General features: G+C 41.0%; 1 protein-coding gene across 1 annotated transcript; it reads right to left on the bottom strand.

The window, feature by feature from the left end:
- Positions 1 to 34476: 34476 nt before the first annotated feature.
- TMEM64 (transmembrane protein 64) lies at positions 34477 to 51350 on the bottom strand. The gene is given in 5 exon segments (XM_048939583.1): positions 34477 to 36999; positions 40373 to 40528; positions 46213 to 47066; positions 47069 to 47771; positions 51276 to 51350. Coding segments are annotated over 5 exon segments (1983 nt in total). The 3' UTR covers positions 34477 to 36804.
- Positions 51351 to 72089: the final 20739 nt, after the last annotated feature.

The raw sequence follows: 72089 nt of genomic DNA, 5'->3' as shown, positions 1-72089 counted from the left end.
TTAAAAACAATACAACAGTCAACAAAAGATGTTTGATGGTAGCATCTGCTTTACCTTTATCAGATTAGACTTTTAACGAAATAAACTAATCTGCAAATATAAGATAGTCATTGGATTCAGAAGCAATTGAGGTCTTTAACATGTGCTGAAGCATGAGATTAAATTTTATAGCAGAAATTATATGAAAACAGTGGTTAAAAAACAGCTTTGAAAATATCTCTTCCTGATGCGTCATTAGTAAGACTATTATCTCTGATTCTTTTTGTTGTATGATTTTGGATGGAGATTACAATCCTGACACAGATGCCATCTTTCTCTTTCACTGACAAGCCATGGCTTGGTCAACACATTCCCTTCCCTCTCCTTCACTTTGATCTACATCAGGTTTCTAAGAGTCGCTCATTTTCTGTACATGTAGCCAAAATAAATACATGCCTTTTATTTCCTTCCTTTTCCCTTCCCCCACTGTGTACTTATTCAAACAGTCCCAACAGACTGTCTCTCTTGGTAGACTTATTTTCCTTATGTCCTTTTTCACTCCATGCTTGTATTCTCCCCTGTCTTTGTTTGGCAAATGATCTCCTTATACAGGGTTTTCTCTTTCTTCTGTTTCTCCTCAAAAAAGTATCCCTAACAGATGTCAGCCTTTAAAAACAGAAGTAAAAAGAAACCTGGAAGCAAAAGTATTCAGCCTTATATCTTCTATGTTTGGTGAAGTGTAGTATTCAATTTGATTCAACGTTATAAAGAATTTTCCACAAATAATTCTGGTTTATTTCAAGAGTTTATTTGGCATTTAGGTGCTATTAGTTGAATATACTTCCCTGTGCTTGCCTTACTCTGAATTCAATTTTTAATTCAATTGTTTGTTTATTTCTTTTGAAACCACAAATGATGGTTTATTTTTGCTTTACTCACAGCTTATGGAAAGACAACATGGATCAATTGGTTGACTATGTCACGTGAAGAATAAGGATGGTGCTGTTGTTATGACAGCCTAAAGACATGACCAAGACAGTTTGCTGGCAGAGCAAGTATCTCTTATTATATGAGTGTGTACCACTGGGAGAATTAGACAAGTTTTTTCTGCATGTGACTCATTTTAAATGCCTGAAACTTGAAGCAGCAGCCTTCAGAGCTAAGCAGAAGTTGAGATCATTGTCTTCTGGTATATTTGTTGTGCCTCAGATCATCTGAAACAGAAAGTAGCTGATGCTTTTGAAGAAAAGAGGGAGGAAAATAGAAAGAAATAGAAGAAGGAGGAGACCAAGGAATAAAGACGTCGGAAGATGAAAGGAGGTTTTAATCTAAGAAAATGACTGTCTCTGAGTTCATGGTGTTTATTATCCAGCAGGTTTGTGAAAGCACCCATTTTTTTCTTTGGAAAGAAATGTAGGATTCCTCGAGGAGCATCCAAAATAAGCATCCAACATAAAATACATGATTATTTTCTAGGAAACATTTCCTCCCTGAAAACTGGGTGCTTCTGTCCTTTGCGGCTTTTCTGTACTTCTTCTTTCTGGTGCACAGTAGTTGCTTCATTTCATCTTCATAGTTATCCTGAGAGCACTTGATTCAGTTGATGAAATGTGTTATGTCCCAGAAGTACAGATCAAGGGCTGCTGATTGCTCAGCATTACAGGGTATTAATTGTGCTGGTAGCTCAGAGATGTTGGTTACATTTTGTACTCAGAAAAGGCCTAAATATATTTAGTTTCCTTTGGCCACAGACACCTAGCTTTTCATAATGGGCTAGTGAGGTTGGGGCCTGCGTAATCAGAAGAGTGGTTCTGGAGAGCAGTATTTCAAAATAGGACTCTTTTAATAAGTCTTTCAACAATTGCCTCTATGTAATTTCCTGTATATAGAATTGCAAGTGAGAAGGATGTGTAAGAGCTTGATGACGTTCTGCTGCCACTGTGCTGTTTCAACATCACATGCACCCAACAGTATGTCTTGCTTTTCTTCCATATGTTAATAAGTACTAACAAAACTTGCCTTTTTAAAAACGGATCCTAGCAAGAAAAAAGGATAAATGATACTGACATGAGCTTTTTTGTGTCAAGTATGTTGATTTCATTATGGCTGAAATGACATTTAAGCAACTGATTGAATCACTCTGCAGGGGAGGATTTGCTAATACTGTTGCATTTATCCTACTCCCTAAACTTTCTGTTTACTTATGATCTTGACATGGTAATGAATGTATGGTCCGTGTCAACACTGCTTAACCTCAGCTACAGCTTGGCCTTTTTCACTTGTTACTTATGGTCATTCTAGGTGACTAGAGGCAGTGTTGAAATATTATGCGTATGCTGTTTGTGTTAACATCCCACACTATCCTGTTTCCTGTGTCCAAATAACCAGAGAAGTGTATATAGTACTTTGGCTTTTTCTAAGAAGTGCCTTGTCTGTCTGGGTAATGAATGATAACCCAGTCCTCTTTGGTTTAACATAAAGACGTCCTATGGTGCTGCTTGCTGTTTCGGCCAAAACTTTTCCATCAGATTCTCATTCTTCAAATCTCCAGATGTGTGTTCTGCCCTTACACAACGAAATTCTCCACAAGAGGGAAGTCTTGAGAGTTTCATAGCAAAGATAATTGTTCAACCTTTTTGATGCTCGTAAGTATGAAACTGAGTAACTCTAACAATACTTGTATTAAACCATTAAAGATTTATGTAAATGATGCTATGTTCATTTAGTTTTTTGTTTTCTTTTGCTTTGTTTTGTTTATGTGAACTTCCTTCTTTGAGTTGTTTACTGTATTACAGAGAATGTCATTTAATTCATTTGACATGACAATAGTCAATGTATGGCAGAAAATACATTACACATTTTTGGCAGTTTTTGTGAACAATTCTGTACCAACAGTGAATATAAGATACACAGTCCTGGATGCTTACACAGAGTCATGGAATTGCTGATCTTGATGGGGATCTTTGGAGAGATCGCTTATCTAGCCTTTGTAGCTCTTACATATTCCTTGCTTTGCATATTGAATTTGTCTATTATGCTCTGTTGTGGTACAGGATTCTATGTACTGTATTTATTGTGGACATTGCTCCCCTTGCAGCCTGATGGTCTGGCTGGAAAATGAAAGCTTGGACCCTCCAGTACTGCCCTCGGTGGTAACTCCTGGTGAAACTTCAAAAGTCATTAACTTTATTTTCTCATTTTGTCCATCCTTTAAATGAGATCACCAGTGTTTAACTGTTCAATATTTCTCTACATATTATGTGCTGTACTGTATAGTCTCATTTCTGAATACTTACTCCTCTGAACACAAGTAATTGTTATTTTTTGTGTTTTTGTTTTGTTTCTGCCCCTAATTACATCTTGTATCATGGCAAAGATCCCCACAGCATTTTATATATTTTCCATCTGGTCCAGTCCAGTGTTTTTTCTTTCTTTCCAAGTGGAGACATACTTTGTTGAAAACCATCTGTAAAGATAATTATATATATTTAAGGCAACAAACAACATGGCACTTGCTCATGGAGTTCTTTGGAAGATAAAGCTGTCTCTGGAAACAAGCAGCTTATAGTTCACAGCTGCAGAGGCCTCCCAGGTGCCAGCAGTGTCAGACACTTTGATGGCCCCCTCACTTGTCTTAGACCATAGAGCTTGGGCCTTGGGCTCCTGCCACAGAAGGCTGCTCAGACATTGCTGGATCCCAGCTCCTCCATATATCACAGACTACGTGGGATTTCCCGTATGGCACCGCCACATCTCATGTGACATACAGCGTGATATAGCTTAGAGAAAAGTTACATATTCTATTCACTTAGTGTCATTTTTTTCCTCTTCCCGATGCTGTTTTTATTTGGGCTCTGGAAATCATGTTTCTGAGTGTGCCTGAGTATTCTTGTGCTAAGATATATATCTATATATATATATACATATAAAATTAATTCTTATTGACTCATATAGAATTACAAAATTGTTTGGGACAGTAATTTATAAAAGAGCTCCTGTTCCATATTTTTTAAAAGTAAAATACATCTTATTTATTACTTGAGTATGTAAAGTCTTCTCTACTAAAGAATAAGCAAAAGGCTATTTATTGTATTGTAATTTATGCTAGTACTCTCCCTTTATTAGAAGGGGAAATTAGTAATGATGATTAATTAGAGAATGAAATATTAATCAGCAGTATTTGAAGAGATGACATAGAATTGCAAAAGATTTCTTCATTATATCATTTTTCATGTCTGCAGATGTGGACTTAAAACTTTCAAATATGTATTGAATATGGGGCAAACAAACAGTAAAATATCCTTAGCATCAACAGCAGGGTAAGGGTTTTGCTACAGAAACAAAATTATCAAAAATTTTTAGACAAAAATTCATAGTTTTTGTTCGTACATGAATGCACTTTTTGTTTAAGCACATTCAGCTTATTTAATGTAGATTCATCTTTTTCAGTCAGTGTGAATCTTAACACCTATTTAGTATACCTGGCTTGGAAAAATCTTTTTAAAAGCAGAAATCCTGAAGTACAGTGCTAAAACACAGTATTGCTGACTGATTACCTAAAGAGCACTTCTGTGTTAAGACCTCTGAAGACACAGAAAGCCAAGTAAAACCCTATCAGTGTGCTTTAGGGGAAGCTGGTGACTCAGTGCTTGACTTGTGGCAGTGTTCATGTACAGACATACACACCTCTGCGTGCAAGTCCTCCACCCTCCTTTCTTAATCAAGTCGCTATTGCACACAACAGTATTACTGGTAGGTATGCCAGCAACTCAGATTTAAAGCACTTTTATGACTTGTGTATGTACAGCTTCAAAACTGTTACAACAGTCTTCTGGTACTGACCCGGTTCACCTATGTGTTCTTACAAACTGTCAGCGTTTGAGTAAGTGATACTAATTCCATTTTCTCTGTCACCTTATTTTTCAAATACTAGGAAATTAGCTTCTGCACGACTGACAAGTAGGAAGTTCTTGTCTTCAGATGACAAAGAAAGTCAAAGAGATTAAATGACTTGTCAAGGACACACCAGGAGATGGGGAGATAGCTGGGAAGAGCTATTTTCTGCTGCTCAACTCCTGTGCTTTAACCCCAGGATCATACAAATGAATGCAGGCAGAAACTTGACCTGAAAATAGCAGCTTTTCAGTTAAGATCACTAATGAGGATTTTAATTAGTTGAGTAAGCCAGTGTCAATACAATCAGTAAACCAAACTCCATGACCTAGCAGCCTACTTCTTCCTGAAGGAAACTATATGCTAGATGAGTGTGTATCAAGCCTTTTCAGTGATAATTTACCATTTATTGACACAAGACTTGCTTCATTAACTTTTTTATTTCCTTTTTTAATTAAACGACGTTGTTATTTAGAATGTAGATCCATTCTGTACGTTCTCCACCAGGCTAAACTGGTCACCCATCACCGGCTGATGGGGCCGTGTGAACTGTCATGGACCTTGACAAGCCCTGTGTCATCTCCTCCTCTAGTGGCTGGGCTTTCTCTGCCCATGTCTCCAGTCTGCCACAGCCTGCCTTCCATCTGGCCCCAGCAGTGCATGTCTGTTCCCTCTGCTGCATGGGGAGCTTACATCACTCTGCTGGTGCTGGTGGGAAGTCTCCTCACCAGAATGCCACCATCTGCAAACAAGTGAAATATATTTTTCAGCAGACATCACACTCTATTCTCTGACTTTTATTGTTTTAGAGTCATTATAAATGAAAGTCTTCAACAGTTGTACAACTACAGCTTTAAATTCACCTAGACATACTCTGAAATGCAACATTCTGTGTTGCATTACAGCAGAGTATTCACCAGTGGAAACAGTTTGCTCAGTTGGGGAGACTTTTTAGTGTAATGGTGACAAATAATCAAGGACACTTTATAACTGAATGCTTTTCAATAAACAATGAAAGGAGGAATTGTTGACCTGCAAAAAGCTTAGGATGATTACATGTGTTATGCACCATAGTCTTGCACTCATTAGTGGTCACAAGTGCAATAAATTTTGCAAACACTGAGTAGACTTCCGGCTCCAAGTGCTTGTAAATATTACTAGGAGACAGGGAGGAGGAAGGGCCAATTATGGAAGGAGGGAGAACAGTATGATAGCTGACCGTCATCAGCAAAGAGAAATGAGCAAAATAAGAAGGGAGTGGAAAGAAAAACTGGTAAAGAAGTTTCCTTGCAAACTCCCCAGAAAGGAAGGAGACCAGCTGGTGAGAAAAGACAATATGGAAAGGAGAAAATAGTACTGCTTTACTGGACTCTGCTGGACGAGCTGCTGAATTTTCTTGCAATGACTGCACTGAGAAAGCTGTGGCAGCCTGGGGATATGCTGGGGATATGCTGCATAAAATGCTCTTAGGACATACCTAGTGCCAAGAATTATTTCACCACTAGAATCAGCTGCCTTTTCCAATGACTGCATAGGAAAAACTCCAAACAAATCAAGTCTGCACAGGGCTAAGAGAGTCCTGCTGATGCAAACGATGCTCTGGTGAGGGCTATTGGAGGCCTTTGTTGCTCTTAGTACCACTGGCAGACCTGCATTTTCATACAAGCTCCCTGAAAAGGTAAACAAAGAGCAAAATATCTACTCACTAAAGCTTATTTAGCATAGACAGTAGAGGAATATATGTACAGACACTAAGTCAAAAAATGTAAAACTTTACAGAAGGTTTCTACATGCTATTGGGAATGCAATTGTAAATGCACAAGAGAAGCAATAAAACAATAAAAAATGTTGTAAATTACCTCCTCAAGTCTTGGTTATGCAGGCTATTAAGCAGCAATAGAGCAGTCAATTTGTGTTAACTTCCACCATCCATAGCAGATGAGAAATTTAAAAATTTCTCAGTTCCAAATAATTTTCTGAGTAACTTCGCTTGCATCATTTTAGCAGAGTTCAGAATGAACAAAAGAAAAAAAAAAAGCAGTTGCTGCTCACCAATTAAAAGTTTCAGCAAGTGGCAGCTGTTAGTGGCACCTGTAAAGGGGCCTTGCAGGGGCAAGGAGCAGGCATGAATATCCAGGAGTTGTGCACTCTGCTGAACACAACCCCCAAACTGTGGAGCCCTTTTTGTCTCTTTGAGCTTTGTAGAGCCTTCTCCAGAGCTTTCTTTCACCTTCCTGCTCATCCTCCTCTTAGCAGAGCAGGCTCAGACCAATCGGTTTTGAATCTTCCCTGGCTTGAAGGGCTCTCCTATTGAATCATAGGGCATCCCAAATTGGAAGGGATCCTTGAGGATCATTGAGACCAACTCCTGGCTTCATATAGGACCAGCCAAAAAAGCAAGCCCTATGTTTGAGACATTGTTCAAATGCTTTTGGAAGGAACTCCATCAGCTCGGGGCCATGCCCTCTGCTCTGGGAGCCTGTTCCATGCCCACAACGCTCTGGTGAAGAACCTGTTCCTGATATCCAACCTGAGTTGAATCACCAGCTCAGGTCTCAAATCACACTTTCCATTGCATGGAAAGCTGCAAGGAAGTTCAGTTACCGCAGGGAGGCCCATAACATCTGTCAGTCATCTCTTCACTGCAGAGGGTCACAATTATTGCTGTAGCAGTGCCTCTTGGGAGTATTCTCAGCCAAATTTTCAGCTCAAATTTTGGCTCCAAAAACACTGGTTTGGTTCTTGGTCCATAACGGCTCTATAAGTTTAGATGTATTGGCTTGAGACTGTGGTCTAAGTCTTCCCACAGTCATTCAGCTATCTCTCTTTTTAAAAGTTAAGGACATTCTATGAAAGAAATACAAGCTTGGAAGAGAACCATGGCCCTTCTTTTAGAACACTGTATGCTGCTTATTCCTAAAAAGGAATTATCTGAACTTCCTTAATTCTAAAGCTATAATGAAATCTAGAAGGGAGTTAGCAGGTGCCAATTATAATGATCAGTCTGCATGGGCACCAAACCTGCAATTATAATTTCCAGGTTAAATGATTAGGCCACAGAAAATTTGAAAACATAATAAAGAATTTGTTCAAACTTAATTAGGATAAGTCATTACAGCAATGGTGCGAGGGAGGATGGAAAGAAGGAGGCAATGAAAGGAAACTGCTGTCCATAATGTTGTATAAAGTAAATTCGCTCTTCAGTGAATCTGTGGCAGTGAAAAGTTAAAAAAGAAAGATTAGGGAAAAATAGCAAAGGAAAGAAACTGGAAAGAAGAAATAAATTGTTGATAGATGTAGGGACAACAACAACAACAACAACAACAACAACAAAACAGGCTTTCTTAAACCTTTGTATGTTTTTTGCTCCCATGACCGCTGCAGAAAGGTTGATTTTGTTCTTTCATACTCAATTCTGGTTCCTTCCCTAGCTCCACATCAGCTATTTTACCGTTGGCTCTCTGTGCAGCTCTGTCACAACTTTTGGAAGGACTCTAATAGAGGAAGTAAAGGGCAGTGATGAGCAGACATGGCCAGAAGCAGCCTCAGCTCTGGGAACTGCAGGATGACTACAGCTGGGCTCTGACTGCCCTCCTTTCTGACTCTCAGAAATAATATGATTATCAAAATCTCTGAATTTTATTTCCAACTTTAAATTGTTCAGTATTTGTAGTTAAATGTCAACACAATTCTTTTTATTCCACAGCATTCTCTCCTTTTAAAAAAATCAACTAAAGGAGAACAAAGCTACTCAAACAGTACTCTTTCCATGCCTCAATGTTGCAAAGAAAAACTTGAAATATGATGAGGCTATAAAGAGAGATACTATAGCGCCCACAGGAAAAAGAAAAAAAAAAAAAAAAGACGCTTATTTTACATCTTGTGGTGTTTCTTTTTCTTTATTTATTTATTTATTTAGGTAATGCTTATTATTTTGTGAGCCCGATTTCTGATTTTTGAAGAATAAGTTGAGACAATACCAGTAGCAAAGTACAGCTGCCCTTCTCCTGTGCCAAGCCCTCCTAACTCTCCAAGAGCTACAGAGCACAAACCCATAGGTCACACTACTCCAGGACAGTCCAGCCTCCAGTCTATCAACACAGAGGTTACTTACATCATAGAATCACCAGGACTGGAAAAGATCTCCAAGATCAGCGGTGGGCCACGAAGATGGTGAAGGGCCTGGAGCATCTCTCTTATGAAGAAAGGCTGAGTGAACTGGGTCTGTTCAGCCTTGAGAAAAGGAGACTGAGAGGGGACCTGATCCAGGTCTATAAATATCTAAGGTGTGGGGGGCAGAATGGCGAGGCCAGACTGTTTTCAGTGGTGAGTGGAGACAGGACAAAGGGAAACGGCCGGAAACTGCAGCATAGGAAGTTCTGCACAAATGTGCGCAAGAACTTCTTTACAGTGAGGTGACGGAGCACTGGAACAGGCTGCCCAGGGAGGTGGTGGAGTCTCCTTCTCTGGAGATGTTCAAGACCTGCCTGGATGCCTACCTGTGCGACCTGCTGTAGGGAACCTGCTTTGGCAGGGGGGTTGGACTCGATGATCTCTGGAGGTCCCTTCCAACCCCTACAATTCTGTGATTCTGTGATTCTGTGATCACCCAGTCCAACCTTCCACCTATCACCAATATTTCCCACTAAACCATGTCCCTCAGCACAACATCTAAACGTTTCTTGAGCATTTTCAGGAACAGTGTCTCCTGGCACAACTGGAGGCCATTCCCTCTTTTCCTATTGCTAGTTACTCAGGAGAATAGGTTGACCCCCACCTCAACACAGCCACCCTTCAAGTAGTTGTTTGTAGAGAGTGATTATTCATAGAATCATAGTATCATAGAATCATAGAATCACAAGGTTGGAAAGAACATACAAGATCATCTAGTCCAACAGTGCTCCCATCACCATTACTATCACTAGCTACTAAACCACATTTCGTAGCTCCTACCTTCATATATGCCAGACTGTGGATGTTCCTGTTCAGGTTGAGTATCTGTCCAAGTTATGCTTAAGACCAGAGGACAGCATTTGTCCAGTGATGTCTTATCCTGCGCTATTGGAATACTGTATCCCATTCTGGGCTCCTCAGTTGAAGAGAGACCTAGAGAGAGTCCAGCAGATCATCCGCAAAGATGATTCTTGGAATTGTTTATTGGCATTTTCTTGGGGAGCTGAGCACTGACTATGCTTGTGGAGCCACCAGAAGTATTCAGTGCTGCATTATGCATCTTTACTTGTACACAGTTTATTAATCTCTTTTTTTGGGATCTATCCATGTTCATTTAGCTTCTGTGCAACATGATTTAGAATGTGAAGGAAAAGAGGCAGAAATTCTCAGGAAGTTCACTCTGATGAGCAGCTAAATTGCTGTTGTACTTTCTGGAGAAAATACGAGTTCATATTACTAGGAAATGAGGGGAAATACTGAGACTAGGAAAAAAAAACATAGAGGGAATAACAAGTCTACCAGTTAAAAAAATCCAGATACAACTGAACAAACTCAGCCCAACCCTCCAAAATGTCTGATGTGTCAGACAGCACCAGCACATTCACTGCAGGTGTGTGGTGAGAGTACTGCACCGGGGAGTAACAGGCAAGTGACAGACTCACCCAGCCTGCAAGACAAGTCTGAGCTCTCTGAGGGTTGCTGGGCTGTTTATTCTCTTTCATAGCTCTGCACATTTGAAAGTAAGAGGGTGAAAACAGAAAGGCTTAGGAAAAATCGCTTTTTTTAAAGAAAAAAAAAAAAACAGATGAAGTAAGTCCTCGAGTAATGTTGATTACAAATCTCTGACTTCTCAGCCACTGAATTGGTCAGATCAAATCTTGCTCTGTTGATACATGATAATCAGTTAAAACTGTTTGCTGTCCAATGTTAAGCTAAAATACTGTAACTCTGAGCAGATGTTCAGCTAAAGAGAGCTGGAATAGCTGCAGGATTTCAAACAATCTCTGCATTATGTTTCTCTGCGGGTTGCATCCAAGAGTATGGCAATCTGTTTCTTATAATGACTCACGAAACCAGATGTTACATGTAGTCAGTTTCTGAAATGCTTTAAATAAAGCAAAACAAAGTTGTTTCCTAGATCCTCTCCTCCATCCCATACTCCCACTGTTTAAACAAGTTTTGGCAGTCATTTATTACATGACTGATCCCACGGGCAGCAGCTAGATTACTTGTGAAGCCGTTTGCAAAAGCAAATGTTTTCTGCATTCAAAATGTTTACCTACTTTCTCTTGATGAATTGTAGGAGCACAAGTCAGAGGAGTGGGGATAAATCACAGCTACTTTTCTCCTTGGGATTCTCTGCATTTGCGGAAATAAATCTATGCTGTGAGTGTGCAGGGTACTCAGTTGATTTTCTTGGTGTAGCACCTTATAGAAGAAAATAATTGCCTCTTGCTTAACAGAGTAATCTTCATTCTTAGTACTCTATAGATAATTTTTTTTCTCCATTTCTCAATTCTGCTGTTCCATATCTACCTCAAAGAGGAGATCAGCAGGAACATCTCAGCCTGGTCTGTGGGAGTTTGTTGTACATCCAACTTCTTACCTGGAACAAGAATGAACTTCTGATTTGTTGCTCCATTCATTCTTGCTCTCAGCAAGGAGGTAGGATAGAGGTTAGTTATTTTTTATGTATGAAAATTTGAATCTTTATTGACACAGATTGTTTATTTTATAGATTACTAAATAATAATGCTCTCCAAAAGTCCTCCGAGCTCTTAAAAATTAGGTGACTTCTCTCGTGCCAAAGCTCACATTGGATCTGGTAATCTATATTGTCCCAGAAAAGCAGAAACACCTCAGTGACCTATCTCTATCACTGGCATCTGCTGCTATATAGAGCCAATGTGAAGTCTGCTATTCCCATAGCAGATGAGGTCACGCAGAAGGTCAGGAGGCACACTTTGGGCCAAATGGAATTTCTGCAGCATCTATGAGTTCTTCCTCAGAGCTGTGCAAGCCCATATCTAATGTGTCCCACAGGAGAAAGAAGAGGAAAAGCTCATTCACTGTCACAGTGTAAGGTGGCACTGCCATAAATGACTGTCATTCTGTTAGCAACATCTAGCCATAAACCTTACAGGGTTCCAAAATTGCACACAAATCAGAGCTTGAATAGAAAATGGTAGGAGTGTCAAGCTACTACTTAAGCATCCGGGAGAAGAATAACTGAGATACATGAAGTGAGGTCAGCAGGCCAACCAAGGTGCATCTCTGCCATTCTTATTTGTCACAAAACTACAACTAATACAGATGCCTGAGAGAGAGATAAGCACAATGAAGAAAAGAATATGAAGCACCAATAACCCTTGCCACCTGCCACATTTTGCTGGTAACTGCTTAGAGAGATATTGCTCCACTTGTGCATATTATTCTCTTGCAACCATTACTGGCAGAAGCTAATTCAGAGAACCTTAATATATCAACAGCATTACTGGCAGGAGACAGGTATCATAAACTTGTCCACAGCTGAGTAAGAAGGCAAGGATGACGTGGTGTTCTACTAGATGAAAGAATTTGATTCAGTAGTGATACGGAAAACAAGAGATAAGTGTAGAGGACAAAGGCCATGGCTGGCCATGAACTGACATCACATTGGCAGGAGTTCTACAGGCCGCTGATTTGACCTAAGTGTGGTGTTTTCCAAAGGGTGTCTTTATAAACTGGTCTTCACTACAAAGAAACAAAACAAAAACAAAAAACAAAGGGAGGAAGGAAGGAAGGAAGGAAGGAAGGAAGGAAGGAAGGAAGGAAGGAAGGAAGGAAGGAAGGAAGGAAGGAAGGAAGGAAGGAAGGAAGGAAGGAAGGAAGGAAGGAAGGAAGGAAGGAAGGAAGGAAGGAAGGGAGGAAGGGAGGAAGGGAGGAAGGGAGGAAGGGAGGAAGGGAGGAAGGGAGGGAGAGAGGGAGAGAGGGAGGGAGGGAGGGAGGGAAGAAAAAAAAAGGGAAGAAAAAAACCCCCAATAAGCATATGAAAACCCACCACTGCCCAAACAAACATTCAGTTATTTGCAGTGAGTTTTTCTTAAAGGAACTCCAGGTACTGAATTAATTTTTTGTTCCAATAAAACTTTAGAAAGTTAGCCGTGATGATGTAAATGCTAACGAAATACCAATTGCACGTCTAAATGGAAAGTGAAATAAATAAATTTCCTCTGCAAAACGTACTTTAAGGACTACATTTCAGACTGTTGCTGTGGTTACCACAACGCTCTCCTGGAGATCTGCTTAAAGATGTCATCCTCCTGCCATCGTGTGTCAGTTTGAGGTACTGCTCCAAAGAGCTGTCCTTACTATTGAAATGTTGGTCCAGTTTTAAAACTCTGCCATTTCTATCTATCATTAAGAAATAGATGTTGCAATATAAAAATCGTTTTCTAAGCAAGTGCAGTTATTAATACAATCTCATGCTGAATGAGAATAATTAATGAATGTATACAGAAATGTGATGCACTGACTGTTTTTGTTTGTTACTTTTGAGACAGTGCTCTATAGCACCAAATAGTTTGGGATATCATCAGATAAGATGATGATGCTTGGTGCATTACCGTTTTACTTGAAGATAAATGAGTAATTACTGTCTTCCTGTGCATTCTTCCCCTGTCTCTGTCTCATTCAATTCCAGTCTCTGTAGAAAATCACTTCTCCCTATTCCTACACTAAGCCAGCTATAACAGTTAGTTATGCCATGTAAAATTACCCAGCCTCAGCAAGCTGAGGGCACAAGGTGGGAAAAGGAGAGAAAGCTGCTTTTGGACCACGTAGGCTACAGAAACCAAAATCTCCTTCAATGCTGGAGTGCATAAACCAGCCAACTGCCAGCTGTCATCGGAGCACTGTGCAGCCACCAGCAGCCTTCACTGCCCTTTCTTTGAATCCCCATAAACCAGCACATCTTTTTCCCCCTTTGTTCTTCTGAGCAGCCATGGGACCAATCTGTCCACAGCAACCACTGCTCAACTTGTATTTCAGCCACTATGTTGGAACACAGAGCAACCAACAAATCATTCAGAAACATCCCCATTCCAGGTGAGATGGGCTATCACTGGGAGCTGTCATCCAGTGAGATAACTCACAAAAGGGAATCTGCCTCCAGAACAGAGTGGTTTACCACTGGGCCAACAGAGTGTTTCAGTCTGCTGCCATCTCCTCCCTGCAGTGCTCGTGCCCTCCTGGTGGCACCCAGCCCCTTAGTGACCTCTCCCAACAAAGTTTTCTCACAGAACTGCTTGGGACTCCATTTATAACAGATGATATCACAGCTTCCAAAGCTGTTCCCTTTCCTCATTTAATCTCCTACTCTATTTCCTGTTGTGATCAGAAATGAGATTAAAGGCTGTCACGAATGGTGGAGCTGTCAGAGGCAATCAGCACACCCGGCCCTCTCCCTCTCTGTGACAAAGTGATGGGTTTTGGTGTCTCTGCTCTGACACTAAAGATACAATTTCTGCAAACCACTGTTCACATACATGCTCCTATTGATTGCATAGGAAGTGAATTCCACAGGTTTGTAGGTGCCCTCCTTTGGCTGTGCGCATGCTGTTGCTGTTGCTCAGCTGTTCAAGCAGCTGATGAGGAATGAAAGCAAGTCAACTTACAGGGCAAACATCAGGGCACTGCTGCACGACCTGCATAACCCTGGAACTGTATTAAACATACATAATTAACCTGGCAGTGCTTCCTGTTACAGGTTATTACATTTGCAAGGTGCTTCTATCTCCCCCTGCCCCACTGCCATCCTCCAGCAGGGGCCTCCCTCTGTGATGAACATTTCTGCTGCCTTCCAGCAACGAAGGGCTTTCTCCTGCCTCTGGCCATCAGAAATAAGCAAAACAGAGAAAGTGTCATGTTTTTGTGATGTGTTGGCAAAATACTTTTATTGTGATTAATCCTTTACTCCAGAGATACGCCATTCTGTGAGATAATGTACATAAACTTCACTTAAATCAACTTCACAGTTTCTCCCCGCAGCTAAAATTCAACTGAAGAAAACCAAACAGCCTTAGTTCTGTGGCAAAATAGTGACATTTTCCAATACATTGACCAAGGAAAACAAAACACTTTGATTTTTTTTTTAATATATATTTTTTAAAATATTGCTTAATTCACTATTTCTCTGCAGTTGACTGAGCAATAGTACCCTCACCTTTTGACCTACTCTATAGCTGCTATTTGAATTTCTGCTGATTCTCTGCTATTTTCCTCTCTGCCATAGTAGGAAGCTTGAGGTCCTTTGTTGCTGGTACCAAATTAGAATATCCTTTTGTTGTCACTCTTGCCAGAATGTTGCATGCTGACTGCTGCTCTCTGTTGTTTCAGTCCTCTCAGTAATTTGCATTGCTTTAATTTGCTAAACTAAAAAGCATTAATTTGGCAGACTTTTCAATGGCTCTCTTTTGCTGTCTATTTACTGCTATCTGTTGATTAACTCTGTTTATGGCTTTACAGCAGGCTCTTCCTCACACTGGCTAACAGGAAACTTTTGTTCCTTTAGAGGAGCAGAGGAACTGCTTCATTTCATGGAGGTAAGAGCTGGAAAAGACCTGTCAGACCACCAAATGAATCACTTGTTAAGTATGGGACTATTGCCTTTATTTCTGCTCCAGCTGTCAGAAACCTGAACACCAGGAAGCAATTGTTTTTGATTGCAGATTTGGCATTTATCTGTTGCTGTCACCTGGGCATTTTGAGCAATGTATTGAGCATAGTGGCTTTGCAACCAGAAACCAGACACCCACCTACCAACCTACCTACCTACCAACAAACTGATTGATCTACCAACCGACCTACCAACCTGTGTACCTACCTATGTACCCACCTAACAACAGATCAACCAACAGACCAACGAACAGACCAGTGGACCGACCTATCGACCTACCTAAACAGAGCCAGTGGGCAATATGCTTCTGGATGAGCTTCACCAGCAGTCTAATACCTCCACAAATGCTTTTTGTTGTTGTTGTTGTTAAAAAAGTAGTATTGTGAAAGCAAAGCAGTAAAGGTAATCCTGCAGCACTTTACACTTTCTGCATTAATTGTTTTCTATACCCTGTTTTAAGTAGTTTGGGGGTGAGCTTTTGAGAAGCAAAGTGTGTCAGATGCCCACAGATCGCAGAGATGTCTTCTTAGTGGCAAGGTGATTGCTCCTGCAACTATAGAGCATGTACACAGGAAGTTGTATCTGCATTGAAGAGGAAATGAGAATGTATATTTGAATGAACATTTGGATACTCGAATACATATTCATTTTCACTGAAAGTGAAGCAATTTTAGAGGAAAACAGAGATGTCTTTGCTGCCTACAAATGGCAGATGAGCAATAGAAAACTACAGATTAACTGTTTTGGTTTAATATTAGTCAGGCACTCTACAAAGTAAACCTAACCTACCACTACACATACAGTCCAGGTTCAGTAACAAGCCACAGTGACAGTGCTCAGAAAGTCTCAGGAGTCAGGCAAACAGGAAACTTAGAGACCATTTACCAAAAAATCTCATTTAATCATCACCCTATCTATTTTTCATGTTATGATCCTTCCTTTGATTTCATCCATTAGTTTTACCCTCCCTCAAACCCGGACCACACAGCTTATGGCCAGCCCCATTCCATCTCTATCTGGCATACCAAGGCACTGTCTGAAGCCAGCTGCTGCTCACATGCATACAGCGTATGTACAAAGCATACCCATATCAGAGACAGACAGCAATCAAAAACAAGATTTTAGACACCTACATACCTGCAAGAAGTTAGAGAAGCCAACACCTCCAATTTACTCATGTATTTTCTTTCCCAGGAAGATGAGGTAGTGTACTCACAAATAACTCAAGAGTAAAAACACTGCTACAGATGAAGTGCAAAAACCCTCATGAGCATTAAGAAAATACAAAGAAAAATACTGATTTTGTGAAAACAGTCTCCCAGTTGGTCTTCAAGTTCGCTCTTTAGAGCAAACTGCAAGAGTAGGTTCTCCTTTCGATGGGATTATTTCTGTTATAGTGACTGACTTAAAGAATAATTTATCAGAACTGTGATATGCAGAGATGTACTCAGTTATATAACTCAGTGTTATTGTACACTATCCTTTGTAGTGTTAATGGGTTTTTGGCATTCTATTTTCATTGTCAAGTCACTCAATTGAGTGACAGCCACAGCAGTCATTTACACAGTGACAAAGTTACGTAGCAGTATTGGGATGCAGTCTTATCTAGTGACAGCTGCAAGGAGAGTTTCCATAAATTGAATGCAATTTGTGAATAGGAACATAAGTAGCATTTGTGCAGTAATGTTACAGTATTCACGTGGCTTGTAATGAGCCATTTTACTTTACTGATCATAGTCATTGGGGCAGAAGCTCCAGGGGTTGCTATGGCATTGCATTGGTGCTGTCAGCTGGTGCTTCCCAGCCTCAGGCTGCTCCTGCAGGGCACTTAACATAAGCACAACTGCCCTGTTTCCACACAGGAAATCTTTCCAAACAGATCCAGTTTCAACACTAATGCCTCCATGATAAGCTGTGCAAAGCTTTTGTGAGTATCATAAGTCAATTTGGGCCTTTCGGAGTGGTGATGCCCAGGATGCACTGCACAGGTGATGAGAAGGATGTGCTGTGCCACAGATCTGCATCCCACAGACACTGGATCAACAGGGCATTCCTAAAAGACAAGCGATAGCACTGCCCTCTGTGTGCTTACAGAAGAGAAATTCCTCCCTCTCCCCCCCTACAACCTGGAACCAAGGTTTTGAGAGCACCTTCATGCTTTTTTTGTTCTACTCGTCTTAAAAGCCTGAAGAACTGGTAATGAAAATCTTATCCAAGGTGTTTACTGACCGTAAAAAACAGCCAAGGACAGAATACGGTGGAACAGATAAACCTTGAGGTTGTGAAATATGACTCATGTGGGTGGTTAAAAAGAGAGAGAGCAAAACACATTAATCTTAATGTGCAGAGTTTGATTCTGCTCTCTCAATTTCTGTGACAAATGTCCAGGTCCCACCTTATCAACTACACCTGTATAACAACAGCAGCTGAACTGCAGAGGCTGGGCAGGGAATTTAATGTTATTCCTCAGAAAGTCTGCCACTCCATTTCCAATGGCAGATGTAAGGTAAGATTTTCTCCCCAGTAAGTAATTTAATTTTGTTAGCAAGAATATGAAGAGAAGCTCATAGAGCTACCTATAAAAACAAATCCTTGCTCCATTTCTCTGATGGATGCTGTCCAGGCAGTCAACAAAAACATCATGGGAATTCCATAGCAACTTGACAGGCAATGCAAAATGAATTGCATTGTTGGATTAGGAAGAAACATCTCAGAAGAAGCATGTTGGACTCTGGAGAAAAAAATAATCAGACCACAGTTCTTAGAATACAGCAAAATTTATAAGTAAAATAACAGTATTGTGGAAGACGAAAGAAGGACCAGACTTCTTGTGGGAATGAGAGGAACATTTTTTAAAATCAAAAATAATTGAAGCATTAAAGAAATGAGGAATCATTAATGAAAAGCTGGAAAGTATACATGGAAAAAAAAAATTAGAGGTCACCTAGTGTATTTTGTTGACACTTCAGTACTTCAAACTGGCTCCTGGTTTTCAGCACAAGAACTGCCTTTGACATGAATTTGTAAGACTTTCTCTATTACAGATATTCATGAAGCACGTGAATAGAATCAAAGAGATGTTCTAAGTTGAACACTTAATTCCAGTGAGATTTTGCTTATTATAGAATACGTACATAGGCGAGTTAGAATGAATGCAGTACTTAAAAAGCAAGATGTACTCCAATTTTCCAGTGGCGCCCAGTACCAGGACAAGAGACCGTGGCACAAACTGGAGCACAGGGGCTCTCTCTGAGCACCAGGCAGCAATGCTGTGCTGTGCAGTGCCAGAGCATTGGCACAGGTTTCCAGAAGCTGTGGGATCTCCTCTTTGGAGACCTTCAGAAGGTGCCTCGCCATGGGCCTGGGCCCCCTGCTCTGGGTGTCCCTGCTGGAGCAGATGGCCCAGAGGGTCCTGCCAGCCTCAGCCATCCTGGGTGTCCATGATATTATTGTACTAATTACTGCCAGTTCGTGTGGCCCAACACAGACTGCTAGCACTACACAGTGATCTCCAGGCTCTCATTTTTGTTGATTCTAAGGGTGAAGAAACATGTTTATCAAGATTCACTTTCCATTTTTTGCTTATTTCTTTGAGCTAACAACAGATAACTCTACCTCTAAAATGGAAGAACGCAATTTGTAGAACTGTATGCTAGGTATTGCTCCAGCACAGTTCTCTAACATCAGTGTTAAGTGCCATGCATTGTAAATGTTCTTCCTCAATTCACTGAACTGTGCAAATGGTTTGAAAGAAAACCTTGAAATTTTGCTTACATAACCTTCCTCCTTGTAATTGAATTTCCCATCTCTTTCTGGGAACAACAATTGTACATTAAAGTTCTGAAACAAAGGCAAGTGCAGAAGAAAAAACAAACAATGACAAATTAATTCTTATTGACAGCTTCCTGTACATCTTCATTCTCTCAATTCATTTTAGATTTATTGTTCCATTTTTTACGGATTAATATTTGGAAAATAATTTTAATTCCACAGAGCATTTATCTAACACACATAATTCCCAAATATGCAGCTGTTCTATGAGGAGAGATATCAGTGAGTGGGATCAAGTGTGACTTTGCCCATATATATGTTCATGCATCAGAAAAGAGAATGTAGCTACACAGACAGCTGCATAAATATAAGTCAGTGGAGATGTGGAATTTTTAAAAGTGCTCAGAATCTTAAGAAAAAATATTCTTCTGTTTTGCTCATTATTTTCTACTCTTTAATGAAATAGTGCATTCCAGAAATCAGTATTTGGCTGTGATCTTGCAAACACTTGCATTGTGCTGTAATAATCTTTGTGGTCTGGTCCAGCCTTGGATATTCTATGCCTCTATGAGACCACGTTTAATTCTGTGTGGGTGATTTTTCCCATTAGTTTGTTAATTTAGTTCCATGTATGAAATCTCACAATAGGAAATTTGTCTTGCCAATTGTTCATCTCAGTATTCTCTCAGGCCTTGATGCTCAGATGGGATAAAACCAAACGCAAAGTCAGCACAGTCCCACTGGAGTTAGAGAAAGAAAAGTCTTCTGCTCTCCTGTGTAAAAACTGGAGTATAACTCATCCCTGCTTTAGACACCCCCAAAGGCTTATTCCAAATTATGAAATAAGAAGCTACCGAGTCCCATGTCTCCCTGCAGGTCTTAAATTGACCCATATTCCACAAACCCTGAGGAAAATGTGTAATGCTTGTGCCTGAAGAGTTCTCTTTCGGATTGGAGCTGCTTTAACAGGCTGTACAGCCTTTAGTTTAAAGAGATTGTACTGGAAAGATCAGATAAGCATACATCTGTACCAACATCCTGATACCAGGAGTGCCAGGAGTCAATGAGCTGGAACAATGTTTTTCATTCTGCAACATCCAGAAACTATTTAAAAAGATGCGTGACCTTTAATTATGAGAAAACAAATTAGGTTTAAATCTACTACACTGAAGTCCAAATATTTTCAGTCTGGAAATCAAAAGACCAAAAATCTATGGACCCATCTACTATGAAAATCTGCAGGAAAAAAAAAAATCCATTATAGGTTCAGAGTTTGAGAGAAACAACAGATGCCTGAATCACTACTTGAAAGAAGTTCATGTTTTGACCTAGATCTGACTCTGAAAATTGAACCAGTGCCTCTATAGGATTATTTTTTTTTCTCTTAACTTGCCTGACTTACCTTGATACAAATGCATCTTGCTTTGTCATTGAGCTGCCTAATCCCTCCCAGTCTGTGTAAATCTACTGTGATTTCCTCTCAAGCCTTCTTGATTTAGACTCCCAGAGGATTATTATAAGAGATAATAAAAGAAGCTGTCACATTCCTTATTTGTTCCCTGGATGACAACCATTATACTGGGGCACTGAGAAGACTGCAACACCAGATTTCATTGCTCCATAAAAAGAGATAAAAATAAATAAATCAAACAAGTTCATGTTTTCTGTGTTGTCAAGAATTTATGGAGTCCATTACGATCAAGCAAACTTTTACATACAGAGAATATGAAGAAATATCATGTTACAATAATGACCAGAGCTCCTTCATCCTCATCCATCCACACACTTACAGGTACTTTGGCTCTTGACTCAAAAAAAAATTGAGGCAGATGTAGGAAACTTGATACCTTTGATGGTCTGAGCCTTGGGCTCTTACTGCTTTTTATACAAAACAAGGTATTTTCATAATTAGATTTTTTTAAACAATGTTTTAAAAACAAATACCAAGATGGAAACAGCCTTCAGGTGCAACCATTTAAAAAACTATTCCTTCTCCCATCCACTTGGTATATCCATACTGAAAAGTACTCACAGATATTCGGACTTGAAAGCCACTGACAGTTACCAAAAATGAGACAGAAACAGTATTTTGTTTGAGCACTCTGTGCCAAGCTTCTCCATTTTTGACTTTTGTCTTAAGAACATTTCAATGGCCTCAGTGAAATTCATGCTGGCTGGCACATGCAGACAGTGAAGCTGTGGTTGCTGGAGTTTTACAACATTGGAACTGAGGAGACTTAGTGAATGAAAAGAATTATGAAGTCATATCTTGAAGCAAAAGAGCGGGGATAAAAGTTGTCTTCCTAAGGACTGAACTTGAACAAAAGTTAAATCATTTACATGAAGAAAATGTGAAATGCCTGAAGAGGAACACTGAAGTTCTACAGTGAGTTACCTTATTCGTGGTTAAGAATTTTGAGGGAGTAAGCGCAATGAATTTGAACTTAAGATCTGATACAGTGGTGTTACACACAAAGGTATCTCATGCCTTTAAAAGTAATAAATAGAGTTGTATACAAAAGCAAGATACTGTAAAGGCATGGTATTGACTTAGCCTACAACAGTTCAAATCAGAAGTGATGAAAGCGACCTTGAAAGAAAAATCAGAGCAGTTTATTTTGTTGACTTCACTGGGAAGGGCTCTCGCAGTGCTATCCAGAACTTTAGGAGTCCAGAGTTAAGATAATAAACAAATAAATAAATTCCAGGCCAAACCAAGGCCTATCAGTGAAGATAAATTCTGCGTTTAGAATCAATACCACCTTGCTAATGGTCAGAAAAACCGCTGTGGTTTGAATGCAGCCAATAAACCCAACAGTAACTAAGGCTGTATCTGTGCAGGTAAATCAAACAGTTCTAAGAAAAATTCTCAGGCAGCAGAAATCAATTTTCAGTGGTTTCTGAGCCCCTAAGGTTATTTTGATTTGGATCAACAAGGACATTCACAAACGACATAGGGATACAAATCAGGAGGTAGCTTACATAGTGAATACTCTCTGCAGGCAGTTTGGATGCAGGCATCCTTTTCTGGGAGCTGAACAGGTCCAACAACTTGACACAGGCTATTCTGGGTCAGCTGGTTTCTGTGCAGGAGGATATTCCCAGATATGTTGAGCTGACGAATACTGACATAGTCAAATGTTCCAGGCACTTGAAGCTAGAAGAGCTATTACAAGAACGCAAACTGCAGAGCTTCAAGAGTGGTTGGCAAACACAAGCAGCACACGAACTCAGAAATTGTCCATGCAGATGGAGGAGCTCTGAGAGATTCCAGAAAGAGTTTTCTGCCACAAGAACGACTTCCTTGTGTAACCACACATTTAGCTACAACTTCTTATTTTGTCACTCCAGCAACTCAAGAACCAGCAGACGAAGACTGCACTGTTGGAAATATAAAAGACAAAATGACTAAAAAAGGAATTTTGTTCTTATCATGTTAAGGAAAAGCATTACAATCCCCTAGGCAAGTGCTTACAAAAGTATAATCTTTGTTAAATAATTATGTTATTAGTTGCCAAACTAGCAATGTAGCTGTAGCAGCAAAGTTTCAGGACAGTTTGCTCTGTGAGGGATATTTAGAGTTCAGAGCTTGCAATGCAGAGTTGAAACTAGTTGAACACAAGAAAAGTGTATTTACTTAGAACATTAAAGAGTTCCTGCTTATGATGATGATGAAGCCTAATATTTTGGCTCACTGAAGACCTTCATAAGTGCCTCATGAACAGTAAAGACAGGGTTCAGTAATACAGGAAGAAATTGAGTAGAATCAATATCAAAGAGGGAAAAGGAGCAGTTTTACTTCTAGTTTCATGTTTGCCCTGCGCAGTCACTAACTGAGCTCAGAAACATTAAATCATTGCACTGATAGTGATTACTGAGCTTATTCTCTTGAAGCTCCAGACAGTGAGGGATTGGACTTGTTGGATCAGATGTGTGTCATGCCTAGCATGAATGAGCCACATTCTCACAAGCTCCTTTGGCAGTGTTGTAGAGAGGCAGAAGCTGTTTGCTTACAGCAGGAAGAGCTCTGGGATTTCTTCGTTTCATCCCAAGGAAGACATTTTCATCTGGTCAGACAAATTGCATCTTAATTTCATCAACTCAACTGGGAATCCAAATAACTAGAGGCATAAAGGAGGGTGAGCTCAGCCACAGTAACTGGAGGGTCACTGCAGCTAGTGCCTGGAGAAGGCCAACATATGTACATGAGCTCAACTGAGTCATCAGTCAGGGAACAAATGCATGCTTTATGCTAAGCAGAAGGAAAGTAAAGATTTGGCAGCTCGTGCCTCTGCGCTGATCTGGTTTAATTGGGACTGATCTGAAGGTTCAAACTTGCAGTCACAAGAGGCATCTGACTGGTAAATTTGTGCTCATGAGGGCTTCGGGCTACTCCACCGATCAGTGTGGCAGCAGATGTGGGAACCTCATACAGTTTCAAACATTTGGAAAATAAGAAATATTCACATTTCATCAGAAGAGGCTGGAGCAGCTGTTTGTCCCTTTTGTATACCTGTGGCTATTTCAGACAATATCACAATCTGAGAGGCAATGCTGCTGTCAGTAAATGTGTATTCTGCTTTACACATGGCTGACATTACTCATTATGTGCTTCTTGTGTCACAGCCAAAACTCCGGATGCTTTAGTTTGCAGTAAGTCAACGAAACATGGAAGCATGAAACTTCAAGTCATCTGAAACACCCAGCACTTATTAAATCTGCCTGTGGGTTGTCACTTAGGAAGACTGCATTATGCTGTGAGGGAAAACAAGCTCAGGAAGGCAGATGCTTTAACAGCCACTAATTGGAATCTAATTACTCTTTCAATTACCTTTCCACACTACTCAGTCCCCAAGCCAGCTACTGACAGTCATCAGCTGTCTGCTGGCACCTCATCCAGCACAAGCTGCATTGGGTGTAAAGCCAGACAAGATACTGCTACCCAGAATCAGCAGCATGCCTCAAAGTGCAGCAGGAAGGCAGTGCTGAATATTTCATAGCACACTTAGAAATGGCATCTCATTTTTTTGAATACAGCTATGGTATGCCTGCAGGATTCCAGTGCATAGCTGTAGACCTCCCCCGTCCTTTTACTTGCATTCAAGCAATACTTCCACCGTCATACCCTTCTTAATTTCAAATCCTGAGAAGAATTCTTGCACAGTGGAGGAATGAAAACTGAACACAGCCCTTACACCTCCAGGGAGGTTTCTCTGTATATTCTAAGGAATGGAAATCTCCACCATCACCATGGAGAGCCCTATACAACCCGGTTATGGGTTCCACCATTGCAGTCAAGTCTGGAGGTGTCAGGTAGCTGCAGGGCACCTCTGCAATCTGTCTGTATCTGCCTGCACCACAAGCAAGCTGTGCTGCCACAGCTCCAGCACACACAAAAACTGAAACCATTTCTATTTACAGATGAGAAACAGAGCATGGAGACACTTCCCCCAGACCACAGGGGACTCATTCTCAGATTTCCTGCTCCCCATACAGTGCCATTGCCACAGGTCAGCCTTTCCTTCCTGCTTCTGTTTTTAAACATATCTTAGGTTTGTGGTGACCTGAATTTTGCAAGCTCACCATGCAGTGAGACTGTTTGAGGTGCAGAGGGTATGTCAGCAGGAGAACTTGTATCTGCATGTGGCTTTAATGTGAGCGTCATCACAGGGACAGCACCACTGAGCTGAGATTGCAGCAACAGTGCTGCAGCCCACACTGCCTTCCTGCAGCGGCTGCCAGAAGAGACTGCTTTCTTCACTCAGCACAGCACACTGTGCAGTGCAGCAAGCTTTTCCAGATCTGCCTTCTGCAGTCAAAAGCAAAGCAGGACCAGCAGGGCTCCAGGGAGCAGCCTTTAAAAGGCTCCCAGGTAGAGTCAGTGTTGGCTGATGAACCCATCTCACGTGCAGCTTGGAGATCTTCGTACTCTTTAAGAGAAGAGGGGTTGCATTGCATGGACATAGGCTGTTTCATGACACCATGTGTCACTGCCACACAGCCCCGATCCATATCACTCCTCTTTATATACCACTCGCCTTTCTGTATTTAAAGGGAATCTATAAGAAAGAGTGGGGCAGGCTCCTCAGCAGGGTCTGTTGTGATAGGACAAAGGGAGATGGCTTCAAACTTAAAGAGGGGACAATGAGGCACTGGAACAGGCTGCCCACAGAGGCGGAGGAAGCCCCGTCCCTGGAGACATTCAAGGTCAGGCTGTATGGGGCTCTGAGCAACCTGATGTAGCTGTAGGTGTCCCTGTTCATTGCAGGAAAGTTGGACCAGATGGCCTTTAAGAGTCCATTCCAACTCAAACCATTCTGTGATTCTGTGTGATTGTAAGACAAAAATAAATCATTAGCAAAAGAGATCAAAGAGAGGAAAAATATTTTGCTGTGATTCTTTCTGCTTCTTTCATCTCCCACAGCCCACAAGGATTCTGTAATCAATAACCATCGGGTTTCCTGTGCAAATCCCTGCCTGAGACGAGGTGGGCAGGAGATTACAGGCTGTGGGACTGAGCTCCCCTCCTGACCGCACCGATCGATCTGGGGCTGCGTGCCATTAATGAGCTGCACTGTTAATCAACACCAGGAAGCTCCTAACAGGACCCAGAGGTGTTTTTATTTATTTGATGGGTTGGTTGTGTTAGTTTTTACTGTTGTTGTTGTTGAACTCCAAAGAGACATCATTAGCACTATGAGCAAAAATGGGTCAAACTAGCAGAATACAAAGCAGTTTTCTACCCCAAAGCATCCGTGTGAAAGGAAAAAACATGGTCAGCCTTGCATCCATTCTCTTATTGAGGACAAATGTAGGGTATGCTGCAGATGCCCAGCTCTTTGCCTTTCTGCTGCTGTGAGTGAAAAGCTGGACTGAAAGCATTGCACAGGCAGAAGGAACTGCAAAAGAGCAGCAGCTCCACAAGGGAGGGGGAAGCAGGTCCTGCTGCTATGGGAGTCTCAGTGATTCCTCAGTGAGATCCCAGCCCTTTCCAGAAATAAATGGATAAATAAATAAAAATCTGTAGCAAGTACTGGCCTTGTCAACACAAGGAGTCCATTCTGAGAGTAGGAACTGGGGGAAGGGAGAAAGTTGGTTGGAATGGCAGCTGCATGAAAGGCTGCCAGTCTGCCCAAAGGAACCTGCCTTCCTACCCAGAAATGTCCCTATATTTTTAGCAAAGCATTTTTTCCTTCACTCTGACCTCAATTACTATACTGTTTCTTGAGATGTGGATACAAGCATCTGCCTTCTGTAGCTCATGGTGAACGAACATACCTTTTGATTATTTCTTATGCAGCTTTTCTCCACTTGATATTATTCTGATAATTAAAAGGACTGTATTTTAATATTGAAAGGATTAAAACGTTTCATTTAATTTAACTTTTAACACAACACTTTTCTCTGGGGGACATTATACTGCTTTAAAAGCCATAGTTCTGCAAAAATGCATGAGCTTACCTTACTGTGCATACCTGCATGCTCAGCTCAGACCTTAATTACAGCAAGTCAAAACCCTGAGGTTTTTCCAGAGGTGCTGCTGGGAACATCACCCCCATACTGAAGGGAGAGGAGGGGTGAAGGGAGGGACAGCTGTTCCTATTCTTTTATTCTTTTTGTATTAAATATTAATGACATAGTTGTTGAATTTATTTACAGCCTCTGCAGCACTGGAACAGGTTGCCCAAAGAGTTGTGGATGCCCCATCCCTGGAGGCGTTCAAGGCCAGGCTGGATGTGGCTCTGGGCAGCCTGGTCTGCTGGTTGGTGACCCTGCACATAGCAGGAGATTTGAAACTGGATGATCTTTGTGCTCCTTTTCAACCCAGGCCATTCTATGATCTATGATATGATTCTATGTTTTAATCAACTTTCCTGTATCCTAATAGATCTGTCAGACCTAAACTTCTTGAACACATGGAGAACACATGGAAAATGAAGGGGTTTTGGATTGGCAGAACCAGGAGAGAATGCAGATACAGTGGAGGAATTCTCTCTCACGACATAATTTTGTATATTTAATACACTAATTTCTTACTTAAAGATATTTGAAGCCTTTAAATGCAAGCTAGAGATATAGTGCGTTTATATATGACTGTATTGATGAAGTAATTTTAAATGTATATTATTCAATTTTACTTAAGTCATAAAATACAACTGGTTTTACTTTTATCTGCTCCATTTCAATTACACTGAGATCATCAAACTAGTTGGGCACCATCTGTATTTGAATTACTACATCCCTAAACTGTTAAACATATAGCAGAGGACACAAATCCAAACCTAACACAGAATTCTTGGAATCCATGTGAAGTTAATATTGTAAGAATACTGACTCAAGATAATAAAGCATACAACAGTCTCACTGCAAAATTTCAGCCTTTCTAAATAGCAGTTGTTGTCTGATGTTGCATGCTGCAGTCTGCTGCAAAGAATGACACCCACATAAAATAAAACTTTATTCCAAGACAACCTTTGCTAGCTAATGGTATTGCCTTCAACTGCGAGTGCTTCCACCCTTGCTGTGAATCAGAGCAATGTGCTGCAGGGTGGGTAAAACCAGGCTGCTGCCAAATACAATTGCAAAGCCTGATTTAGCAGCATTTCCTCCTGATGTTCCTCCTCTCACAGACAGCATTTCAGAGCAGTCCCAGGGCCAGAGTTTCAGGCTGATTTTGTGAGGATGAGAATTCAGAAGAGCTTTATGACTTCCAGGCTGTGCACACAGGCACAGAGTCCCACAGATACCTTATGCAAAATTGCTTTACAGATTGAAGTTGCACTGCTGCTAAGTTTCCTCGGTCAGATCAAGAAGAAATGTACTTTGAAATCCAAAATGCCTGCGTGTCTGAGATCACAAGGCTGTTAGCCTATTTAATCTGCAGCCGTGTACGTGAACAACTCATTTCTTAACCTCTTTGTTCCACCACTCCTCTCTCTTCCTGCATACGGTACAAAGAGTACAAGCAAAATGTGTCAGCCCTACCTTCAAGATCATCTCAGACATATGCTGAGAGATCTCTAGAGCCAAGTGAGATCATATATAGCAAGCAGCGCTTCTGCTTTGCATTATGCTACAGCCCACATGATTCAGCTCAGGCAATTTTAGATGTTCCTGAGGAGCAGATCTGGTTCACAGTCCAGTGTTTCAATACAAGGAAGGAATGCTTGACATCCATTGCTTGTGACTGATGTTATATTAAATATAATATAAATTAAATATTTTCAGCTGGTTCTGCAGTTTGCATTTGAATGACGTCCAGGTACCTCAGGGTTTGGCAAAATTCCAAGGAAGGTCTATCAGATTTTAATTTTCCTTTCCCAGACTAGCGGTGAGTGTGCCTGGGAACCAAGCAAGACACAGTCCTTCTCAAAGAGACATGGGACTCTTTTATCACAGCATCTTGATTCAGCATGGGCAAAGATTCCTGAATCTCTTCAAGTCCGGAGGTCGGTGGGAATCAGAAGCTGCTACTCTGCAGAAGATGCCATAACACTCCTGCCAGACTCTTGTGCCTCACCGAGATGGAGGAATACAGCAGGTCAGAGACATGGATCCGGCAGGACAAAGACATGGATCATCTCACTGTTTCTGGTGAACACACCCCAGAACCATTCGGTGCTATGAAGCACCAAAGTGCTTTGAAGACCAGTGGTACACGGCTCCTCAACAGGGTAGAAAAAATGACCTCTGAGTATCTAACACTGATTATGCATAACAGGACTTCCAGTATCATTTGAGAAGATTTATTTCATTTATTTTCATTATTATTTAAGTTCAAGATTTCAATATCTTTCCCTTGTGTTGGTAGAACTACTATTGCCCTGCCACTGTTAAACTTCCACTACCTCTAAACAATTTTCTAGATGAAACAATTGCTGGGACTGCACAAGTCTTCAACTGCCTCACAGCAACTCTGCACTACCTAAAATATGTATTTGCAAATCTTTAGACATTTGCATTAACTGTATAAATACTGTAGAAACTATTAAAAGCATGCTGTTCTGGAAAGATACTCTTTTTTACTTGCACTAGATATTACTTTAAACTGATGTTGATTTTAAAAAGAACACCGCAATAAATTCAATGAAATTCATAAGGAAATTTAGAAATGAAAGAATATGATTCAGTTACTTAAATTAAGCAACTTGAAAATTCAATGTTTGGGGGCACATCTGAAGACTTACACCATAAAATGGCAAAAATGTATATTCTGCTGCAGCATAAAAACCAAATGAGTTTGAGATGTCACTTGGGATTTTGCTTTCCTCTTTGTTCTCTAGCTGTAACTCAGCCAGGTCAGTGCTGGAGATTCCTTTCTCCTCATCCAAGCTCTTCCACAAATAACTGCTTTGCAATGGAAATAAGTGAACAAAATAAGTGACAAAAAAAACTGAGGAATTGTGTGTTTCTCTGACTTGCAGGGCTGTGTGCATGAATATGACCTTCTGAGCTTGTGGAGCCAGCCCAGCCACACGTCCCTGTCACAGCACCAGATGCCCACAAGGACAATCCCTATGGCAGCATTCTCCTTCACTTGCACACCTCCCACCCTGCAGACTGTGAATTGCTGTCTTCAGCTACCCTATGGGGACAGAGAGGATAGAGCCAGGCTCCTGCTGGAGATGCTCAGAGATAGGAGAGGAAACGGCCACAAACGGCAACTTGAGAAATCCCAATGCAGCATAAGGAAAAATTCTTTCATCATGAGGGTGGTCTGCACTGGGTCAGGTCAGCCAAGTTTGTGGTTACTCCAGCCCTGAAGATACTGAGGCCTCAACTGAATGTGGCAATGGGCATCCTGATCAAGCTGGACCTGACCCGTGCAGGGGCTGGGCTGTGTGGCCTTCAGCAGTCCTTTCCAATCTTCAGTACTCTGCAATGCAATGACCCACGAAGACACTGGATCCTCAGCAGACCAACATGATTTCATTTGAGATAGAAGTTGCCAGTTCGGATGAGACACTTAAATATTAGATGAATTAGGTTTTAAGGAGAAAATCCAGCTTTTTGGCAAGTGCAATCATGCTTTCCATCTGCATAGGGCATCCAAAGATACCTGAAATAATGTACCATTAAGGCTGATGATATTCATCAGAAAGCACAGGTGCACTCCCAGTGGCAGAACCAACCTTCTGTTATTCAAGATCCAAGCTGATGAGAGGCATAGAGAAGAGGAAACTTCAACTACCCATGTGCCTGATCCCAAGGCATAGAACCATGGTGTGCAGGAAGAAGCCAGGTACTTCTGTACTGCAGACAGTCCCAAAAAACAGAATCCCCCCAAGACTTTTCCCTGAGAGAATGTAAGTCACATCATATAAACTAGCTATAATCAACTACATGGCTATCTTTCCTTTACTGCTTATCAGAGCGGGTATAGCGAAGAAAAGTAGAAAATCTGTACTAAGCATACCTGCCACTCATAAAAGAAAATTCCTGTCTTGCTTCTGGGTTAATATTCAGTAATCTTTATGAGTCGGCATTTTCTGCATTTTAGTGCAATTTCAGACCTTCTTAAGATTAAATTGTTAATACATTCCTCTGTAACTCCCTCTCCTTTTTCTGCTAGGTTTTTAACAAGCAAAAAGTGGTGTTTTTTTAAAAAAAATACATTTAATCTATTCTCAGAGGAATGACTCATTGAAAAGGGGCCAATAACCTTGTCTAATTATAGCTGCCAGGATTTTACCTCCTGGTAAGCATACTAATACTCTTTCACTAATTGCAACTTTTCCCCTCCTCCTTTAAGTTTTCAATTCCAGTTCTCAAATTGCTTCTTTATGGAAAGATTTTGAGAACTCATTACCACAAGACTGGTTTCCCCAGTGTGAACGCTGGAGGCTTTGGGGAATTCAGCTCTCTCTCTCCAGACTGTGCCATTTTCCCACCTCAAAGCTTGTTTAAAAGAAACAGTTCTACCCCATAACCACCTTCTCTGGGGATGCACAATTTGCAAGGAGAGGCATCCTTCATTAAGTTGACAGATGAGGTTGGAAAAAAGGCAGATTCCTCAGCTTCAGAATTCAGCCACACACAAAAAAAGGACCTGTACAAGTATTAAGCCTTCTGTTGGTTTGGCAGCAGTGAGGTGCTCCTCTCAGTAGGGGGACAATAAACCCAATGAAACATAGTTCAGCTCACTATCCCAAAACACGAAAAAACTGCAACCTTACCAAAACCAGTGCCAGACAAACACATCATGTTGCAGCTGCACAAAACACAGCAGTTCCCCTGGTAAAGTACTACTTTCTGTGACGCTGGAGCTCCATATGCGAGTATCATTCCCATAGACCTCAAGCTCTAAAACTCAGTGCAACATTAAGATGCCTGGAAGTCAATGATCCAACACAATTCACAGCACAAACTCTATGTGCAAGTACCCTCATGGTTGCCACAGATCTACACCCCAGAAAGATCCGCAGAGGGAGAGCACACATCCTGTACTTCAATTTACATCTGTGGGAGAATATAGGGGATCTTCACTTCCTGACAGAACAAAAAGGAATTTATGATTTCTGCTGAAAGTGGGTTGGAAATAGGTTGCATGGTTTGCGTGCCTTGTGTTTTGGTTGTTTTTGTTTTGGTTTGTTTTGTTTGTTTCAGAGCAACCTCTGGCTTCTCCCTGTGTTTCTGGATGGAGGAAAAGGAAGCAGCAAGCTCAAAGCTTTGTCTCCATCAGCTTCACAAACTTGAGCAATGCTTTAGAAAGGAAGCCAGGCGAATCACCTACCATAGACTACTGCTAAGATATCAAAACGGCAGCAACAAACGTTTCTCTGCCCTTCAGATGAAAACTATCCATTGCTGTTGGCTTGGGTTTTGCTAATCAAGGTGGTAAGACAGATGTTGGTATCAGAGGCATGCAGTCAGCAGCTCTCCAGAAGCCAACATGCTGAGGCCATCAAAGTGCTTTAGAGATGCTGTTTCCAGTAGCTGTGACATCTGAAAGTCATAGTATGCCAAGGATCAAAACAATCCTCACTATATTCCTATCATTGTCATTTCAGCATTATTTGCTTTCAGTTGTAAAAAAAAAAAAAAAAAAACCTAAAAAAAAAAACCAACAAAGCCCCCACCCCTTTACCACTTGGGCATCTCATCTGGCGCTAAAGGAAACTGCTACTCCCTCTCAGAAATCAGAGTCAAAAAGAATTCATTAGTTTGCTCCCTCACCACCACCCACCTTTTCTCACATTTCATGGAGAACACTTGCAATCAAATTTCTAAGGCAGCGAGTAAAAAACTTGCAGTTTTTGTTCACAGGCCTCCCCTTCCTTCCTTCCTTCCACCCACAGCCTTGAAGGGAGCAGCTACAGCTGACTGGGAACAGGGACCCACAGGCAGAGCAATGCAGCTCGCTGTATGTGGGCTCTCACTTGGGCCAGGTGCCCTTGCATTCACATCACTTAGCACATCCAAGCTGCCACATCAGCTGATCTTGGGATGTTACTGGGACAAATTAAACTGCTCTGATTAGAGAAATCTAACTGAAATGCCAAAGCAAAATACAAGCTGGACTTGCCATTCTGGCTTGGAGATGCAGGCTTTACAGCCTCTTCGCTCGTTTACCTCGAGTTGCCCAAACTTAACTGTGCTACATGTAGGCAAAATTCTCTTGTATCCCCCCCAAAAATGACACCCAATATTCTTATCCCAGGATTAGCACAGTTCAAATCCTTTTTCTGCTCTTGCTATTTACTCCTTCTTTTTAAGCAAAAAAAATAATAAACAAAAATGCCTGTCTCAGAAATCTACACTAATTTCTCTGACAATGTATCTAAGTAATTAGAAGGAAAAAGATGGCTTGCTCACCACAACTAATCTGCCCTGATCATTTTCCAAATTAATCAAGAGTCCAGACAACCAATTACATGTTAGTCACATGACCAGGAAGGACTTAGCTTACAGTAATGAATGCAACACTTGATTAAAATCTAGTTTTAAATTTAGCAATAGATTAACTCAATGGAGAGGAACAGAAGGACCAAAACAGCTGTACTCAAGTTACTTCTACTTATCACTATAAAATTAACATAAGTTAAAAATAAATTGATACAGCAGAATAGTACATGAGTGCTAATGTCCATGAAGAGAGACTGTGTGCTGGACCCATCTCATGCTGCTGGGTAGACCATTAACCTGCAGGACTCAAGAGGATAGAGACATCTGCCTTCTGCTGCGGCTACATGCTATCCATCGGGGCTGGAATTTCCATCAGCTTCTACTCTGCACACCATTTCCTATTTTCTCCAGTTCAAACCATTTTAATGTGTGGACAGGACTTGCACCAATCTTGAATTTACTGTGAGGCAGCCTGGCACAGAGCTACAGCAGCTGTTGGCTCCTGTCATTAAGAATGACCTCTGAGTGAGTGTTTCATCTTCAGCATCGCATCCTAGGTTATTTTCAAGACTGCTAACTATCCCAAAAACCTTGGTCAGTCAAAATCCAAACAACTACTAGATGAAGAAGAGCAGTCTTACCATTCCTCAGACTTGACTTCTTAATGCTGGCTGCAGTTATGCAGAAAACAACATAAAAACAGCATGTAAAGCCCTTGGGCAAACAGATCTTTTCCTCGCAGGCAGCTACTATAAAGTTAGACCTGGGTGAAGCTGTTACGCAGCTGCACTTACCACAGCAAGGAAGAAGTAAAAGTGCTGCCACATAGCTAAGATTTCCTTTTTCACATGACCAGCAATTTAGACATGTTTCATGCATAAAAAGCAGTAATCTCTCCACCACTGCAGCTACAAAAGCATGCATGAATGTGACTTGTTATGTATGATTCAAACTGTTCATGCCATTTTTAAGTGTAGGAAGACTCTTAAAAAAAAAATCATCACTTTTACGTTTAAACATATCAATCCTTTGGTTAGTTGGCACATTTCTCACAAGCACATGTATGCTCTTATTCTTCCATTGCAAAAAGGCAGCTGCAGACCTCCAATCTCCAAACTACTTAACAGAATTAAGCAAGTGTTTTTCATTTTATAGAAAATGTCTTCCCCTTGTCAGTAATTCACAATTTGCAAAATCCATTCTGAAATCCTAACTTGTTACTTCTTCAAGGTAGGCAAGTATCTTTGTGTGCATGTATAAAGACGACACCTCATTGCATTTTCTTTCCAACTACTGCTTTGTAGCAACCTGAACATTTAATACGTATTTCTTTAAAGAAATTGGAGTGAATTTATTGTATAAAATTATGGTTGGCATGGTACAGAAAAGTTCCTTTTAATGCACATTTCCCATTGACTTGTACACAAATTTTACAAGTATCAAGCAAAATGCAAAAGGTTTAAGAACTATTTCCATACTACAAAAGTGTTCATATAGTGAAGTTACTCTGGTTACAAAGTGTCATGGAAATAAAAGCACTTCAAAATACATATTTGGGAAATGTTCTTCAATAAACAACACAACCTTAAGTTAGTTTAAAAAAAAAAAAAAGAAAAAGAAGAGATAACCTCTTGAAAACACTATTGTTGATTTAGCAAGATAGAGCAAAGTTCGGAACATTTATTCAAGGATCGTTCTGTTTCAAGAAATAAAACACATTTTAACTGTTTAGTTCAGGAAGGGCTCAATCATACCACGATGACAAATAACGCCATCAAAAAGTAATCTGGCTCTCTTGTTTTCACACAGGAGCTGTCAGAGGCAGAGATGTGTAAATGAACACTTCCAGGTATATGCAGATTGCCTTCAAAAAGAACAAACAAACGAAATAAAAATGATTAAAGAGGAGACAATCTGAACATCGTTACGCAACTCGTTTGGTTCCTTAGGTCACAAGACCCACAAACAGCCGTCCACAAAGGATAAGCATTTGAAGAGCAAAACTGAACTTCACTACCAAGGATTGCTCGGCTGTCGAGTTACCTTACATCCTCGCAGTAAGACTGCCAAAGGCCATCAAATCTCTGCTTCCCAACTACCTTGAAGACTTGCTGCTCTCCTGCTATATGCCACAAGACAAGAATGCTCGGACCCTACAAACAGCCTTACAAAAAAGGAGGCACAGTCGTGTTCTGTTAGAAAATAACACAGTCTTGAAGACTGAAAGCATCCTATAAATCTTACACAAAATAAATACAAAATAAGCAATACATTGCATTGTTTTTGTACCAGATGACTTGTGGGTGTTTGAGCAATTGAATGTTGGCATGTGTATCTACGGGAAACACACATACAAGAGGTCACCTTCAGGTGCTGTTGTTTTCCTTTTACCTGCACAAACATACACACACATACGCACACAAAATACTATCAGGTTATCTAGTCTGTTCAAATGCAGTGAAAAAACAGTCCATAGCACATGTAAAAGGAGCGTTATCTAATACAGTGTTGTCTTGCAAAAATGGAGTCAGAATTCCTGAGCCTCAGAAACATTACTACTTATTTTTCCAAAGAAAACCCCTAGTTTTCATTTCTTCACTCTGATGAAATTTATAATAGATTGCATCTTTAAAAAAATGTAAAACTTGTAGAAAAAAAAAAACACATCAACTGATTTTTAAAGCTTTTTAAAGGGAGGGAGGGATTCACTTACAAAATAAAGGCCACGTTCATGTAAGATTAGTCTGCTAGTATCTCATTTTGTATTTGAGGGAGAGATTTAGCTCCCTGGTCTGGAAGCCTTATTATATGCAGGCATGTGAGCTGAAAAACACCATTCCAATTAAACTATTTATAAATAGGATTAACATGGAACAGCCCTTTGTTACAATCACCACGATGGTAAAACCAATGCAACAGTTGGTTAATTCTTGAAGTTTCCTTCAAACAGAAGCTCCTTCACTGCAATCTATTATAACATCTGCACTTTCCCTTTTACTTTGCATATTACACAGTGTAACTTAAAATGTTATTTAAGAGCACTTCAGTCCCACCATGTAGGATTTAAGCTTGTGTGACTACATATGCATGGCTCTACAACGTTTTCAGTGACTTACAAAAATACATTCAACCAAAAATTTATATAGGGTTCTCTCCCCACCCTCAACCCCTGAAATCAAAAATGAAGGAAAAGCCAAATGGTCCCATCGTTACCAAAATAATACACTCCAAGGTCTGGAAGCAAAAGCACATTCAAGAATACTGTACATCGAACTGCATACTTTCTCATTCATCTTTATCAGTAATAAAGTTCTACTGCATATAATTATTCAGCCTTATAAATAATGCTAAGCAGAAAAATATTTACCTCTGTGCTACTTTTCTCAGTTTATAGAAGCATTTTTCTGTTTATAGGAACAAAGGAAAAAAAAAAAACAAAAACTAAAGTGCAGACTACAGGCCTGATAGGCATAATAAATGACCAAAGGTGCAGCCAAACTTGCATTTACATCTCAAGTTACTTCACCGTGTTATTTTTCTTGCCAGAAGTCACCCCGTGTGCAATTCAAGAGCTGGTCAGTTGGTTTGTGCCATAGTACAACCTGTAACCATTTGAAATATCATTTTAAAAGCTAGTTGAATTGTCCATAGACATTTCTAGGCAATAGCTTAGGTTCACAAAAACCTTATTTTATTAATACTTGAAATCACACAATATTGACACCTCCCCCAGAGAACGCTACTGTCCTTTTGTTGCAGTATGTTGTCGAACCGCTGATGCTGGGCTGGCAGTCTTTAACAAGAGATGTCTTCATCTCCATCTCACACGCTACAATAGCTGCATTCAGTTCCACTTGAGCTCGGTGAACAACATAAAACATAAGTCCTATGCTTATAACAATCTGCAAATAAAACAAAGGAGTGATGTAGGCCATATCAACCAAATACAAAGCAACCGTTTTTAATGAAACAGTAAGTCATCAGTGTGAAGACGCACAGAAGCACCTACTGACTTAATGCTTCAAAGGCAACAGACTGAAAAGGGAAATGAACTAACAAGTCAACACATACTGCTTCTAGCATACCAACACAAAGACATTCTATAGAACTTAAATAATGATTTGAATTAAAAATACAGTTTGTTTCTTCCCATTGTCATTCACATACTTGTTAGAAAGCAATCGCTTTGCTGCATCTCTTAGCAAAAATAATTCCACACAGAAATGGATTGATGGCAGTGGAAATCACAAGAGCTGTTCCCACGTGCCTAGTGAATAACAGGTTAACATTTTAATGGTTCTTAGCAATTTGCCAAACACCAGAGGCAGAATGATGTAGAAAAAAGGAAATAAAACCTCTTGTCTTTCCCCTGTTAGCAGTGAAGATAGCAGAAAGCAGCAGCGTTGTTGTGCTTCTCAGAGGTCAGGACAAAACAGGGCAGAACCACAGTTTCTGAACAAGGTAGCAGTAAGTACAGCAGCTTGTACTTAGTTTCTGGAGGATGGCTCTGGGGATGCTTGTTATTTTCTTAAGGAGGAAATACTATCTAAAAGTAGGACTTCAGTTTATGCTTTTTTGCTCTGAATTGTATCACTGAGAATTTTTAAAGTTTCACCTCTAAAATTAACAAGAATAAATTGGGACACATTTTGCTTAGAAATTACACGTTCAAGGACATTAGCATGGACTACATTCCCATGTGTTTCAATAACACATCAGTTACTCTTTTCAGCACAGATCCTCCTTAACAAAAATAAAATCTTCAAAGAAAATAGAGCTGTCTCATAATAACAGTCCCTCTAAAAGCAAGTAAATTATTCTGCCTTTTTTTAAAATGTTTTAGGAAACCAACCAGAATCAGCAATGAGTATGACCAGTATAATTGCAGCTGGAAGGCATGTGGGAGGTCTTGAGCCCAAACTGCTGCTCAAAATGGTGCTAGCTGCCAGATCAGACCAGGCTGCTCAGGACTTCTATACAATCAGGTCTTGAAAACATTCAAGAATGGAGACCTCACCATGTCTCTGAGCAGCCCGCTCCACTGCCTGTGATAAAAGCTATTCGTTAAAGGCCTCAAAAGGCTGCTGATGTAAAAGTCAAATATACACTTGCAGACATCATGTTCTGAGCACACAGGAAAAATCCTATTCTAAAAGCTTACACAAATATTTAAACTTGACAGGTTTGAGAAATGCTACTACCAGTAGGCTCAGGTTCCCTAGACAAATCATTTAAAAATATAAACGCGTTGGCAACCATGAAGTATGATTAATTTTTACAGCTGTTTACTAAATCAAAGTCCCATCAAAGCCACACAGCCAGGCAAAGCACCAGACAGATGCCAGGAGAAACTGGGAGAACATAAGCAATTTCTCCACTAATGGACTTACTCAGTCAGCTCTTATGCACAGTTGTCAAGGTGGCAAGCACATCTATTTGGACATTCAGCCCTTTCAGCTGGTGCTTACCTGACCAACAGTTAACACTACAGCATCGTTATAAGAAATCATGATGGGGAAGGAAAAAAAATGAGAAAAAAAAAAGAGGAAAGACCACTAAAAACTACTAACCCCACTGTTCCTTTGAATTGTCTGTAATTGGGCAGAACAAAGCCCAGTTCTTTGCTTTAGCTCCCACACTGCTACTCCTCTCTGCTGTCTCCAAATTGCACAAATCTCTCAATTTCCAGCTGAAAAACCTGCAAAACCATTCAGCTCTGTGGCTTTCTATGCCATCTCTGCTGACGTACAGTTGCTGGATGTGGAGCATCAAGGTTTAGTGGGCAACAGTGGTGGCAGATTGACAGTTGGACTACATGATTCTAGAGGTCTTTTTAAACCTTAGTGATTCTATGATTCTAACACATAAAATAACATTTCACAGCCAAAACATAAGTTGATCAAGTAGACAGTGACTTTCAACCGTATCTATTGAGGTTGCTTACTTGACAATCATAAAGGCATTTTAATACTCAAGCCTTTTTCATTAAACCTTTTAATTGCATATAAAAGTTTAAGAATGTTCAAGTTTCAGGAGAGTGATGGGTTAAAAGGAGTTACTTTATCAGTGTTGTTAAAGATCAGCTTTGTGATTGTAAACACTGAGGAAGATAAATGACTGCAGAATGAACTAGAAATCAGCAAACCGTATCAACTGCTGGTCAAACACAGTGTGGAAATGACAACACTGTCAGATGAGGTTTTAATATATAATCTTGTTCTGATATATTCTTCACCTTTATGCTTACAACAGTCTCCGACTTAAGGCCTGTCCCTAGGATTTACTGTCTAATTATTTCATCAGCAAAGCTTATGAAAAGGTGCAAGACATATCTCACAAACTTGTTTCCTTGCAAAAACAGGATATTTTGATTGAGGCATTAGTAATATCATATTTCTACAGCACCTAAAGACCTAGCATAGTTGTGAGCACTCAATGTCAGCAGTGAACACGTCAGAGGTACTGGATTTAAGAACTCAAAGCACACTGCTTTACAGCTGAGAGGCCATTTTCTTCAGTGTAAGGGTGCTTTAACAGGTCTAAAATTCAGCAACAGATTACTACAGAGGGTAACAGGACAGAACTCGGAAAGCACCACGTGAGTTCTGTTTTGTATCACATGAAGTACAAAAAAAATTAAATACTTTTAACAGAAGAAAACAAAACTGAAGCAAAACAGTACATTGGAAACTCATTTGGGTTATCAAGCAGTCATTACACACAAACCAATGAAAAATTAGTATCATAGGCTTTGCACAACTAGTGATAATACCAACATAAATCAAACACTTCTAAATGCCCTGCTACTCAGCCACAGTTGCTTAGCTCTCAGACTACAAGAGGTTGGCTGCCTCAGACTAGGGTGTCATTATGTCTCCAGGTGACAGCTCTTAACACTTGAACAAGCATCCCTCCGAACCTCCTACAGCCCACTTCTTTTAGACTGGAAGTGATACAATCTAAAAGAAGAACCTGCGAAGCTAAATCTTTGTACGCCTCATACACAATTCCAGGAGCACACGCTCTCCAAAGTAAAGATTCAATTACTTGAAGAGGCAGTGCTATAGGAGTGAAGCTTCCCTACTATCTCCAGAAGCAAAATTCTACTTCAAATCTCACCGGTACAGAAGACAAGCAAAAAACTGAAAAGATAAAAACATACACTAAAACTGAAGACTGTATCCAATACTCACTGCTTACTGAAACAGTCACAGAGTCATAGTAGCAACATTACTGGTATCATAATGGTTTATGAAAACCATTGTTTTCACATACCTGTAAACTGAATATAAAATAGCCACTAACACTTTGTTCTGCGATCACGTCCTCCATGGTGCGCAAGGTAGTTCCCAAGTATGAGTTCAGGAGCTGAGTAGGAAGCAGCCCAACTGAAGAAGCCATCAGGTAGTTGGGCAGCGACAGATCTGTAACCTAAGTTAAAACGAGATGCGTAAGATGCCACATACCATGACAACACAGCCCACGTGCACAGCCAACTACACTACTTTCCCCAGAATCACAGAATGGCACGGGCTGGAAGGGACCTAAGGACCATGAATCTCCAACCCCCCTGCCATGGGCAGGGCCACCAGCCTCCCCATTTAATACTAGACCAGGTTGCCCAGGGATGGGGCATCTAGGCCAGAAAATAAAAACAATTTGTTTCTTCACTTAAACTTTCCACAGCCAGTGAACCTACAGTGATTCATCAGAACAGTATGTGGCTAGTTTTCATTTTGTCTTTTAGAATTTACTGCATTTTATTTTGCTTCATCTTACATTATACAGCACCTCTGCGCAAGTATTTAACTAAGGACATAATTACAGTGTTCGTTTAAAATATTTACTTTGTTATGGTGAACAGAGCCCTGCAATTCACGAGAATTTGAAGAAAGTACTTTTGATAAAGCGAAAGCCTAAAACAAAAACTGATACAAATATAGCCTGCTTACTTTGGGTTTTGCATATACAGAAGCCAAAGGCAATCATTCAAAATTTTGCTGTATTAAATATGACCAGGTAAACAGAATGGCAGTGTGGCAGGCCAGTCAGATACAATTTGCCTCTGCTGCGGAAGTCATAGAGCTCACTAAGATATAAATTAATTATGGAGAGATATACAATGGCTACTCTGAAAGTAATGTCTCCTGATAGTTAGCCCACAAAAGGAGAGGCAGATGGTGGTGGTATGGCAGTAGAGGCTGAACCTTCCCACCAATATTCTGCTACGTGCTGTTGCCATAGGCAGATGGCAGCAGAGGAGGAGTCTGACAAAAAGGCACAGAATCTGGCAGAAGTGCACATGGAGCAAAGGTGTATCACTAAACTCCTCTATGCAGAAAAAATGGCATCCATTGACATTTGATATTTATTGAATGTTATGGGGACCAAGAAGTTGAGCACAGTGAGGCAGTGGGTGGTGTGTTTCAGAAGTGGTGACAGTGACATGAAAGACAAGTCATGTTCTAGACAGACACATACTGCTGTCACACCACAAAATGAAGAGCATCTCCATCAGCTCACCCACGCAAATTGGAAGACTACAACATGGAAACTGTGTACAGAACTGAATATGACCCTCAGTGAATTGGAAATGGTGGCAGCAGTGTTGGAATACTGAACAGTTTGCACCAGGTAGGTCCCTCTTGTGCTCAGACAAGAACAGAAAGAACACCATAAGCAAGTTTGTCAAGACCTACTGAATCAATATGAGGCTGAAGGTGACAGTTTCCTAGATTGCATCATTACTGGTAATGAGACATGTTGTCCCCATTTTGAACCTGAGTCAAAATGACAGACCAAGGAACAGTGACATGCAAACTCCCCATCTAAGAAGAAGTTCACAATGCAGCTCTCAGTGGCTGAAGCAATGAGTACTGCCTTTTGGGATGGGAAAGTGGTGATCCTTCTGGATTTCCTGGAACCCGAACCATCAAATCTGATAATTACATCATGACATAGACTTAACTGAAATTCAAACTTCCTGAGTCAGGCCAAAGAAGGAGCCAACGTTTCTACTGTAGCACAATAACACAGGCCTCATACCAGTCTGAAGACCGTGGAACACTTGGCCAATCTCAGCTGGACTGTCTTACCACACTCATCACATAGTCCAAATTTGGCACCTTCTGACTTCCACCTGTTTGGGCTGATTAAACATGGACTACATGTGCAACCTTTTCCAAGCAATGACACCATCACAGCAGCTATGAAACAGCAGGTCACCTCTGTTGGCATAGATTCTTTTGTATGAGTGCAGCATGTAAGCCCTTGTTCATCTCGGGCAAAAATGTGTACCTAATGGTGATGCTGAAAAATAGTGAACTGTAGCTGAGAATTTCTTTTATCAGACCGAGTTACTGCGCTCTCGTATCTGTTGTAGTTCCCATGAAAATCAACAGGAGACATTACTTTCAGAGCAACCCATGTAGACAGGCATCATGAAGATTCTCAGCCAAAGGTATTTAGTATCAAACTTGATTAGTGAACAAAACAATACACACAACTATAGCTTTTCTTAATCTTTCCTGGGAAAAAAAAAAAGATGACAAATACTTCAAGATATTTTCCCCTTTTTTCCAAGAAATTTCTGCTCTTAATTGGTATGGGGACAGTTTACATTGTACAGTTTACATAACTAAGCTGCTAACTCAGTACAGCAACCACTCAGAAGTTTTAGATTTAACATTCAGGAGTTCAAAACATATTTATGCAGGAAAATGAAATCAGAAGGAAACAATGGGTTAAAAACAGTATGACTGTGAAAAAGGTCTGGTGCATTTTCTAGACAATTCAGTTGATCACAAAATAATAAAACAAGTACTAATTAAGAACAGCTCCTAACGCTGGGAGACTACAAGATTATTGACCTTGAAAGTTTTATACAATGTTGAAGACAAAAGAATAGCAGCAAAGTTACTGGCTTCATCATACTATTCTTAAAATAAACTTTGATTACTGTGAGAGTAACTGTCGGATTCTTGCAGCTCTAAGCACTATCAATGGAAAGCTTTGGGGGGAAGGAAGGGCAGTGGAAGAGGAAAATGCAATGAAGCATAAAGATCAAGAGTAATTCACTGGAACAAGATCCAATCAGGTGATTCCAATCTTCACTCTGCAAATGACAGCTCCCATGGACTTAAATACACAGCAGTAATACAAATAATAGATTTCTCACTCTGTGCAAGTTTAATGTAGATTTGTAATGAAAAAAACACCACACATTCATGTCAGAACTTCATATTTGACCAATACTTTCAAAAGATTTAAAAAAAAAAAACAAAAAAAAACAGAGTAATTTGGGCCATGTAATAATGATGCACAACTGAAACTTCCCTTATCGCCAAGGGAATGAAGGAAGTGCTATTAAAAGTCTGTGAAATGCTAGCATTGGGACAAGATTTCCTAAGTAGGACACTGTCATTAAATCTAATGGAACTGGGAAACTTCCAAAAACTGTTTTAATACTCCTAGTCACCTCTTTCATTTCTGAATATATATTAAGGACACTCTAGCAGCAGAGGCACACGTTTGCAACTCTCATCTGTCCTAAAGTAACTGGGCCACAAAAGAGACTGCTTCCAAATGAAGGGACTGCCAATGAAAATGCTGGATGGTGCCTTCTCATTCCGCTAAGATGAAACCTAAGAAGAGGAAAGGAAGATTTTATTTGTGGGTTTTTGATCTACCCTTACCCTGGAAAGGTCAGGAAACAGATGGTGTCATTGCTAAGTAACCTGACAAATTTTCAGTAAAACCTACAGCTTAGTCTATCCTTCCTTCTATAAAACTTCACCTGTCTAACTGCAATCCGCACTGCGAAACTGACAGAGACTAACAGGACACTGCATCTAGGGAGAGCTCGTGTCAGAAAAAATAACAGTGAAATCCCAAAGCAAGCATGAATACAACTGCATAACAGGCCACAGCAATACACTGAAACGAACTAAGAACTAACTACTGTGGTAATGGGAGCATTAGCCAGGAACTCTCCCACTGAGCTTTGGAAAGGCTTTGTGTGATAAAACTTTGGTGCATTCTTTACAGCTGACCCTTTTGTTTCATTTCTGTCAAAAAGCACACTTTATGCCAGGACACTGTTTGGGAGTCACACGTCTTTGGGGGATTCTCTACCCTGAATTTATGAATCCACACGTTTCAGATCAGGTAGGCTTGGAAACTGAGAGCAAAAAGACAATTCCAATCTTTTTCTATTCTCAAGAAATTTTAAAAAGTGCAGAATAAAAGAAATTGAATTATAGCTATCAAGTTTCCAACAAATAAGCAGCTTGCTGCAAAGCACATAACACTTCTGGAAGTCTTACTTCACCGTGCTGTATTTCAGAAATATTTCACTTATTTCTGACATACATTCAGGTATTAAAATTTCTAATAAGCTTATATCTGCCATGCAAAGGCCCTCTCAGAAAAGAAAAAGTAAGTTATGAATTCTGATCTAGGCTACACCAGGGACTGGAGATAATCAGATTGCACAAACCTAGTAGAAGAGACCCATTAGCTGGATGAAGTGATAACCTGCACGCTGTGCCTCCTTACAGACCTACCTTCAAAACATTCAGAGCTGCAAAGGGGAGAGGGCTGAACAAACACTTCAGTCAAGGTTATCAGCACTGCCCTGGCCATGCTGGCGGCATGCTAGAGGACCAACAAATATGTGAAAACCACTTAAAAAACGTACAAACACTCTTTCACCTTACAAGTTTCTAGTTCGTCTAGAAAGGCACATGAATCCACTGCTCCCAGCACTTAGTGCTTCCACAAACAGCTGCAGAACGGACTTAAGAAGCAAGGCTTTGGTGACTGGCTGGTGAGAAATGAGCAAATTCCTGCTTCTTAAAAAGAATTTTTCTTCTTAACGCAGTTTGGAAATACGTGATCCTGTCACTAGTCAAGTGCCAGAACACTCCCTTCCCTCCTTCCCTTTCTACATTCCTGTACAATTCCCAAAATACACATCATGAAACAAGGGCTTGGAAAAACCCATCCAGCCTCTCTCAGCTCAAGGCTACCCCTGGTCCCTAGTCCTCAGTTGTCACTTCCTACATTTCCTTTAATTTTCTTTTCAGTTTACTCATAAACATGCACAAATAAAACAAGCATAAAACAGACCGCTGGAAAATTCAAGATGTTTACATTTTCTCAAGACTTCAGTTCACTGTTTTTTTTACTATTAAGAACAAATCTTTTCAAAATCACTGCGTGAGCTCTGAACACAGGAAATGGGTGGATGGTTCGGACACCCAAAACCCCCTTGCATTTGAAGATTTAAATTTAAACTAAGTCAGATTTCAAAAAATCAGCATAGCTAAGTCTGCACTGATAGAACTCTGAATTCCACACTCAGTTGAAACTTCACTCTCTGTGAGAAACAGTTCCGAATTCCTAGATTTGATGCAACATCCTTATTTTTTTGGGGGGTAACTTAGTAGTTCATGTTAGATGTCCTCAATTAAAAACTGAGCACTGTGTTTTATTTGACTATGCTGTAAAATAATAGATCACCCCATCACCAGCATGGACTCAAAAAGGTGTACCACATGTCCTTCCTTCCTTTCTCCTTTAAGATTATAAGAAAAACAATAATACTGCAACTCTAAAATAATAAACTATGTAGGTATATTTGTCTAGAAGTAGGAAAGAAAAACAGGCTCTCACCAGGCTCAAACTGAGCTTACTTTTGCTGATATACTGCACAGCTCTCAATCTGCACCTGACTGCTCTGCCCAAAACACGATGCCCCTTTCATATAGGAGGACTTTGTCCTCTACCTTCTTTGCAATACAAACATTAATATACTAACTACCATAAAGAGCAACTCAGGCAAGGCTGCCTGAAAATACAACTTGTCGTCCACTCTAGTTGCTTCAAAAACATAGGTGCTCTAAAATCACTAAGCTCTTCCATGCATTTTGCTACAGAGCATCCCGATGCTTCTTTCTAACAGTCCCGAAAGTCCGAGAGCAGACTAATGCCGCTGAACAACGCGCCTCAGAACCTGCCTCGACAGGGACGGGAGGCCACCAGAAGTGAGCAGGGGGCCGTTTCCCTGCCGCCAAAGAAACCCAGGGCCACAGCTCCCCGCAACCGGGACTCACCGCGAAGACAGCGTTCTGCAGCCCGAAGGGGATGGGCGTCAGGCGCGCCAGGGCCACCACCTTGAGCCCGCTGCCGCCCTCCACCACGCGGACGACGGCGCTGAGCGTCGTGCTGCTCTGGATCCTGTCCAGCGCCCAGCGGGCCAGCAGCCGCCGGCAGGCCACGTGCGCCACGAAGGTGCCGACGAGGACGCCCAGCACCATCAGCCCCATGCCCAGCACGAAGCCATAGAGGTAGCCGGCGGCCACGTTGAGCAGGATGTAGCCCCAGCCGCAGGGGAACGACACGACGATGAAGCCCACGGTGAAGAGCAGCACGCCGGCAAGGCTGTCCAGGCTCTCCGCCCACAGGAGCAGGTCGCGCAGGTACTGGCGCACCAGGGCCAGCGAGGCGAAGCACAGGGCCGCCAGGACGCACACGCTAAGGCAGCTCTTGCACCAGCAGGTGCCCAGCAGGCAGCAGGAGCAGCGCCAGCCGCGGGCCTCGGTCAGCCCGGGCCCGCCGCCGCCCGCCTCGGGCAGCGGGCACAGCAGCAGCTCTGCCGGCGGCAGCCCGCCCTGCTCCGCGTAGGGCCCCAGCAGCAGCCCGCCGGCCTCCGCCGGGACGAAGCCGCCGGGGTCGCCGCCGCCTCCCGCCGCCGTGCCGGCCGCCCGGGACAGCCAGCGGCCCAGCTCCTGCCGGGCACCCTGCCTCACGGCCCGGGACAGCAGCTGTAGCGCCGCGGCCCCCGCACCCCACATCCCCCCGAGCCGCCCGGCCCCGTCGCTCCCCGCCTCCCCTCGCAGCCTGCGGGCAGGGGCGGCCGCTCCCTCATCGCCTCGCCATGGCCCGCTCCGGGCGGCGGAGCCCGGCCAAGCGCCGGGCGGGGGCGGGGAAGCGGCGGCGGGAGGGCGGGAAGGAGGGGGCTCTGCGGGCGGAGGGCCTCCCCCTCGGCTGCGGCGTTAGGCGGCGGCGCCGCGCTGCCCGGCCCGGCAATCGCAGCGGCGGCCCTGGCGGAGCGCGGGTCCCGGCGGGCGGCAGCGGCGGTGGCAGCAAGCGCGGCAGCGGAGCTCCATCTCCCGGCACGCGGGGGCTCCCGCTCTGCTCCGGGAAGCGCCTGGCGGAGCGGCCGTGCCGATGTGGCAGCGCGGGCGCCGCTCGCAGCGGATGGGGGAGGAGGCTGCGCTCCGGCGGCGTCAGCGCCCTGCTCCGGTGCGGGGCTCGGTGCGGCCCCGCGGCCCGCCCCCGGCCCGCCCTGCTCCTGGGCGGGCGGGGTGCGCCTCAGCGGGGGCCGGGGCGGTGCCTCCGTGCGGCGACGCTGTGTGGGACGGCGCCGTGTTGCCCGCCCGCGCCGTTTTGCTGCCCTACTCTCAGAGCGTCTTATCTGGGGAAGCAGCTTAACCGAGGGGGAGTGAGCGACGGTGCTCGATATCGCTCCGCCAAAGTGGAGGCTGAGGCAACGCCGTCTGGCCGGTCGTTCCCAGTCCCCAGTGCTTGTTGGCACCTCGTCTTCCTGTGTTTGGATGCTGTTCCACAAACGCCCGGTTTTTTGCAACTCCAGAAGAGAGAGGAACCCTGGCTAGCCAGCACTTGGGCCCGGAGCTGAGGGGTGACGGTGAAGCCCCAACAGTCCCAACCTGGGATTGTTGACCTGTTAATCTGTTGACAGGCTGTGCAGGGGGCAGCTCCGGGTCTGGGCATTCTGGTGTTGCGCTCGGCCACCACACGCTGCTTGCAGAAAATAGGGCAGCCTGGCTGACCTGGCCACTCATCCTGCACCCCTGGGCTTAGGCATGCTTTGGGACGATTTGTGCTTGAATTTTGAGCCACTGCGAAAAAGAATGGATAGGTCTGAATAAGCAGCAGAGGCATTCTTCAGAAGGTGTTACAAGCCATGCTTCTTCTCACAGGTCTCTGTTGTCCCGGTGTTACTAATGATAGCAGCAACACAGTGCGGAAAGGGTTCTGTTTTCTCCACAGCATTTAAAAGTACAGTGTGCTCCGGTAGAGTTTTATTCTTCTGCTGGGAAATTTGCAAGCACAAGTACAATGAGAATGTGTGGGAGTTGTAAAGGTTAAAGGACGATTAAATAAAAAAAAACAACAACACCCAGATCTCCAAATGAAGAACGTGTCTTGAAGAACATACCACGGATGCATTCACTTGCAAACTATGCCACTAGAAATTCTATAGCCTGCACAATACCACAAATCAATCTAGGGAAGTGACAGCTGAATGAAGTCATCCTAGCTTCAGGGAAGCTGCAGACAAATACCTATAGCACAATTAGTGCTGGTTGTTTTTGTTTGTTTATTTGTTTCTGTTATCTGTATCTGAAAGCAATCATTTGATTTTGTGTGAGCTCTTTATTCACAATGCAAACACAGTACATCCATAAAAATAATGGCAAGAAAGCTAAGCATCCCTTCTGGTACAGGATGATGGGCCTGCTTACACATTCAGCAGGGCATGTCAGCAAATGATGGGCAGATGATAAGGTTCAGTAGAGTTCAGTAAGGTTGGTAGAACAAGAGGACAAAATATTAATTTCTGCTTTTATACTAAGAACACATATCTTGTAACAGGCAGGTTCAGATTGTGTATATTTCTGTTCATTATGGCTGCTTCCATGGATAGTGACAAAGCCCGAGTAGAGAAATCAATCACAGTTGTATGTTTTATACTTCCCACTTTTCTCTGTGTAAAGAGCATAACCCTTTACTCAGAGCTGGAGTGGATCCCTTGCTGCCACTCCTCCATGTTACAGAGTTCTGTATTTGTAACTGCGAAAAGCAGATCAGAAAGGTTCTGCAAGTGTATGAGGAACACAATGGTCCATCAAAGTGGCAGTGTTGATATTAGATTCCAACCTACGAAATTATTTTACCTAGTGCCTTAGTGGAGATTCTTCTACTGTTCCTAGGAAGATGAAGGATGGAATTCATCTGTCTCATCCATTACTCATCATTTTACAGATCCTTGGAGCAACAGCTCAGGAAGCAAGGACAGCACACAGTCAGATTGTGGGTGACATGGAGCATGGTCATGAAGCAGGAGCTGCAGCTCCATGGATAAACATTCTGGCAAGACCACAGGGATTCAGCAGGCATCCAGCAGAGACTTCCTGCAGGCAGAGCCAACAGCCACAAAGGCAAGGTCACAGCTGGCTCCTGTGAGTCCTGCTAGCATGCCTGTCTGCTTATCATCTGCAGGGGGCAAAAAGCAGCTGCGCCCTTGAAAAGCAGCCAGCTATTGGAAAAAATGGTCCACCTTTCATACTTAGTAGTCAGAGAATCATGAGGTGTTCCCGTACTGTGGGTGATGCAGTGGCAGTGCACTGTGATAAGGCAAGATCTGTAAGTAAAAAAAAAACAGTTATCATTTAATAGACCAATCATTTCATGTTGGAAAAATAAAATAAGGCAAGTTCTTGAGCTCCTGGAGGAACACTGTGTGTTCCAAAAGATAGTGCTTTTTGTTTGGCTTTTTTTTTCTTCCAAGAAAGTTAATTGATTTAGTAATTTCCAGCAAATGCTGTCTAACCTGTTCTTTAAAAGAACAATTCTTGCCCTCTATGTAAGTAATTGATATAAAAGCTTGTATTTGCACCAACTGGAACTACTCTTATTCTTTCTCAGATGGAAGTACTTGGGTTCTCTATAAACTTATTTGGATTTAATTCCTCTCTGTATATTTTATTTTGGTTTGCCAGCAAGTCAGTCTGAAGCCTGAGGAGCACTGGGTGACAGGCAGATGATTATTCTGCTTCAAGAAAAGATGTTTCTCTAGGGAGGAGCTCTCATGATGAGACAGGTTGTGCTGGAATTTTCATCATGTGGGGCTCTGCCATGTCCATATTATAGAGCTAGAGTATCTGCTTGATCCAAGGAATGCTCTTCTGCATTCTGCAAGTCTGCTGCTCCTATGTCATTTCTCATTTCAAGGAATATTAGCACAGAAGTACAGGCAGCAAAGGGTGAGAGTCATGGTACTGAAATGAAGGAATGACTTGATTAGGCCCATGTGTCTGGTCCATGCTGAATGGGGTGCTGAAGCCAGGGAGTAGGATACACTGAGCCACAACTCACAAACCAACATAATTCTGAGTTATGAACTGCCAAGAACTTCTCATAGTTATTTCTGAATTACAGTTTGTGAGAAAGAAGCAGGAGTCTTCTGAGAAGATAGTGTTAAGCATCACAGCTCCAATTAGCTTCTGTGCTGCTTCATTCTGTCAGAATTAATGTGAAAGTCTTTTTGTAGGAGCTGCAAAATTGACTAATTTACGTTAGGAGTCACTGGGTTTTGACTCCAGTAGTCAAATCTCATACAATTCAAAAAATTGCTGTGTTTATTTTTTATACATGTTTGAATATAAAAGATTTGGTTAATACAGCAATTTCACCAAAAAAAAAAAAAAAGCAAACCACATTTCATTAGAATCATATATGAGGCATGAAAGAAAGTTGAATGCATTAAGCAAAGTGCTGAAACATTTACATTGAGGAAAGATTCTGAGACATCACTGGTGTTAGATGAAATACAGATAGTGACACACCTTAAACAAGCCCACTTTAGTGGAACTATGAAAATTTGTGATGGTTTACAGGATTATACTCCTTGGAATGTTCTAGCCCAGAAAAGTAGATGAGAAATACTTTCCTACATGTAAAACAAACATACAGTTCTGTGTTTGGTACATTTATAGCTGCTTTCAGCTGTTTTAGTAATGGAAAATTTATAGTAATTCATCTTAAAGACTCACGTGGGATTTTTCCTTGGAAAATGATATCCTTATGTTAACAGAATAAATTTCCATATATTTTTCATTCCATGACAGAACTGCTTTGTTGGCAAAAAAAAGAAAAAAAAAAATTAGTCAGGGGCAATTGGTGCAATGTAGTGTAGCTAGCCAGAAGTTTGGAAATGATAGAATTTGTCTTGAGGACTGGGTGAGCATGGCAACCCTAGGAAATGGTAAGCTGTAGAAAAAAATGCCACATACTACATTTGTATTCTTTTCCCAAATTGCACTGTGCAAAGGTGGGATGTACCTCAAAATGAAACCACAGGATTACTTACTTTTACTGGGGCCACAAATTGGGAATCTGTGTTTTCATGCAGCAGAACATCTGATGCAGTTCTTGAGAACACCATGTTTAGAAATGCTATTTTGTTTAGAAGGTGTTCTTTCAGAATGGATTTTGGATGTCATGAAATAATGCACGGTGAGCAAAGAATATTTAAGAAATAGGAATTGTTTCAGTAAAGTAATTTAGTAAGGTTGTTCACATGGAGTCTATTCTCCACTTAAAAGTGACTAAAACAAGAAACGTATGTAAATGTATCTATAATGATGCTGTAAATGGGAGGAGCTTAGGAAAAGAGTAATGTTAGCATATCCCTAGTATTGTGTTCCCACACATTCGTGGCTTTCTAGCAGTATATGCTGATCTGTTTCAACAACGTATCACATTCATTTTGGTACACCTGGAACACTTAATCCAATTCCATGTGTGAAACATGTTTTTGCTGTTTCCATGGCAAGGGTAGAGCTCCAGCAGATTATCAACTGGAGGTCAGTTTCTCAGAATGTTTTTGGACTGGTGGTTTTAGTAAAAGTATTTGACATTAAAAATTAACCCAAGATCCAGTGACTTAACAGCACAGTAATATTTGACTGAGTTTTGCTGTTAAGCACTGTCAAGCAGTTTTAACATTAGCTTCAAGACAGCACTGAAGCAGAACATCGTATTTGAGTTTGTGGTTGGATAAACAAACATTTAAAAGTTTGTTGGTATAAAGCAGGCTATTGATCTTGGTTACAGCAGTCAAAGATCAGAAAGAAGCTCAGGGGATTATTATTTTTTTTTTTATGTTGTCTTGATTCATAATTATCTTTTACATAGCAAAGTTTGAGCAGCGCTTTCCCATCTTTGTTGTTACTCCTTTATCTGAAAAACCACAGTGTGGTAAATGCTGGCAGACACTGAGCTCTTGTCATGCCTCTGAAGAAGAACAAGGATTAAAGAATTCCAACTTTCAAAATCAATAGCAGAATTCTTGTTGAAGTGTAATCTTATAGCAGGCACTATTGCTGCAACAAAGCATAGTTATCAATCTGCATGTTTACAAGCCTGGTTGTAGTACAGCTATTAAAATATTTTTCTTAGATTCTAGATGGACAAACTAATAAGTTTCAAACTTATCTGAAGGAACATTTATATTCTCCATTCAGTGGCATAAGATGCCACTGAAAACATGATTTGATGCCTAATTTGCTTCCCATTCTAATTATTATGATCCTATCCCCATGTGAATGAGCATCTGAAATAGTAGCCCCAGAAGTCAGGGTCTGGTAGGCTGCTATGTTGTTTAAAACAGCGGGAAATTACGACTGTGTTTGAAAAGTGGTTGCCAGTCTCTTCTAAGTGATCTCACCTCTTAAGTGCTGAGACTGAGAAATAGAAAGTGCGGAAGACTCCACTTCTTTCCTGCTTTGTCTGTGCTCTGGCAGCTGAGAGCACGCAACCATGAGACTCACAGAAAAGATTTTGCCAAACACTTGAAGTATTGTCGCTTTCTTCTGAAGGATTCAGAAGTCCTTGGCAGGCTTAGCAGGTACTCGGGAACTCCTGAGCAGTGCTTCATTTCAGGCAGCAGAGGTGATAGACACACAATACAAACAAAAAGGATGGATAGATGAGAGAATGAGAGATGACAGGACTTCAGGAGAAGATGTTGATAAAAAAGGCATGTGAAAAAGGGCCATGTATTTTCAAGATTTTTTTTTTTTCTACCCTCTCAAGTCACAAGAGGTGCTGTAAACACAGAAATGCCTGTTAGTACTGCTTAAATGGAGTTATACAGGAGAGGCTACAAGAGCAAGAAGAAGGACAGGGCTGTGTTTCTCTCTCCAGCCCCACTAGTGCTCTGTGCAGGGTAACCTCCACATCCCCCTTTCTGGTCTTGAGAGCAGCTTTCCCATAATGAGGAACCTCTAAAACTGAAACATTCTTGCACACAGTAATTAAGATTAATGTGTTTGCTAAATATGAAACTTGCATACTGAGTGAATCACTATAAGGCACACAGCTTATGCAAGTGCGAGGCCAGGTACATGGACTTTTGGAACAAATGTTACCAAACAGCATCTCTATTCTACAGGGTTAGCAGAGGCAGAATAGCTGTGTTCAAGCAACCTTAAGTCATGTTGAAACTGCTTATTGACTTCAAAATCGACTTAAACAGCTCTTGCACTGATAACCCACAGCATGTATTCAAACTAAGGTTATTTAGTAAAGTGATATTAGATGAAACAAACAAACAAACAAACAAAGAAGGACACTAAGCCTGATCTTGCAAAGGCTTAGCAGCACATGAATCTTAGTAATATAAGGAGGCATTTTGGTTTGCCCTCTTTTTACAGCATCCCGGGCAAAACTCTGCCTTCTACAATGAATAAAACTCAAAGAAATATTGTACACAATAGGAGATGTTCTCCATATATACGTACTATACAAAAAAAAAAGGAACATGTCACTGGTAGACATGTTCAGGCATAGACATCCACGAAACCTGACAGCACCCAGAGGTTTTTACAGCTCATCTCCTCTTCAGCTCAAATCTTTACCTGGCTTTGGACTTTGTGAAGGTGGCTGTTTGGGGTTTTAAGCCCCCTGTACCATTGCTTCTCAATCTTTATTTAAACAATTTCAGCTTTCAGCAGTTTTCACTGGACTACAACAAATCTTTCAACTGTCTGGTGCTCCTGTACTTTGCATCCTTGAAACACTATGTAAGCATTTTGCATTGGATTCGTTGCCTCCATCTTTCCCTTGGAACACTTCAAATTACCTTTATAAAATATGCATACATTAAATCAAACACATTATACGTTTAAATGAATCTGCTATAAGGTGCTTTTCAAGTCACCAAACCAAACAAGCAGCCTGCAAATCCAGCTTTGCTCTTAAAAAATAAATCCATCTACAGCATATCGAAGATAGCCCAGGACAATGTTCTCAGCTACAAAATACAGTCCACGTTATTTCTCCCAAAACAACACAAGCTATTATGTGAGCCATTGTAGTAAGTCCTAACTTAGGTAGATTCTTCTCTGTTGAAAGAGCACCTTAAGAACTTTCCCCAACACTGAGCTGGCCATCTTTATAGAACTTCTCTGTAGGAGGTAATGTGTTTGGATTGTTTACTTCTTGTGATCAGAAATAAGGCAGAGGGGTTCAATTAGATGATAGGTAGTTAATACCAAACCTGGGGTTTAAAATCTTAGGAGCCCTTTTCTTCTATTATAAAAATTTTAATTTTTGTGAGTTCTTCTCCCCTACTAACAAGTTAAAAATGAAGAAGTTATTTTTCCTTTAAAAGAAGGTTTGTCCAAGAGAACTTCCCCAGAATTTCTTCTTAATTTCTTACAGTTTGTTTACTATGTCCTGAAATCATGGTTCTAAGGTTGTACTCCTTGAAATAGCATTCCTTACTTACATGGAGATACCTCATACCACTCCATCAGTAGGAAAATACTAGCTTTCACTATTACGTGTGGTCCTGATAGTAACATTTAACATCATCCTTTAGTTCCTCTTTCCAGTCAGTTACAGCAGGAGGTTCATCTGTTTTCCTCCCTCCACTGTCTCCTTCCTGGCATTCTGCTTATGGCCATAGGGTAGCAGGCAAGTATTACTTCTTCAAGCAGTTACTTCAGGCATGCATTCCTCTTCAAATTAATTTCTCCATGCCCCTTAGCAGCTGTTGTTGCTTTATCACTTTTCTGCCACATGGGCAGCAGGCACTAGTCCTGAGCCAGGGCCAGCTGAAATGCCATTCCATCTTTATTGCAGGGGCGCCACTAAGTTTCTCACTGGAAACTGGATAACCTAATCAGATACATTTTTTCATTACAATCCCATTTCACTCTTGCTTATGTGTGTTAATAATAATTGCCAGTGAGTCAGGACTAATTTTGTTCTAAAGGAGATACTGAAGAGTTATGGCATAGGCATGTACACGTGGTTCCTTAATTGTTCCTGAATGCAAATCCACACCACTTCAATACAAAATTTGCCCTTATTTGAAGCATATCTAATTTTCTTATTTATAGTCTTACATCTAGAACAATGCAAAATAATATTTTAAAAATATTTGGTATGAAATAGTTACATTTTAAAGCAGTCTATACCACCTCATCTAAAATGCACCAAAAAAAAAAAAAAAAAAAACCCAAAACCCTGTAAAATCATTAGTTTACAAAAAATAAAATAAAAAAATCAGTAAAATATATTTGGACTTGAGTTTAATGTTTAATAATTTGAGCAAATAGTTATTATATGTGATGCCAACTTTATCCCACTGTATAAAAGCAGACCAAGTTATACTGCTAAACTGAATATAGACACTGTCATGATAACCTAAAATACATTACATTGAAGGAATTGAAATGCTATTTGCTAATTATGGCTGGAATGAGACTATGGCATGCTCTATTATGAGCCTTTCCATTCCATAATACTATGCTACGATCATAAGAAAGAGGCTGTGGTTCCTTTTTTCTTGACCTGTTACGTTTTAAACATATTTCTTTTTGGTGTCATATGTCTTCCAAGGTACTGAAGGAGAACTTCTAGATTGCCACAGAAGCTTTTACTTCCTCAAAATATATGTTGTTTTCTCCTAGATCATCTTCATTGATTGTATCTAGATGCACTCCAGCAATGACAGAGACATAAATTACTTTTACTCTGAACTCATGGGCAAACTGTGCTTGTTGTTCCTCAAGACCTGTACTGCTGTCAGGAGTAGTGACATCACATGTGCAAATGTCTCAAAGTGTCAAGGCCCAATTCAGTGCTGTTTGTTTTGCTAATTCCCTGAAAATTTGTTTTACAAACACAAACTGCTTGTCTGAATTATGCATGTACTAAAAGAGGTTGACAAGTGTAGAGAAGGATTGTGTCTTTCTTATTTGTGTGAATGTCTTTAAAAAGGCTTTTAGTTTGCTTCTTTGTTTCTGTTTTGCAGTAGCTGTTATTATTTTTCCAGTTTTGTTTTGTTGTTTTTTTTTTCCTTTTTTTCTTGCATAGAGGTAGAAAATGAAGGTGTCATGGTTTTATGATTTTTGGTCATCAGTATTCCACACCATAACATCATGTAATGCATTGGGGGTGGGGTTTGATATCTGCCGAATGTTCGTCCGTCGGAGAAGAACTACTTTTCCCCAGGAGACTTTGCGGTCAGCAAGGGGATATAACTCCAAGCAAGGTCACCTGATCCTTCTTTCTTCGCCTGCTCTTCGCTGTCTGCGCTTCGCTATCTGCGCTTCGCCGCCTGCGCTTCGCCGTCTGTACTTCAGTCACTCAACTGGACTGCACTTCTCACCCCAGCATTGTGGTGAGGTCTATACAATTCAAACAGACTCTCTCTCTCTCTCTCTCTCTCATTGTATTTTACTAATACTATATTTAGTAAAATCATTTGTTTCACCTCAGATCAGTGCTGTTGTTTTCAAGTATTTTGGGGTCCCCTGCTTCCCCTTTCCCAGAGGCGCGGATCCGCAGATCCCTCCGCCCTGCTGGTCACGGAACTGGGCCGGACCAGCCCATAAACCGTTGACAGAAGGTATAATGAAACAGGAAGAAATGAATAAAATTGGATTGAGGTATTGAACTCCTGCTGAGAGCAGAGATGAGCTATCTATTATTCTACATAATAATAGAATCATACGTAATAATAGAATCATAGAATGAGTTAGGTTGGAGGGGATCATCCAGTTCCGGACCCCTGCCTTTGGCATGGCTGCCACCCACCAGCTCAGGCTGCTCAGGGCGTCATCCGTCCAACCTGGCCTTGAATGCCTCCAGGGATGGAGCATCCACAATCCCTCTGGGCAGTCTGTGCCAGGGCCTCACCACCCTCTGAGTAAAACATTTCTTCCTAACATCTAACCTAAATCTCCCCTCTTTTAGCTTTAAGCCATTCTCCCTTATCCTATTACTATCAGACTGTCTAAAAAATTTGTCCCCCTCCTGTTTGTGAGCTCCCTTCAAGTAGTGGAAAGCTGCAACAAGGTCTTCCACAGCCTTCTTTTCTACCAGCTAAATAAACCCAACTGTAAACCTTTCTTTATAGAAGAGGTGTAAGACCTGCCATCTTTACTTCTCCCTCTCCCTTTAAAATCTGTCTTGCACTTCAAACTTTCAGCCTTTCATATGTTCCTGTTATTTGAGTACCCACTTGCCCATTTGGCCAAAGGTTGCTGGCAGAAAGCTGACTACATATCTTAGGCAATACCTTAGGAGATAGCTTGAGAACTAAGACAACTAGTCATAAACACAGTATGCAGTGATGCTGTCAATCTCAGTAGCTTCCTGAGAGATACAGGGAGCTTTTTACAAAGTTATCCTCCATAAACATTCCTAATACAGGAATAAATTGCACTGACCTTTGGAATCTATAAGATATTTGTTCATTTGTTCATTTTTTTTCTCTTGTCTTGACTATCTGGAGTTCTACTTATCTTAGTTTGAGCTGCCCTTTCCAATCTTTGTTGGTATTCCTTTACCTCAGAAACCACAAATGGAGTCCACTGATGGAATCACGTTGGTCATGCATTATTTACCCTTAGTAAATCTATGCTGGCTGCCCACATTCACCTTTTCTTTCATGCTCCCAGAAGGCTTTATTTACATTTTATGCCTTTTAGGTAACAGACAGAAAACATTTAATCAGAATATATTTTTATTGCTGCTACACCTTTCTCCCCACATTTATTATGATACAGTGCATAAATTATGAATAAAAAATGTCACCAACACATAACAACACAAGCAGAGCTGGATCCAACTCTTACCCAGATCTGGGGGCTACACTGTGTGAGCCCTCACATCAAGTGTTTGAATTTTGATAAAGGAGGATGGGAAGGCAGCTGGAGAAGGACAAGAGCCACACAAGCTGTCCCCCCTCTCTCTCTGCCATCCTGCTCTTCCCAGTAATTTCTAACTGCAGGCTGTTCCCTCACTGAGAATTCTTTCCCTAAACGAAGTGAAGGAAGGAGGTTAATAAAAAGTCTGTGCAACAAGTAGCTACATAACTGAAGACTTGATCTTATTCACTCGAGCGTTACATTAGCTCTAGGACAAGTTCTTCTTGGGCCAGCGGAGCAGGAAAGGGAAACACAGCAACAGTCAGATGGCTGAGTAATAACAGAAGGCTGCTTCAACAACTGATGTAATAAAGCAATTTTAATTTTACTGCAGCAAATTGTAAAGTTTTTAATCATGAAGAATTATGTAGAATTTCCCCCAAGGAGTTATTTTTAAAGAGCGCTGGGCATTATGTCTAAGCACCCCTTCTAACCTGTTGCACTTAAAAGCATTCCAGCTTCTTGAATGTGCTGCTCAGGGGAATTCTTTTTGTTTTATTGATATCCACTGGGGAAAATAAGCAACAACAATATCATAAAAGGGTTGGTTTTATTGCTTATCATAAATATCATAAAAGGGTTGGTTTTATTATTTATCATAAAAGCAGTTTGCCTTTTCTAATCCTGTTGAAAAATTGCATGGTGATGAAGATGAGTGGATAAGCTGGTTCACTGACTGACTGAAGGTGGGAAAGGTCCCAGGGAAGCACACAAGAGAGAAACTCAAGCAAAATAAGTGTTTTAAAGAGGAATATTATCTTTTCTTCTTTCCTTTTCCTTCTTCTTTACTCTTCACCTCTCCTTTCCTTTTCTCTCCTCTCCTCTTTGGTACAAGCACCCAACACTTTCATGTTATACTTTGATCTGCACGGTTTTGGCAAAGTAATTTTCAGAGCTTGTAAGGCACTTCTTTCTATGTGAAAAGGAACAGGTTGCACTTTCCAGCCCTGGAAACAAGTGAGGGATTCACAGCGCACCATCGCTTCCAAGAATGCAGATTCATATATGTAACCTTTATGTCCTTTTGGCAACTTAAAAACAGATGTTTTCAAGCTGTTTGCTAAGAAAAGCATACAATAGGTCACTTGTTGAAGAAAGTGGATGTATACTGTGGACAATAACCGGACAATGAGTTGCTCTTCCACATACCAGCATCTTGATTTGTGCAAAGCAAGTGTAAGAAGCCATGGAGTATTTCCCCACCTGTTTCCTGCTCTGTAACTACTCTTGCGGTTTGGGAACCAAACCAAACCAAACCAAAGCTGTGATTTCAAAGCAGTACAATATGAGCAAAACATTCAATGTGCATGGATCTGCTATGCCTGCAATCCTGCAGAAGAGTGAAAAAGTTGTCCAGCTGTAATCAGACCTTTGCAGATTCTGTATGTCTGTTGCAATGAACAGCACTGTGTTGTCTGGTGCAGTATATCTGCTTTAACAGAAGGACAAAAGAAGGAAAATCTGGTCAATGGAGGGGACAAACTATCCAGTCAAGGGATTTCTCCAGTCTAAGAACTTGAGCAAGGCAAAAATGCACCCATGGGAGGTGTAATGCTGGAGGGAGGCCAGCCTGTCCCTAGCAGACCTTGGCTTTCAGGCGAAATCAGGAAGTGGCTGAACTGTCTGCTTCTTCCTCACAGGGGAAGCTGTACCACATCCAGTCCCACTGAAGTTATTTAAGGTATAAATCAGTAAACAATACAATTCTCCATTTTCCTTTTTTTTTTTTTTTTTTTTTAAATTAAATTTCAGCTTACTTTGAACTAGCACAACTAGTGCTACTATTGCAACAGTTACACTTTATTCCTTGTATTTGCACAACGGGTCAATTCAAACTTACAAAGAAGTGGTTAAACTTATTTTGAGTTTTCTAAGTCATAGAGATTACACTGTTATTTACACCTGCATCACTTTTTGTTTTTCCTGATAATAGCTTCAAGACAGAAAGGCCTCCTGTAAAGGAAGGAAGCCTACTGTAATCTCAGCAGCCTTCTGAGCTGAACTACATGGTCCTGTTCCAGTGCAGAACAGATGAGAATTTACTACTGCATCAAAGTGGCTTAAACTTACAGCTGACCCTTCTGCTTTCTCAAGGGACTGTTATACAGGATGTCTCTTGGAAGATCAGAAGCCCCATGTCTTGGAATCCCTAATCCCTTGGTAACAGCGATATCAACAAATACACAGCGAATCACTTGATCATGTAAACAAAACTCTGCTCTGACAACTAAATCTAGTACCTACAAAGTGCCTCCAGATGACTTGTTTTGTGAAAAATGGCTGGAGGTTGCAAGACTGCTTAGCTGTCATAAAAGAGAGCCTGTACAGCTTGCACAGCTCTAGAAAGCGGTAGCGGAAGCTGATTTTTCCCAGTGCTTATTTTGGACATCACTTTATAGTACAGCTAAAATAAAACCAAAAATAAAGGAAAAAATTAATATTATTTTATGACATATCATTAAACTGTTAAATAAGTGAAGGGACAGGTTAAAAATAAAACAGGAAATTATTTTCTGCTTCCTGCGCTGCTACTTCTGCTTCTTAGCCAATGCAGACCAGGTCCTGAAAAGATATCGTTTCTTTAACAACTGGACAAAAGTAAAGAGATAAATTTGAAAGGCCATCTCCCTTGCAATGCTTATGATGGGCTCTCCTCAGCATGCAGTATGACTCCTTTAAAAGCATTAGAAGTCAATCAATCAAAAGATGCTGGCATACCTTTTAGAAGAGTCTCAAAGTGAAATTAATCTGCTAGAGCTGTTGTGTTCCACAATAATTTAGTTTGGCAGTCCTCATGTGGTGTTCAGTGTATCAGCATGCCAATTAGATTTTCTCAGAGAGCGTATTATTAATCTCTGCCCTTTATAAAGCCTTGAGTTTCTCTCTGTTTTATACAGTAGAGCCTGAGATTATCAGTGATGTTCTGTCAACAATGTCCTGTATGGATCTCCCACAAGCCAGCAAATTGGGCTGTGAGATGGAAGAAATGTTCCTTGTGATTTCCTTTATCATTTAGGAAGGAGGAGAGGGCAAATGCTCATATCTTCAAAGAAAAGGAAATGGCATAGATTACACTCCTCACATACAACAAACTGAACCAGTTTCAGAGCTGCAGGTGGTTACATGCACTGCAGTGAATGCAGAAACTCTCATTTCTCTTTGTGGAGATCAACTTCTTGCTGAATTGGGCCAGATGCACTCTTGAAAAAAGCTTTCAGGAGCTTGCAGAGCTTTAGTTCCCTTATCAAGAGAGATTTTGGCCAGTGTGAGTAGAGACAATTATGAATGAGACCTTGATACAAACCACCAGTCTTTTACCCATCTCTAGATACTTTTGAAAAAGTTTATGACTGTGTAAGCTTGCTCAGTATCTGTAATTAAGCAGAATTGTAGCATTGTATGGAATACAAGACCTTAGATAGCCAGCTTTATGGCTGGGGATTAAAGAGAAAGGAATTGGGAATAGTCAGAGCTAAAAAGCAATGCTCAGAATCCTCACAGTGGGTTTCTAAGCCTTTCCAGGTGCAGCTGAAACCTGTAAGAGACCAGGAGGCCAATGAGCACATGGGATTCAGGAACTGCTCAGTGGAGGATGACTGACAGAGCAAATCTCACAGAACAGCTGAAAGGGGAAGCTCAAGCTCTTAGAAATTCCTTAGTATGGCAGAAAACAAATAAACCTGTAAGTTTGTCACTAAGTATAAAATTATCAGTGAAGTGGACAGTCTTGATGTTGTTTCCCCTCTCAGAGAAGATGTTTCCTAGAACAGTTTTGTTCATATTTACTGTTACGCCAACAAATGTGTATCAAGTGCCTTTCTACTGCTGCTTTTTCTTCTCAGAACCTCTGCCAAACCACACAAGGAAGAATTTCCACAATTTACAGACAGTTTGAGAATCTATCAACTCTAATTCCTGCAATATACACACACACACACAAAAAAAAAAAAAAAAAAAAAAAAAAGCAAAGGAAAGAGAGGAATAAAAATCATTTGCCTGCTTTGATGCAAAAATTATTTGTGCAGCATGGAATTTCTGAATTCTTGTTTTAAGTAAGTATAAAATCCTGCAAAGGATTGTGCCAATGAATTCCCTCTCTTCAGCTCTGACCTAGCTTTTCCACACAAGCTCACCCACTCACCTCGTGTCTCAGTGTAGAGGTTCTCTCAGCCCCTGTCTTGGACCTGATCTTCTAGATGAAATGATTGTATTCCATATTGTTTTCCTTCTGTCATGAAGAACCACACTGATCCTTCAAAGCAAAGATGGAAATGTGGATTAGTACTAATTATACTGTTATTCAAAGTTATTGAATAGCAGTATTGTTAGTTATTCAAAGAACTTGACAGTGGGACTTGGGAAAGGAAGAGGGGAGGAGAAGGAGGAAGTGGAAGGGGAAGAGAGAATTTGTGGAAGGCACTTTATAACCACTTCATATTTCTGATGTACAAAACCAAAGCAAGACCTGCACTTAAACCCAGAAGCCCGGCTGAAACCAAAATTGCTGCCAAAACAAAAGGCTGTTTTGGTAAAGCATTTTAGTAAACAGTAGTTTCAGTGTATTGTTTTCTTATCCAAGTGCCTATGAAAAAGAGTAACACTAGCAAAATTTTGGAGAAGGAAACAATATAGAGCCAAGCACAGAGGCAAAAGCAACTTGAAACCTATGCATAGAAGAGGGAGACCTGTACTGGGATGTCATCTCAAAGCAAAGGGAGGTAAAGTGAGCAGAGCAATACGAAAACATTATCCTGACATGCAATTCTCACTGACAACAGTAAACGCAATTTAACGTATAAAATGTATAATGTGTAATATGCATGATGTGTATATGTACACATATTACAATATACATACAATTCATACTGTGCACAATGCTCAATAATGCATAATCACCATCTTGATAATTAAAAAGTACATGTTTATTTTTTTACATGGTTGTACTGAAAGTGTTGACGTAACTGGTGATGTGCTAACCTGATTGAAATTTGTGCAAATCTCATCAGAGATTAACCATGCTTTTCTGTGTGGCTTTGTTTGAATTTGCTTGTTTTGAAAAAAAAAGCTTTACCTTCCTTTGTTAAAACTGTATAAGCAGCAGAACGAGGCAGCATTTTCTCTGCCTCATGAGCTATTAGTAAGGTTCCCAGAATCAGCAGATTTCCAAGTGCAGAAGTTTTAGCAGATAATGATGCAGGGGACAGAATGGAGCTGTGGGATGTAAGACTACAATGATATACAAAATACCTGGTTCTGATGTTTGTCCCAGTGGTATATTTGACCTACGCCTCACAGAAATGTGCTGATGTAAAATAACACATTTCTGCAAGGTAAGTCCCTTCTGTAAGTCCCTAGCATTAAAATGATGATCAAATAGTTGGGTTCAGTCATCACTTGCAACAAGATCTGGATTAACATCAATATTAAATCTAGATCAGCAAAAGAATGAGAAATGAACAACAGTTTGCATCTTCAGTACTCCTATCAGCAATATTTTGTTTACAAAGACAGTATTTGTTATATGAAATTTTCCCACAATACATTTTTTCCTACAAAGTCCTTTCAGATTTTCAGAACATAGCAATATTTTTCCATGCAGTTAATTAATTGTTGGCATTTAATTATTTTTTAACTTTATCTGTTGTATCATTGTGCTTTTTAACAAAAGAAAAGTTAACCTGTAACTACGTTTCAAATGCACTCATCTCTTTGAACATGGACAGTTGTATCAGTTCACATCAAGACAATTTAGTGATCAGACCTGGAGCAAAAAAACCCAAAACATTAGCATTATTATTCCCATCAGAGGAATTGACAGAAGTGATGGAAGAATGTGCCTCTGTTCTCCAGCCTTAGAATTAATTTCTAGACATGTTTATCATCTCCAATGAAACTCTCAAATCACTTCTGTGATAGCATCATTCCAATCGTTTGCAGATGCTCCATAATGAGAACTGGTAGAAAATTCTGATTCTAAAAGTTCTCATTCTGAATGGGAACTTCTAATAATTTCTTAAAATGTAAATTTCTGGAGAAGATGCTGTTTCAGGAAAACAAATGCATTTCCCTAAGATAATTAACTAATAAATGGCTTTGAGTTTCAAATAGTGAAAATATATGTAATCTATAAAGGATGAGAATTAATCACGCTGATTTTATTAAAGCACTTAGCAGTTCTTTTCATTGTAGTATTTCATGAAAATCAGTGGATGTTTTAAAAGGTTCAGTTGTAAACAAAACTTCATTTCCCAAAGAAGAATTTAACCTGCAGTAAACTTTTACCTTTTAAATTTTATCCTTTGTTCTCTACATTCTGTTCTTCTGAAACTCAGCAACAGGAGGTCTTACGGTCACTTTCATCACCGCTTTTTCTGGGTGTGAGTCTCTTACTCCATCTGCCTGTATAAAAGTGTATTACAACAAAGATATTTTTCTATATGGGATTATATAGCTAAAGTTTGTCTAAAGGCTAAATATTGATATCAAGATATGGTAGTAAGATGTATATGTAGATGTGAATCTACAATATACTCCAGCTTTATACTTAGCTTTGTATGTTGGAAGGAAGTGCTCACTAAATGAGACCTTTCTGAATTTCAGAGATGATTGGAATGATGGTTAGATTAGGAGGAAGTAAGGCTTAAAGTCACAAAATACACATACAGTATCTCAACTCATATGAAAAAGCTTTCTGAAGAGTGGGTGTGCTTGGAAGAGGATGAGAAAATTAACTGGTTCTCTTTAGAGAATTAGAGAGAGGATGAAAAAGCACTAGAGACTGATGGTGTAATTCCACTGTCTGCTCTTGCAAATGAAGTCAATGGAGATTTCCTCTTGTCCCGAAGATAGTGAAAAATTCTGAGAAGCAATGCTCAACTGTAGAAGCAGGCTGGATACAACAAGGCCAAAGGGAGCCAAGGCAGAAGATTGGCGAGCAGGAAACAGGCAAAGGTAACCACTGACAAATATTTGCTGACTGTTTTGCATAGATTTGAACCCTACATCTGTTCTGAAGGACAGGAATGAAACAAGTGGAAAACAAATACCAATACAAGAATCAAGGCTGAATTGCAGGAGATTACAAGATTTATTGCATTCACATGGACACCTGACCTTTGACATGAAGGTATGATCAGATAGAGAAGGAATGCAAAGAGCACTATGGCTCACCCACTGAATGGCTGCTAGTACCAACAGTGGCTGAATCACTATGTTTAGAACATGGACACCTTCTGGCCTGTGGATGTGACACATACTGAGTAAAGAGTATGTGTTGTCCTAAGGTGCAGGAGAGGATGCACCCTCCCTTTGCAGCACCTCAGTGTCTCAGTAAGAAAAGATCTGTCTGCAGCATTTCCAATGAATCCAAGGTCTTCATCTTCTGCAGACACATCATTTTCCTTAGTTGAGATAGTCCAGAGTTATTCCCAGACTCACACAGAAAGTGATGATGTTCTTTTACTGAATGGCTTAAAGACGCCTTAAATATAATTTGCTTCCTTTCCAACTGAGATCCCCCTGGTAGTTACTTATGCTTACTGCTCGATTGCCTCTACATTCCTCACTGCTGACAAAAACAAACAAGGCAAGGTAACTGCACTGCCTACCTTCCAGTGGTAGAAATTTAAAGGCAAAACAGAGAAAAAGAAAACAATATAAGATGGGAAACAGATGTGGCTGATAAATCTCTTTCCCTACGCAATGGCTTTCTCTAGGCTGAAAAAACCTGCTGAACATCATGCAGATAAGAATATGAAGTTAGCTTTGCACAGCTCAGTAGGTAAGATTCAGAATTTCTTCTAAAGCGTAAAGTTTCAAGCACTCATTGGAAACGACAAAACCAAGAAATTAGTTAAATTGTTCAAACCACTTTTTGTGCTGCTAAATGATTACAGCTCTGATTTTTGCTTAAATACATAATAAGCTCAAAATCGATTAAAATAAATATAAACACCGTGCTTATACTTCAAAATGAGAGATTTTCAAATAATTATTCATCCCTTTTAAGTTACTAAAATCTATTTTAAAAAAGGTACAATAAATATCCTGTTCCTCCTACTATTTAAGAAACAATTATCTGACTATTTATCAATGTAATTTTAACACATATTACAAATCTTGTCAAATGTATTATTCACAAGCATATTGGATGATTTACTTGCCTAGTTTTGAGCAAACACTGTTACAGAAGTTGGAAAAATTATTCAAACAGACTGTTCAACAAACACTGAAAGCAAGAATAAGGCACATCTACTGAAAATATGCTGTTCTAGCACTTTAATTAGGACAGACTGGAGAAAATTCCCTAAAGCTTTCAGTTAGACAGCATTAAGCTGCAGTGTAACGAGTAAAATCCACATTAAACAGGAGCACTCCTCCCATGGCAGATCAGAGTTCAGATGGAAGACCACAGCACGCCTGCAGCCTGGATCATTTTGCTCTTAAGCTGAAAACAGTTTGATTTTGTTGTTGTTTGTTTTTTTTTTTTTTTGTTCCCTGCAAAATTGCAAAAGAGAAAAAAAGAACTGAACTTTGAAGTATAAGAGTAGACTATTTAATAAATAAATCTGAGAAACACATACTCTTCAAAGACTTGATAGTATTGGCCATAAGAGGCAGAGTTTGTATCTGTGGCTGGAGACAACTGGTGGTTCTGCTCAAGGAATGAATTTCAACATCATCCAACATGATGAGGTTGGATGCCCACGCCCAGAGGCATAGCAGGACTAGCCTGAACCCTGTTGATTGTTTCTGACCAGTTTGGTGTATAGCAGTATAAGAAATTGTATAATCAATGAATATACAGATGCTATAATTTGGAAATGTACAAGAGAGTTTGGGTAAGCAGGCTATTACACCAAAAAAGAATACATAAAGGACTAACCCTTGTTCTGGGCTTGCTGGAAAACTCCAAAAGGAGAGATCTACAGAAAGAGATCCTTCCCCGGTGATAGTCAGCTCTTAAAGGGGGTCTAAGAGAGGTGAAGCCAACCTCCACCCCTTCTGGCAACCAGGTGAATTGCCTTCACCTGTGCTCATTTGGCTGACTCATTGCTTACCTCAGGTGATCAATCAGACATTCAGGCTGTGATTCAGCAGCTCCCATACAGAAATGTATCAGAAATAGTGTTGCTAGCAGGAACAGGGAAGTAATTGTTCCTCTGTACTCAACACTGGTGAGGCTGCACCTCAAGTACTGTGTTCAGTTTTGGGCCCCTCTACTGCTAGAAAGACATTGAGGCCCTGGAGTGTGTTCAGAAAAGGGCAATAAAGCTGTGAGGGGTCTGGAGCACAAGTCCTGTGGGGAGCAGCTGAGGGAGCTGGGAGAAGAGGATGCTAAGGGGAGGCTTTGTTGCCCTCTGTAACTACCTGAAGGTACAGATTGTGGTGAGCTGGGGGTCAGCCTCTTCTCTCATGTAACTGGTGATAGGACTAGAGGGAATGGCCTCAAGTTGCACCAGGAGAGATTCAGGCTGGACATTATGAAATATTACTTCTCTGAAAGGGTGGTCAGGCACTGGAATGGGCTGCCCAGGGAGGTGGTGGAGTCACTAACCCTGGAGGTGTTCAAGGGATGTCTGGATGTTGTGCTGAGGGACATGGTGTAGTGAGATCTATTGTTGATGGGTGGATGGTTGGACTGGGTGATCTTGTAGGTCTTTTTCAACCTTGGTGATTTATGATTCAAGACAATATACAAAAACTCCTTTTCTCTCAAAGATTGTTTTGAGATGCAAGGACAACCAGATGCATTTCTGCCTGCACAGGGGTGCCAGCAACAGTGCAGAAGAATGTCTTGATGCCTATTGCATTCCAGACTAATCTGAAAATGGGGCAGCTCAGCCTTGTGTGGGGTCCCTGGCTGCTCTGATGTCAGTAGGCCTGCACTGGACTGCAGCGCCTGTGTTGGACATGCTGTTACTATAGGCAATCTGAGAAGAACTGGACAGTTTATATAAGGACTCTGCCAACAAAGATGTGTGCTTCTTTTGCTTTTTTTGGTGGTGTGTTTTTTTCCCCTTCTGCAGAAACTTCCCTGTGATTGACCAAGAAAGAGAATGTGCACCCCTCACCCCCACAGCCCATTGGAAGACTCGTTGAACATTGTGGCACTGCGGTGGTAGCTATTTCTGCATTACTGTAATGTAACGCTCCCCACCCCCAAGCCTAGATAACCAAGACTTATAATAAAAATGGTTAGGCAAATATTTGAGTATTAATCTTACGTTGAGTATATTCTTCACTAATCATCTCACTTTTGTTAACTGGAGCAAAACAGGCTGTTGAGTACAATCACAGAATCACAGAATGGCCAGGGTTGGAAGGGACCTCAAGGATCATGAGTCTCCAATCCCCTGCCACAGGCAGGGCCACCAACCTCCCCATTTAATGCTAGACCAGGCTGCCCAGGGCCTCATCCAGTCTGGCCTTGAACACCTCTAGGGATGGGGCATCCACAACCTCTCTGGGCAGCCTGTTCCAGCATCTCACCACTCTCTGGGTAAAGAACTTCCCCCTGACATCCAACCTAAATCTTCCCTCCCTCAACTTAAAACCGTTTCCCCTCGTCCTGCAGTTATCTACCCTTTCAAAGAGTTGATACCCCTCCTGTTTGTAGGCTCCCTTTAGGTATTGAAAGGCTGTAATGAGATCACCCCACAGCCTTATTTTCTCCAGGCTGAACAAGCCCAGCTCCATCAGCCTGTTGCAGATGTTGTCTTCTAGGCCTTTGCACCTCCTTTCTGTCCAGTTTTCTCTAGTGCAGTCTGCAACAGATGTAAGTGCATTTCCTAAAGCTGGAGCCTGTGCTGTACCTGATGTGTAGATTAGTGGCGTTCAGCTGCTCAGCTGTTAATCCCCTGCCTTTATACAGAATTATCTGTATATTTATTTAACTTCATGTTCATACTCATGAGTGTAAAAGCAAGAATGAAGGGAACAAAAGGAAACCATTAAAGCAGAAATAAAAATGAGACTCGTGGGAACTCTGATTTCTAGTTAGAAACACTGCACATCTATTATCATTTTAGCCCATGGAGGTTAATAGAAAATGAGATCAAAGGCAGCATGTGTTTACCAATGGTAGATCATGCCAGGCTATGCTTCTTTGATATGCTAACAGGTCTGCATAGGAAATGCAGATCTCATCTATTTGAATTTCAGGAAAACATTTAATGCACTGACACATGGGACCATATCTGCTAGATGAATGAGAAAGAAACTCATAAAAGAACCATAAAAGTGAATGAGATTTGGAAGAGGAAAGATAACAATCTGATTCTATTGAAAAGAAAATAACTGTGCCAGAAGAAGGTCACTGGTAGAGTTCTCTAAGGATCTGCAGTGGGTTCAGCCGTCTCTAACTGTACTCACAATTTTTCTTTGCCCCATAAGTTCATCAGTTGTTTCTTACCAGATGCTCTAGGGCTGCTCAGCAAATGAATGCAACAGTACCCTGGACCCTGAGCTGCACCACCCTGCTGGTGGGAGCTGGTTGGGAAAGCCTTTTGCATTCCTCCTCAGGAAATTCTCACTTGGGTTGCAAGTGCTTGCAATTGTACGTAAAATCACAGAATCACACAGAATCACAAGGTTGGAAACGACCTGCAAGATCATCCAGTCCAACCACCCTCCCATTCCTATCAGTGCCACAAGCTACTAAACCATCTAAACCATCTCTCGTAGCCACAAGAGCACACTGCTGGCTCATGTTCAGTTTTTCATCTATCAGGAACCCCAGGTCCTTCTCCACAGGGCTGCTTTCAAGGACCGCTCCTTCCAGCCTGTACGGATGCCTGGGATTCCTCTGGCCCAAGTGCAAAACCTTGCACTTTGCTGTGTTGAACCTCATCAGGTTCACCCGGGCCCACCTTTCTAGCCTCCCAAGGTCCCTCTGAATGGCATCCCTTCCTTCAACCGTGTCGACCGCACCGCTCAGCTTGGTGTCATCAGCGAACCTGCTGAGGGTGCACTCGATTCCTACATCGATGTCATTGATAAAGATGTTGAAGAGCACCAGTCCCAAGACAGACCCCTAGGGGACGCCCACTTGTTACTGGCCTCCACCTGGACATAGAGCCATTGATGACCACCCTCTGTCTGTGGCCTTTCAACCAGTTTCTTATCCATCGAGTGGTCCACCCATCAAATCCACATCCCTCCAATTTGGAGATGAGGATGTGGTGGGGGACCATGTCAAAGGCCTTGCTCAAGTCCAGGTAAATGACATCGAACCACAGCTCCTTGTTGCAAACTCCTTTCAGGTAGCTGTAGAGAACCAGGAGCTCTTCCTTTATCTTCCCTTTCTCCAGACTAAACACCACCAGCTCCCTCAGTCACTCTTCACAAATCTTGTTTTTAATTCCTTTTACCAGTTCTGCTGTTCTGCTCTGAGCACTTTCCAGCATGTCCTTCTTGTAGAGAGTGGCTCAAAAGTGATGACAAGTTGTTACGCTTTCAGTAAATTCTGTATGCAAAACCTCCCAGCTTTGTGCAGACCACAAGATGGCACAGCTGTAGTAGCTATATGCAACTGGATAAGGCACCATGATGCAAACAAAATTAAAAATTAATATGGTGTTTTACATGAATTAGAGGTAGATGGGGGGAGATGAACAAAATATTTTAGTCAAAGAGCTATTATTTCTAATTGAATAGCAATGCTGTTTGAGCCCATAAAGCAAAGAGAATTCTGAAATCTTTCATTTTCAATAATCACCTACTTATATATTTAACAGAAAAAAATACAAACCAAAGGATTTTTGAATAGAAATAGTCTAATTTTTGACTGAAATGGGATAGAACACTGCAACTTTAGATTACTTTCAGTAGATTGTTACAATGATTATAAGATAGCTTTCTAGCAAAATATTTTTAAGCTAGAAAATTCTTTAACGCCAACGAATTCTCGCTGTCCCTCAGACCATTTCATTTGCAACTACTTTCCATTTTTGAATAGCAAATAAGTTTGACAGCATTTCCTATTTTAATCCAGTACTAATGAATTTTGAAAAATCTTTTTATAAAACAATCCACAAGGCAGTGAATACACTCTGGGAGACAACAGCATTTCTAATATGGATTTACGGGACACAAATTCACTGTTTTGAATGACCCAGAAAATATTATGGAAATTTAAGCCCATCATTACACCATCAGTGTATCTCAGGGAACTGGATGGGATAGGCCTATTATCTCTAACATATGTGCTTTTATTATAACTTTAACAAATGAAGAGATAGTCTGAGGTAAATGGAAGCAGACATATGTTAGGGACTATGCAAGGAGGTGGAATTTCACCCTAATACAACTATGGTGATTTGTGTCTTTCACCAGTGAGATTTGCCATTTGTCCCACACCTGTCATCTAGCATAGCAGGATGATGATCCCTTATTAAGATTTCTAGGAGCGTCTGCCATAAAAATATTAACTTTTCATCCATTTATGTACTGCTGTATTCATTGCTAATTGTCACAAATACCAGAGATTTGGAGAGGTCCAGAGAGATCCTTTTATGGCAAAATCATCAAAGTCTAAACATAAACTTATCTAAATACTGACATATGCTTATCAGAAATAACTATACCTAGTCATCTAATCTGTATCTAAAGGGGAGTGATATAATAACTTCATTAGTCACATTCTTCTGTAGAAAATCAGAATTCTGACTAGCATCCAAATGAAAAACTGGCCTTTCCAAATTTGCTGCATTTCATCCAGGCAAACCACTCTTGCCATGGAAAATGGAGGGAAGGAAAGGGTAAAGATGGAGATACTGATTGATTCCTACAAGTCTCACGCTAATTGAAATGAAAGAAGCCAACTTCTTTTCTCATACCCCTAGATCCTCTACTCACACAAGCAGTATCTATTCAGGGGACTCTCCAGAGAGCAACAAACTCACACCAAGGGATATAATTCCTCTTTTCTTATGTTAATGTAGCTGAGCACAGAAACA

The sequence above is a fragment of the Lagopus muta genome, chromosome 3 (assembly GCF_023343835.1).
Source record: "Lagopus muta isolate bLagMut1 chromosome 3, bLagMut1 primary, whole genome shotgun sequence".
Taxonomy (NCBI): Eukaryota; Metazoa; Chordata; class Aves; order Galliformes; family Phasianidae; genus Lagopus; species Lagopus muta.
Note: the sequence above shows the minus strand (reverse complement) of the source record. Positions and strands in the feature narration are given on the sequence as shown.